Genomic DNA, 72,089 nt, shown 5'->3' with positions numbered 1-72,089 from the left:
CCATCGTTGGTGTCTTCTCGCTGTGTCCTCACATGGCAGACTAGGGGGTCTCTCTGGGGGCCTCTTTTATTAGGGCACCAATCCTATTCATGAGGGCTCCACCCTCATGAGTGAATCGCTTCCCTAAGGCCCCACCTCCTAATATCATCACATTGAGGATTAGGATTTAACATACGAAATTTGGGGGTGGGGGGACGCAAACATTCAGACCGCGGCATTGGGTGAGCATTGGTAAGAGTAGCAGTAGTTGTTGATAAAGTAATAATGATAATAATAATATTTAAAAATAGTAACAGTGTCACTCCTTATTGTGTGCCCGGTACTGTGAGAAACTCTTCACACGCATTAGGCCCCTCAGTGCTCACAACTCCACGAGGTCTGTACTGTTTATTCTCATCCCACTCTATGGTTGAGAAACCAAAGCTTAGGACGGCTAGGGAACATGCCACAGACCCCTGGTAGGAAGTGGCAGAGCTGGGATTTGAAGTCTGACTCCAGGACCTATTTCCTCAGGGAACGGGCCGTCTGACCTGAGTCTTTGAGGTGGAGTGTGTGCGGTCTGCCAGGTGGACAAGGGGAAAGGGACGTCTTAGGCAGACGGACGAGAAGGAGCAAAGGCATGCTGGGGCACCGTGAGTCTTGGAGAGGGGCTTGCAGGGAGAGTGGGATGTGCTGGGAAGGGTCTAGATAGAAAAAGAAATGAAGCTGAAGCGTTTGGCTGGGGCCAGGCTTGGGTTTAGAGCTGCTGGTTGGGACACTTTTAAGCACAGAAATGACATGCTCAGACCCGTGTGGCAGAATGGAGAAGCGATAGTAATGGCAGAGGTGTCAGGGAAACCAATTAGGAAGGAATTGCCCCTAGATTCTCGTCTGTCCTGCCATTCTCTTAACTCCCTCAGTGGAGGGGGCTCTGGGCTGGCTGGCAAACAAGCCGAGCCGCTCCCCTGGGATGATCCTTCCAGCAACTGGCTGCTCTTCCTGTAGATGAGCCAGGTTTGCAAAGAAGCCCACAGGCTGTCCTGATCTATAAATAAGCCTTATCTGTCTCCATTGGCCCCCTTCCCCAGCGCTCCAGGTAAAGACTTTTCTAGAATTCAGATAACCAGAGAGCTCTCCGAAGCCTCCGCTGGGGTGGGGATGAGCATGGGTGGGCAGTGCTGAGGGATGTAGTGGTGTCGTTCTGCGCATTTGAGCTGGACAGGACCTGGAAAGAGGAGATCCAGAAGACACAGGGCAACTGAGCCCCAGAGAGGAGAGCCTGGGTCTCCTGACTCCCTTTCAGTTACATGGTCCCGCCTTAGGTCCTTTGCTTTAGTTATTTCTGTTGCCTAGAAATGCTCTTGCCCAGGGAGTCACTTGGAACACTCCCCCCACCCCTTCAAGTCTTTGCTAAAATCTTACCTTCTCAATGAGACACGCGGCAGCCACCTGTTCAGTATTGCAACCTGCTCCTCCCCTCGTCTGCACTTGGTTTTCTCTTTTGCCACAGCACCTGTCACCTCCTAATATACCATGTCATTAACTTGCTGTTTCTACCCCGTGGTGGCTTCTCAAGGGGAGGACCTATGCCTACTTTGTTCATTGATTATCCCAAGTGTCTATAGAAAGTACCTGGCAACAGCAGATGCTCGGTAAATATTTGCTGGACTAACCATATTGCTTGTCTTTGTCTCTTCATGGCTGCCTTTAATGACAATTTTCAACTGGTCTCACTGATGGTAAAGGGAGGGTAAATATGACAAAATGTTAATTAAGGGAAGTATAAATATGACAAAGGGATGATGATGATGATGATAACTTTTAACTAAGAGCCACAATCAAATTGTTAAGAAAGAATTTAAGAGCTTGTAAATCCAGTCTCAAATATTTAATGAATCACCTCTCTGAAAACATTGAGCACCAGGGTTCTAGGCAGCTCTGTCTAACAGAAATATAGTACAAAGATGGAACTATACTTTTAAATTTTCTAGTAGCTACACTAAAAAAGTAAAAATAGGGGCTGGCCCGGTGGTATAGTGGTTAAGTTCGTGTGCTCTGCCTTGGTGGCCTGAGGGTTCGTGGGTTCAGATCCTGGGCGTGGACCTACATCCTGCTCATCAAGCCACACTGTGGCTCACCCCACATATAAAATAGAGGAAGACTGGCATGGATGTTACCTCAGGGACAATCTTCCTCACCAAAAAAAAAAAAGTAAAAATAAACAGGTGAAATTGTTTGATAATTAATTTTATTTAATCCAACCTAGCCAAAATGTTATCATTTTGACATGTAATCAATATAAACATTATTACTGAGATGGTTTACATTCTTTTCTTTTACTCTCTGAGTCTTTGAAATCCAGTGTATTTTACATTTACAGCACGGCTTGATTCAGACTAGCGCCATTTTAAGTGCCTAATAGCCACATGTAACTAGTGGCTACAGACAGGGAAGTTCTAGAAGGAAGATATAGCTCTTTCTCTCTGGGAGCTCATATGTGAGCCCATAACTGCCAATAATTGCCACTCTGTGGTGAGTCCAAGAGCAGAGGTAGGAACCAGGTCCTACGAGAAGACCAAGGAAGCTGTGATTAGTTCTGCTGGAGGGGAGGGAAATTGGCAGAGACATGAAAAATCAGGTCACATAAGAATATATACTTAGAAAATAAATATGGGAACGTGTTTAGCTTTTCCTATTATCAAAGAAATTAACTAATGTCAAAGTTTTATGTTAAATTAGTAAAAATGAAAACTGATGAGGTTGGCACACTCCTGAATGGCTAGTGGTGGTGCCAGCGGTACAACACTTTTGGAAAGCATTTCAGGAACATGTTTCAAGTACCAAAAGAAACCCTTATATCCTTTCCTCCGTGCCGCCACTTCTTGGAATACATCCTTAAAAAGAATTCAAAATGAAGGGTGAAAAGATAACGCATGACACTGTTCACTCTGCTGTTACTTAAAAAAAACTGGAAATGATTAAATGAACAATAAAAGGTTGCATCCATTTGGAAGAAGATCTTAAAGAAGATGTCCTGACATGGGAAGTGGTATTGTTGCAATGAGGGGAAAAAGGTGACCTCAACTTTACATCTGTGTAGCGTCTGCGTTACCCAGAGCCAAGCCCAATGTGGAAGACGGTACCTGTGGTGACATGAAGACTAAGTGTCATGAGGCGTATATGTCAATCATTAGGGAAGGTGGTTAAAAGCATCGATTTTGGCATCAGAGACTCATATCAAGTTCTTGCACTACCTCTATAGAATTTGGTAAATTATCTACTCTCTATAAACCTTAGTTTTCTCATCTATAAAATGGAAAAAATATAGTACCTATGTCATAGAGTTGTGACATAGGATTTAACAATATACCGTATCTAAAGAACTTAGTATAGTTCCTGACACGTGGGGACCTGATCGATGTGAGTTATTACTATTATCAAAGTGCCTTACACATCATATGCGCATAATGTGAGTTATCTCCCCGTCTCTAGCCTTTCCCCCTTGTGTTCATTTCAATATCACTCAATATTTGGTGGCAAATTCAATGACTCACACACATGGAAAAGAACTTGGGGTGACCACTGTTCAACCTCCTCATTTTACCTGTAGGGATGCTGAGATTCAGAGAGGGTAAGTACTAGCCCCAGGTCACACAGTGACTTGATTTCCTTCTCTGTCAAATGGGAATAAAATTCCTGCTCCATGCTCTTTGCAGCATTTTCGTAAGGATCAAATGGGAGGACGTAGAGGGACATATCTTGCAGAGAAGAAACGTCTACAGCACCATGATTTAGCACACCTCTAAAAGTGTCGTTCCAAATGGACTCTCCCGAGGGGGTATGATCTCAAGTTTCTCCATGTGGCAAATGCACTGGGGCTTAAGAGATTTTGCTTGAATCTACGTCCTGCCACTAACTGTCTGCCTTGTGGGTCTGTCTTTTTGCTGGCCATTGGTGGCCTTCTCTCCACAGGTCTCCTATGAGGGGAAAGAAGAGGCCTTGGAGACAGACAGATCAGGGTTTGCATGCCGACTCGGCCACTTACTGCCTGAATGACGCTGGGCCAACCCTGCACTCTCTTTGAGTCTTAGTTTCCTCATCTGTAAAATGGGAGTGACCACAAGGCATATGCCAGGTTCCTGCTGTGAGGACTCAGGGAGGCAGCATCATGGGAGATGCTCAGAAAGATTTTCCTCCCCCATCTCTCCCATCCCCAGCTTTTGAGGTGATATTTTCACCTGTTGTCCCCTCCTGTGTGCCTGGCACCAGGCTGGGTGCTTGGTTATGCTGCCTCTTAGAATCCTGACAATCGCTTCTGACAGGTGATTCAGAGATGTAAGTGAAAAACACGGGAGATTGTATAGAACCACGCGAAAACCTGCCTTGTCCACATCATCACAGATGTGGCCTCACATTTCTGTCCCTCGCTCCTGTCCCTCCGTGGAGAGCAGGCACGGCAGGCAGGGGCTCGGGAGCCCTCAGCTTCCATTTGTTTCCATTCTAGTTCCTTCCTGAAACCTCTTGTGCAGGAATCGGTCCTGAAGGAAAATGCGAGCTGAACTAGCTTTAGGGGGACTCATGGGGCGGTGGACCCACCTCTTGGGACTCCAGAGCACACCCTGGCCACTCCTCCTGGCACTTTGTCAAAATGACTTTTCTTCTCATTTCTGTTCTTTACAGAAATGTGAACATTTAAAGAAGCTAGAGTAAAATAAACAACAGTAACATGATTGTTGAGAATAATATTGCTACATTTCAACATACAGATGGAGATAAAAAATGGTGCTATATGAACTCATCGAGGTTGCTTTATTTCTATATAATTTATTTATATAGAATAATTACATATAATACATTTATATATTTATAAATTATTTATATATAATAATTATGATTTCTATATAATTTCTATACAATGTAGGGCAAATTTTTTTGTCAATAGATTTCTTTACAAAATTCTTTAACAGCTGAGTAGCATTCTCTTGTATGACTATCCCCTATTACTGGACAATAGGTTACTACTGAGATTTTTTTTTTTTTAAAGATTAGCACCTGCACTAACATCTGTTGCCAATCTTCTTCTTCTTTTTTTTTCCTTCTTCTCCCCAAAGCCCCCTGGTACATGGTTGTATATGCTAGTTGTGAGTGCCTCTGGTTGTGCTGTGTGGGACGCCACCTCAACATGGCCTGACAAGCAGGGCCATGTCTGTGTCCAGGATCCAAACCAGCGAAACCCCGGGCCGCTGAAGCGGAGTGTAGAAACTTAACCACTCGGCCATGGGACCGGCCCTCCACTACTGAGTTTTTATTACAAAGCAAAGCTTCCCCGAGCATCCTTGTTAGCTCAGTCTTTGTGCATGTGGTTAATTACTTCTTGGTTTCAATTCCTGGCTTGAAATTGATGAGTAAAAAATGTTCTCCAATAAAAACTTTTAAATAAGAAAATTGCTTTTAAATAAGAAAAAATGTAGACATGCACAAATTATATGGTAATAGTCTCCTTACTCTTTCTGCCTCTCCAAGCAATCCTAATGCCCAGGGGGATCATTGATAACATTCTGCCAGGTATCCTTCCAAAATTTTTTCCTAGGTCTAGCCAAGCTTCCTTGTACATAAATCCCCTTCACTCTGCACGCACACACACACACACTCACCGCTTAAGGCTTTTGATTTGCAATGTCAATTTTTCTTCCAAAATATTCTTTCTTCTCTTTTAATCTTCGTGTATTTCTGTCCCTGACCCTGTTGCAGAGTTGCCACTGGAAGCGTTTGTGCCAGCTGCTATGGGATTTTGGCTCCTCCAGCCTTTTGGAGCTCTCTGGGGCCAGGCTGAGAAGGTTTGGAGGGGGAAGTCTCTGCACAGTGGTGTCTAATGGTGGCAAAGCTCAGTCTCAATTCTAATTTGGCTTTTCACCCAGCCCCACATGTACCAAGGACAGGTAGGCACGGAAAGACTTTAGAGACAGTTGTGGCTTCCTTGAAGAATGTAATGTACCGCCCTTCACCTTGGCAAAGCTTCATACGTCTTTGTCATAAAGCTCATGTGGAAGAAAAGAGAAACAGAGGAAGGACAATAGCATTATGCCTCACAGGCTACTGGATGCAGGGCTGGTCTCAGGGCAGAGGCAGGAGCTCTGAGGGCAAGACCACTGAGAAGAAGATGACCACATAATTTACTGTCCAAATGGGACACATCTGAGAATGAATGGGGAAAGTCATGATACTTATGCTGGGACAAGAGGCATAAACCGGACATCTGGTCACTCTTCCTAAGAGGACACTGTCTTCAGCCTGCAGGGGACATAGTTTTGCTGCAGTGGACGGAGCACTGGTTGGAATCAGAAGGCGCGGATTTGAGGTCCTGACTCTTGGTGGCTGGTGAGGCCTGAGCCATCGCTTCACCCCCAGAGACTGCTTCCTCCTCTGCAAAGTCAGGGGTGATACTATCGACCTCACAGGGCTGTTGTGGAGAGTGAGTGGGATGCTGGGCATTGTAAAGCATGATTCGCCGTGAACATATTAGGTATTGGGGACCAATCCCCCTGCAGCCTCTTGTTAGTGAAGCCAGAAGAAGGGCCTTGTGGGAGAAGCCTGATTAAGGGACCAAAAGGGAAGTAAATGCACAGTGCTGCCTTCAACCACATCCCATTCCTCCAAAGGGAGAGGAAACCCTCACATTAGCCCAAGGTATAGGCAAGGCGGGGTCAGTGGGTCGGACAGCGTCCCTCCAGAATTCGTATCTACCTGGAACCTCAGAATATGAACTTATTTGGAGCTAGCATCTTGCAGATATAATTGAGTCAGGATTGAGATGAGATCCTACTGGATTAGGGTGGGCCCTCAATTCAATGCGAGTGTCCTCGTAAGAAGAGAAGACATACAGAGGCAGGGAGGAAGACCATGTGAAGATACAGGCGTAGACTGAAGTTATGCTGCCACAAGCCAAGGAAGGCCAGTAGGCACCGGAAGCCAAAAGAGGTACGAGTATGTTTCCTCACAGTCTTTGGAAGGTGCGACTCTGCTGACACCTGGATTTCAGACATCTGGTCCCTGGAACAGCGGGAGAATACATTTCTGCTGTTTTTAGCTAACATGTTTGTGGTAGTTTGTTATAGTAGCCCTAGGACACTAATACAGCGGGGTTGATAAGAGCGAGTGCTATTTATACATCACTCAGGGTGAACCAGGCATTGTGATAAACACCACAAGAGAATTACTCATTAAATCCTCACAATGTGAAGGAGGTAGTATGTTACCACCAACTACGTCTTACAGAAGAAGGGAGAGACACCTCGTATCCAAGGCCACGTGGCTGGTGGGTGGTGGAGCCAGGATTTGTATCCCAGAGTCTCAACTCCAAAGCCTTCATCAGAACCACTGAGCTTTCCTACCTCCTATAGGAACAGGGGTCCAGTAGGCAGGCTGGTCCTGGCTGTGGTGGGATTTCAAGGGAGCACCTTTTCTTCAAGGTTCATACCTCAGCCTTCAACTCATGTGTTCCTGGCATATGAAGCTGTGTCTCATAAGCTGATAGGGCTGGGCAGGGCTGGAGGGGAAGCGGTGCTGAGGGTGTCCGTCAGCAGGTCTGTAGGTGAGGGGCAGGGCTGGGAGGAGGGGATGCACAGCGGGTACCTGGGAGGATATCTAGAGACTTCCTCCATCTCTAATAGGCAGCGATGCCCTGAAAGGTGGCCATTCCAGCAATCAGGAGATGTGGGGATTTCAAAGCTCTGGGCTCCTCTGGTCACCAGCCCGTTGTGTGTCTGTGGGGAAGTTACCTACATTTCTCTGGGATCTAGTTTCCTCATCTGTAGGACGGGATCAACTTCTGTTCTGCTTACCTCATAGAGCTGTTGTGAGGGTCAAGTGGACCTCTGCTCCTGGGAGATTATCCCATGGAAAGAATTCAAAAGAAAAGAACATAAACGTGTGAAGGTACTCCTTGTAGCTTTATTTGTAATAGCAAAAACAAAGAAACAAACACAAACAGCTCCACGAAAGAACCAAGCCACAAACAAAGAAACAGAAACCTTCAAATAAACCTGGAAGTTATTACGTATCTTCACCTGTATGGAAAATTGTGCAGCCCTTAATAAGCACAACTCTGGAAGGTAGGCGGTGTGGCTACACGGAAAATTGTTTGAGCGTTGTTACATGGAGAGAGAGGAATATAAAATGTTACCTGCCCTAAAGCATGTGAAATCACCTGTAAATGTGAGGAAAGGCTGAAAGGAAGCGTGGAAACATCAAAGTCAAAGGGTTAAGGTGATAAGATTTTGAATCAACAAAAATTATTAATACTGAAATGTTATAAATGCAAATTAGAGAAAAATTCAAATAAAATATATGTAAAAATGCATATTTTTATCTAGTGGCTAGGGATGTCTATCTCAGAGTTCCTGTGATCTGTAGGCAAATTTGAGAAGTTTTGAGAGGAGAGCAATGACTATTGGTCAGGTGATGACAACTTGAAGTGTGAGCTCCCTGGGGTCAGGTACTGTGTCCTCCCCACCTCAGGGTCCTCCACACAGCCTGGTCCATAGGAGGCCCTCAGCGGGGAATCACATCTAAACCTCCTAACAGGGACACAGGGGTGACTATTTCCATTTTACAGAAGAGGAAGCTGATGCCTAGAAAAGGGCAAATAGCCCAAAGTTTCCAGCAGCGAACAGCCAGGTCAGGACACACCTCACATCTCCTGACCCCCAGGATGGTACCTTTCCAGTCCTCACAGGGCTGCTTGGTCCCCACCACAGATGGGAAGTGAACCAACTCCTCTCTGCTCACCCAGGTTCACCTGGAATTAAGGTTGCTAATCAGTTGACCTTGAAATGTAGTTCTTATCCTGGATCATCCCAGTGGGCCTGGTGTCATCACAAGTCCTTACAAGTAGAAGAGAGAGGCAGATAAGAAAGAACCAGAGATACCAGCACAAGAAAGACTCAGCCACTGTTGCTGGTTTTGAAGATGGAAGAAGGATCATGAACCAAGGAGTTCGGGTGGCCTCTAGAAGCTGAAAAGGACGAGGAAATGGATTCTGCCCTAGAGCTTCTAGAAGAAACGCAGCCTTGCCAACACCTTGATTTTTAGCCCAATGGGCTCATTTTGGACATCTGACCTCTAGAACTGTAAAATAATACATTTGTGTTGTTTTAAGCACCTAAGTTTGTGGTAATATGTTACAGCAGCAATGGGAAATGACTACAGCGGGTGTTCCTGGACTCCTGGCTGGGCACCTCTGAAAAGAGAACAGGATGACCTCCCTGGTGAGGGGAGAGGGGTGGGTAGAGCCTATCTGTCTGGAATTAGTCCTCCTGCTTGGATTCACTGTTTACTAATCCAGTTAGCAATTTATCCCCCAGCTGTGGTGAAATCACTTTCAGGCCAAGAGTGTCTGGTTTTAAGTCCCAGGTAAATTTCCTAGTGAAGCATTGAGGGAACACGCCCTAAACAGAGGCCGATGTGTCTTCAGGACAAGCTTCTGAAGTGGGTGTTGTTATGCCCATTTTGTGGATGAGGAAACTGAGGCTCAAGAGGAAATCAGTGCACCGTCCAAGGTCCCATAGTGAATGGCAGAGCCATGGCTTGAATCTGGGTCCGCCTGGTCCAGCTCTTCTTCATACTACACACTCTGCCTTAACTGCCTTTTTCCTGAGCGTGTTGTAGAGAAATTCCAGGTTCCCTCTGCTGAGACTCGCTCTCCGTTGCCCACTAGAGTTCCTATAGTAAGTTACCACGCACGCTTTCTGTGTGGCCAGGTCATTATCCTTCATTTCCCCCACGGAGGTCCTGCCTCCTTAATTAGATCACACACTGAGAGGCAGCATCAGCTCCTTCTGAAATCTGCTCCGTGCCAGAGCCTGCGCTGGGGGCTCACCAAATTCCTATTGGATGAAAGAATGGAATCTGCCAGGAGAGAAGGAGAAACTCCTTCTATTTTGAATCTGTGGGGCATTCTCACCCACCTTGGTCGTTACTGGATATTAGCAAAGGTGTGTGTATTAGCCTGGAAATTCTTTTAGGAGTTTTAAAAACTCAACATCAAAGGCAGGAAAGGCTTGGTAGTCTTTGATGTGCGTAAGAGAAGTCAGCTAGAGTTTTGGTAAAGTGGTGTGAAACACACTCACACACACACACACACTCCCCTTTCTTTACCAAATATGAAAGATTCTCTCTGCCTCCTCCACCCTCAAATAATGGTCCGTTTTAATAGCTGGGAGACTCTTTTGTTATCCTAGCAGGGTGGAGAATATTTCTTCAGCTCTTTTGCTTTACTTTGCTCAGGAAAACCCTTCAAATAGGACTCCTGCTTCCCTTTATTGCAAATGGTGCTGCAAAAAGGCCGGGAGAGTTTACAGAATGATGTCGTGGAGAAGAAAATACACTGGCTCCGAAACCAGAGGACTTCCCCAAGGTCACACATCTAATCCTGGCCCGAATACTACTTCCTCTGTTTCAATGAAAGTTACGCATATGCAAATTCGAAATCTACTTAATTGACAAAGTGATGTGTGTCCCAGGAATTGTTTGTGCAACTAACTGCAAGTGAATCTGAGAGAGGCGAGGGCGTCAGAAGGGCGAGCGTCTGGGATATTTTAATATTCAGTATTCCCAGACTCAGCAGGCAGCAGGCTAAATCTGTCCGCTGATGGGCAGGCATGAATTATGAAACCACTCACGTAGGTTGAGAGGTTGCCCGGTGCTGGGGAAGTGTGTCCACCAGCGTCTCCTCAAGCAGGTGGGGGGAAGGGTCGCTCCCCAGTCGGGAGGGAAGGTCGGATGTGGACAGGTGAGTGGTCACAGCGCGGGTGAGGCCTGCACACAATGGGACCAGCAGGGGCTTGCCAAATCCTGGGCCCTCAGACAAGTTGGGCAGAGGATCAGAAAACCGAAAAAGGACCCACAGGACGGCCCTAGCTTTCTGCGTGGCTGGAGGGTGAGGCTGCCCCCTAGTGGCTAAGGTCCACACGGGGGCGGCGGGGCGGGGTGAGGGCTGATGTTCAAGGAGTCCCAGGGACTAAAAGTGACCTTCCTGCCTGGGTTCTGATGCCTCCTCCCACGATGGGGCTGGATAGGCTAGGGGTGAGGCTAAAGGCTGGGAGCTCAGGTCTGATCATCAAGGTGAGAAAACTGAAGTTTAAGTGGAGGGTAGGGGATGGCGATGGTGGATTGTGTTCAAGAGCCAGGGAGGAGAATGAAGGAACCAATCTTCTGGAATAATACTTAACATCACGTTCATAGTAACCATTATTGATGATCTGTGTCTGAGATGGTGCTAAGCACGTTGCTCATATTTTCTCAATTCCTCACAGCAACCCCATTCATTACATATCATTATTCCTACATTTACAGATGAGAGGCAAAATGAAAAAATCCAGTATCATGATTACCATGCCTGCGGTAGTTAACAGTTATGTAACACAATGTAACATAGGCGCTTTACAAGCTTTATCTCATGTAATCGTCACGTTTATTTTAGGAGGTAGGTTTTATTTTTCCTATTTTCCTTATTTCTGTATATCTTTGAGGAAACTGAGGCGTAGAGAGGGTGTATATCATTAGCTTTTACAATGCAGCAAACTAACCCTGACTTTTGTGGCTTGAGACAACAATTATTTACTAATTTTTAATACAATGAGTTGGCAATTTGGGCTGGGTTCTGCTGGGCGGTTCTTCTGGGCTCAGCTGGTCCAGTGAGAGCATCATGAGTCTGTGGTGAGATGCTGGTCAGCTAGGCCGCTCTGCTTCAGGGCATTGGTTGGTTGTGGACTGGGGTAAAGGTGGAAACTGGTCCGTGTGCATCTAGCCCGGGCTTGTGGCTGGGCAGGGGTCTGAGAGAGTGGAAACATGCAAGGTTGCTTGAGGCCCAGGCTCAGAACTGGTGCAATGTCACTTCTACTGAAATCTATTCGCCAAAGCAGGTCCATGACTAGCTCAAAATTAAGGGGTGGGGAATAAAGACTCCTGTGGGAGGGGCTGTAAAATCACAGGGCAAAGAGTGAGTGTAGATATGGGGAGGGGTGGAGAACTGGGGTCATTGTAGCAATATATCACTGGGTTGGTATGGGAATAGGTTAGGGCAGGATGCGGTTCTCAGGCAGAAAGAACAGAATGTGCAAAGAACCTCCTAGGACTTCTAGGCAGGAAATAGCCAGCGTTCTTGAAAAGTGGGCTGGGGTGCCTGGAGTACAGGACGGGGAGGTTGGAGAAGTTAGGAATGGGGTGCTATTCTGAGCACTTCCTCTGGGTTCACTCAATCCTCACTACAACCCCATGAGGTAGGCACTATGGTTACCTCCCCACTATCGTGTTGGAGAAACTGAGGCATGGAGAGGTTGAACAAGACCCTAAGTCACACAGCTAGAAGTAGCAGTGTCAGGATTCCAACCCAGGGGGTCCAGGTATAAAGCCCATGCCCTTAACCTCTTGCCACACTGCTGGCACTGCAACAGGTAGAAGAAAGAGCAGGGTTCTGGTGTAGAGTGTGAGGGCTGAAGGTTGAAACTACTTTCCTTAGAGGCCTAGAGACACTAAGGAAGAGATTCCTTGTTACTCGCTATTTACCCAAGATTAGGATGGCTTATTTCTGCCTGGAGGTGGGAAGGAATTAGTCTTTCTGACTCTGTGACCCTACAAATGGGTGCACCATAGTGTCAAGTGTATTCCCTAAGAGACTTTCCTTTTGAAACAACAGACACTGACTTGGTCTAGCTCAAGTTTCAAAAGAAGTATTTCTTTGGAAAGTATTGGGATAGCTCATAGAATCTTAGGAAGGGCAAGAACTAGATGAGCCCCTGGGACCTCAGTGGCAGGAGTTTGTGGGCTCACTTTCCAGTGTGCTGCCAGCCTCATGACTCAGTTCTAACGGCTTACCATCACTCCGTCTTCTTATTTACATGCTGACTTTCCATGACAGAGGACCTGGCACAACTTGGGTCGCATGTTTTTACATTGGACAAATTGGTTCCGGCCAGGTTAATGGGGCCGTGAACACAGCCAAGGCCACTGGGGGAGTCCCTATGAAGCCCTCCGACTCAGTGGCCATCCTGCTACTGCTTGGTGGTGGGATTAGTTCTAAGCACCACTACCTACACCGACTTGGACAATTCCAAGGACAGTTCTCTTCCCAAGGAAAGAAGTAGGTCTTCCTCTCCCAGCGATCCTAAAGTTCCAGAGATTCTGACCAAACTCACATCCTACAGCTGGGCTGCAGATACAAATTCTCAGGAAGAGCATTTGAATATGGTTTTATTAATTGCATTTATTCATTGCATTTTTTTTGAGTCCAGCAAATAGCTTTCATTAAATGATAACAATCCAACGTAGATGATATCTTTCAGCTCAATTTTGCCAAGCAAAGATTACATTTATACAATAGTGCTTTTCAATCCCAATTTCCTAAGTGATCCGGTAATGAAAATTTATTAGCAGTTCAAAGGCATTGCTTTTGTGAATTCAGTATCTTCCCTAGGATAGATGTCAGGGCAGGCTGCTGTGTTTGGTTGAGCTCACAGCATGATGTTCAAAGGTGCTTCCTTTTGTTTGCAGAGAGGGGAAGCTAGTTTCTCTAGATGGTCAGCTTCTCTTCCGAGCTTCGTGTGTGATTTTCCCCAAGACCAAAAAAGCCACTTGCACAGATTAAATGAAATCCATGGTTTGCAAAAATAAGTTGGGCTACTTAAATTTTCAGATATTTTAGATAAGAGCTTCTTATACATGGCCACAACTGGCTTCCACGTAAATATTTTATAATACCGATCATTTTGATTGTTGACATAAATACAATTTTCCTGGGAATGTAATCTATTAGGAGGGTATTTAGGGTGGGAATTTAAGTCTTGGATACTCAACAGGCCTGCCTTTGCCACCAGTCAATTCATGATACGACCTTGGACAAACACCTCAGCAGCTCCATACTTTGCTTATTTCAATACATCAACTCGGACTGGTAAATATCAGTTAGGAATGTGTTCAGCTTCAAATAATGGAAAACCTGGAAGGAGTTTATTTTTCTAATGTGAAAAATCAAGAGGCAGGGATTCAAGAGTTGGGATCTTGCTTAGGGTCCAGGCTCCTTCTCTGTTCCTGTGATGGGCCTGCGGTTTTTGTCCCGATGGTGGGAGGAAGGCTACTGCACCATCAGGAGGAAGAAGAGAGAAGGACATGGGACTTGGCTCAAAGAAAATGCTAGCTGAGTTTGTTCCTCCTGTTTTTAGAGAAGTAAGAAATGTCCTGGACACCATCCTGCAATAGTCTTCTCGCATCTCATTTGCTAGAACTGAAACAAGGCCACCTCTACCCACAAAGGAATCTGGGCAGATGATCCTTTATCTGGGAATATTGAAGCCCTGAATGAAATCAGGGGTTTGGTGGTGAAGAAAAATAATGACTATTGGGCAGGAACCTAACCGTGTCCTTTTTATCCCCAAAGGGCAAAAGGAAACTGTCATTTGTTGGTTCATTTATTGGTCTTCTACCAGGCGGTCAACATTGTGCTAAGCCCTTTTCAGCAGTCATCTCAATTCAGTTGTCGTGCAGTGGGCACGAAACTATTTTAGGATGAAGAAATTGAGGCTTGGAGACGTTAGGTAAATTGCTGAAAGTTGCAGTGAGAGGAATTAAAAAATATCTCCTCCCTCTGTTGGGTTCAGCAGGGCTGGAGGAGGTCTCAAGTCACTCTGAATAGTTGGCCTCTAGGGGAAGGGCTTAAAGCATTTTTCTCCCTTCTTTTCACTCCACATCCCTGAAAGAGGGTTTGGCTTGAAGGTAAAGGAGGATTCCTAGAGGCCCAGAGCCTCCCTCTGAGCTCCCATGGTGATGTTTGGGGGTACTGGGACGCTTGCCCACATCTGTGCTTCTCTGATGACATCAGCAATCCTTCCTGGCTTTCCTGGAGCAGAGCTGTCATGGTGTCCCTCCCTGCGACGTCAGGGAAGATCACTTCCTCACTGTCACCCCACTGCAACCTTCATGCAGGTCACCTGCAGTGGCTTGAAGGAAATGGAGCAGCGTTCAACGGCCCCCGGCTCTCAGGAGCAATAACACTGATTGACTGGCTCCTACAAAGGGGCAATGTTGTACACAGTCAAGCACGCAGTGTTGGGAGCCAGATTGCTGCCTTTGAATAACATCTTGCCACTTCCTGGCTATGTGACTTGCAAATTGAGTGCTCTATATCTCAGTTTCCTCATCTGTAAAATGGGTGATAACAATAGTATCGATTGTTGTGACAATCGGTTGTTGCGACAATTTACAAACATGAAGCACTGAGAACAATGCCTACCGCACAACTAACATTTGTGCGCGCTTAAGTCAGCGCCTTCTGAATGTCCTGTTTTAGGCATCTCCGTGATTAACTTGCTTTTACAGATTCATTCTTTTGCATCTTGAAAGCCACGTCCCCTGGGGTTGTTCTTAAGTTACTATTTGTTTTTAATGAGTCCTGTGCTTATCAATTAATGCCTCGGTTCCTGCTGTTAATGCAGAGCAAGAAAAATAATAGCTAATATTTGAGCTCTCACTCTTCTGCCTTCTAAGATACAGATTAACAGTACAGTGTAAGCTCTGCATTGTGCAGTATGGCGGCCCTTAGATTAGACAACTTGGGAGGGAGGGGTTGGTAAATAGTGAAGATCACTTTGTTTTCTTCACAGTTGGGGCCAAGCCTGCAGGTTTTACATCCGCTCTTTTCCTTGGCACCAACACTGCTTTCTGGACACACGTTTCAGTTGTGTGTGTATGTTGATGAAATACATTTCTCAACACAGATCATGGTGGGCCCCCGGGGGGCCACCTTCAGCCTGCTGCTTTTCTGTCTTTCCTCAGCTTGCAGTTCCTGCCCAGTAAAACACCATCTGCAGATGAGGAGGTCAAAGTGCTGAGTTCCAGTCCTGCATCTGCTGTCACCGCCGGCCATGATGTAGGGCAAGTCACTCCCCCAGTGGGCTTTCAGCTTCTCCTTCTAAAAGCTGATCTCCAGGGCCCTTCCAGCTCCACAGATTTCTGGTATTCACTGACGGATGCTCTTGGACTTTGGAACCACAGTGTGTTTGGGAGATTTTGCTTTTGAAGGTTTCCTTTTGAGATTGCCTTCATTCACTGGGCATCTTCTTGCTGAGAAATACCATCAAGAAAGCAAAGACTGAAGTTCCTTTTCCTTCCCCAAATGTGATGCTTAAATAAAATTCAGTTTTGTGGCTCAAACACAGAGGAGTAGGGAATGGAGAGGTTTTCTCCTGTCTTTGAGCAGTCCCAGCGGAGGCTATAAACAGCACGATATCCCTTCTACCAGATGGGCCACTGCACTTGGAGAGCCAAGCCGTCACAGAGAGTTGAGAAATCAGTTGCAGAGATGAGGAAAGGCTGGTGGCTGTGATGTTGGTTTATTCTCACAGCTGAATATAGTCAGCCCGGAGGCCTGGGAGAAGATGGAGAAGACTAACCACTCTGAGAGGGTCTCAAACACGAGGTGGCGGGCTGTGAAGTTCCAAGTCACAGCTCAGGGAACTGGGAAAATGGCCCCTTGGGCTGACTTTGGATGCAAGGCCTTCTTGAGAGCAGGGCCAGCCTCAGGGAACATTGGGACGGGCAGGGTTAGCTGGTCCTCGAAGCCTCTTTGGTGGCTTTGCCTCATTTTTCTTAGTGCTCTGATATCTAGCCTCAGATATCCAGGGCTTCCTGCTGCCCCCAGAGCCCTTCCCACCATGACTTACCTAGGCCACTGTTCATTTATCCAGTGACTATTGTTTTTAAATTTTTTTCGGCCCTCTTCCTTTCACCATCAATTTTATTAAAATTTTACCCGGGGGATAGCACGGTGGAGTAGAAAGAGTCATGGCCTGTGGATGATGATCTTGGTCCTTTTACTCATAGCACTGGGAACTTGGGTGAGTTGCTTGACTTCCCTGAGCCTCAGTTTCTCACTTTTGAGATGGGTACAGTAATATGTAACATATAGTGGGGGAATTAGATGAGATACAAAGGTTACCTCCAAAAAAAAAAAAAAACCACCACAAGAAATGTTATTTCTTCCTTTCTGTTCCATCTTATACTTCCTGTCCATTAGAATCTGGGGAACTTAAAAAATAATGCTAATGCCTGGGATCCACCCCATCCCCCACGGGGAGTTGGTACTCTTTGAAAGCTCCTCAGATGACCGTGTGCAGCTGGGTTGAGACCCCCTGCCCTCAGGCATCGCTGATGAAGAGTTGGCTCCTCTAGGCTCAATGCTGCTTCTATTCTCATCGCACTGGACCCGACTCCCAAAGTCAATCTGTCTTGTGTGTTTTAGTCTGACAAATAGCAGGTGATTAATTAAGGTTTGTGCACTGGATCCTTCCCCTGTGTCCTGGAAATTTGTTTTCATCGGCACCGTAACAGGAGTGGGGCCATCTTTTCTTCTGGTATAAGAGGTGGGAGAGGGTAGATTCGATGTCCTGAGACGTTGTGGCAGAGATCACTGGCTGAAAACCAGACATTCTCTGGGACATTGGCTGAGAATCAGAGGGGCCAGGTAGGACAGGTGAGCTGGTTGGGTGGATTTCCTGTCTTCCTTCAGCAATGCCGAGGCAGGAAGCCAGGCACCCAGGCTGGGATGAACTTGGTGAATCTACGAATCTGGGGATTGGGCCATTCCAAGGTGCTATGGGCAACGAGACTGTGCCTGACCGTGAGGTGAGCCCTGGGAGGGGAGGCAGGTATTTCTGACTGCAAGTGGCTTCCTGGGCTACTCCTTCTCCCTCCCAGTTACGTCTTGAAGGAGATCTTCAAACTGTACACTCTTGACCAATCTGGAGGTCATCCGCAGACAATTCTTGCGTACCCCAAAGCTTCCTGCATCTTCTGCCTGAGGGTGTTCTCCGGTGGTGGGAGCTTGGCCCTCACTTGGTGGCATGCTGGAAGTGTTGGGAAATTGATGGTTTTGGTCCAGCTTCACATGGAGGGATGGCACTTGGTGGATGAACACCCGAGCTTCCCTGCCCTTTGATGAGACAGACCTGAGGCATGTTCTGCACTGTTCCTAGAGGGTCTCTTATGTGACTGAGCCACGGATGCCCACGATGACAACACTCTTGTCATGAACCTTTGGCTGGCTTTCTTCCCTTCCCTCTCTCACTTCCCCACTCCCTCCCTGTCTTTCCTGGGATCACCTCACAAATAGGCTACTTGGATCCCAATCCTTGTCTCAGGGTCTGCTTCTGAGGGCAAACATTTGTTTTTCATCATCCTTTTTTAACTCACAGGAGTTTAACGTCTCAGTCTACACATCTGTCTTGTGAGATGGATCGGTCAACGTTCTCTGGGGATCCATTATGGAGCTCACCACTTTATGTCTTCACTGTTTTTCAGTCTTTCCTTCTGGAGCCTTCACGGATAGGGAGGGGAAGGAAATCATGTTAAAAGTACAGCGCTTTCCAATCCACAGATTGCAATCCATAAGGAGTTACAAAAGCCATTTTTGAAAAATGAAAGGAAACGAATATGATGTATCAGAGTATACTACGCATTGGAAGGCTCCATACTGTTATATAAAAACTGCATTTCAGTCATGTGTGAATATTCTTGCATGTTGGTGAAATATATTTCTTAATGTGGATTGTGATCAAAAATTTTTGAAGTCACTGCCATGGTGGGCCTCTGTGGTTTATGCCTCTCCAGGATCCATTCTTCCCTTTCCTTCTGTTAAGAGCACCTCAATAGTCCTTACAACAAGGAAAGATTATGCCTCTACTTGGACATAGTCTTGATGGGACTGTCAGTCAAAGTGTTCCACCATTCCTTTCTCTAAAGATGGTCACATGACCCACGGCAGGTCCGTCAGATGATCGCTCCAGGGAACCTGAATCTAGAGAGGACACAGACAAGGGCTGAAATAGCTGAGGATGCTTCATTCAAAGAGGATGTCTGGAAATCAACATATATTTTTTCCCCTGCTACCTGGATCCTTGAACTTTCTTGTTTTCTTTCCCTTCTAAGATTTGGGTGTTCAGCCTTTGGGTTGGTTCTGTGAAATAGCTGTGGACCACTTCTCTATTTTTTTTACCCCTTAGGTAGACTTAGGGAGAGCTGTTTTCTGTTGCTAGAAACCAAAGAACCCTCTCGTACCTAAGGGCTTTGGAGTTATCTGACCCTAACTCTACTACTTTCTGCCTCTGTGAGTGGAAAATTACTTAACTTCTCTAAGCTTCAGTTTCCTCTCTTGTAAAATGGGGATGTTAATGTCAGTTTAGAGGGTATAGATGATATTTATATGGCCACTGGCCCTAGACCCTCAACTAAAGGCAGCAACTATTGTGGACCAAATTTTAATCATCTTTGTTTTACTAGTGATGACTTTCCACTTATTAAATATCTGTGGAGTGAATAAATGAACCCACATGACAATGTGGATTTTCACGATGAAAACCCACAGCTGAGTATCTTAGACAGTTACAACCCCTTGGGTATCAAACATGTGATTTATTGTTCAAAAAGTTAATATGAGAAAATCTCCATGACCTGGGTTAGGCAAAAGAGTGCTTACTAATGATAATAAAACCATAATCCCTAAAAGAAAAAATTGATACACTGGACATCCTCCAAATTAGAAACTTCTGCCCCATGAAAGATAATGTTAAGAGAATAAAAAGACAACCTAGAGACTGGGAGAAATATTTTGCAAATCGCACATCCAACAAAGGACTTGTATCTAGAGTATATAAAACCTGAAAAACACACAACCTAATTTAAAAATGAGCAAAAGACTTAAACAGATGTATCACCAAAGAGGACATACAGAGGGCAAAGAAGTGCACTGAAAGATGCTCCGCATCATTAGTCATTAGGGAAAAGCAAATTAAAGTCATGATGAGATACAACCACATACGATCAGAATGGCTAAAATCAAAATACTGACAATACCAAGGGCTGACAAGGATGCAGAACAACTGGACCTCTCCCACATTGCTGGTGGGAATGGAAAATGGCTCAAGTACTCTGGAAGACAATTTGATCATTTTTTATAAAGTTAAACCTCCACATACCACATGGCCCAACAATCCTGCTCCTGAGAAATGAAGTGAAAACTTATGTTCACGCGAAACCCGTACACATCTTTGTAGCAGCTCTATTCATAATCATTCCAAGCTGGAAACAGCTCCGATGTCCTTCAGCAGTTGAGTGGATATACAAACTGTGGTACATCCCTACAACGTCAGAAAACCCAGTAATAAAAAGGAATGAAGTATTGATGACACAACAAACTTGGACGAATTGTAGAGGCATTATGCTGAGTGAAAGAAGCCAGTCTCAAAGGTAACATCCTGTATGATTCCATTTGTCTGGGGATTAGGGGAGGGTGGGGGGTTTGACAATAACAAGATAGCCCCAAATTGCTCTTGGGGGCTCATGGAACTGCTCTGTATCCTGATTATGGTGGTGGTTACATGAATCTACACGTGTGTTAAAATTCATAGAAGTGTACATCAAAAAAATTTTTCCTGTATGGTAATTAAAAAACCCTCACATCATGTACATCACATAGAGTGAGGTTGTATTCACTTGGATGTTTGGTACCCTATAGACCTGCCCCGTCCAATACAGTAGCCGCTAGCCACACCTACCTCCACCAGTCCGAACTGAGGTGTGGAGTAAAATGCACCCTGGATTTCGAAGGCTTATGAGAAAAAGAATGTACAAAATATCTCAGTAATTTTTTTATGTTGATTACTTATTGAAATAATACTGTTTTGGATAGATTGGGCTAAATAAAATATATTATTAAAATTAATTTCACCTCTTTTTACCTTAACAAATGTGGTTACGAGCAAGTCATAATTACAGTGTGTAGCTTCGGTTCTGTTTATTTGGGCAGCGTTGCTGCGGATGACACAATCAGGGAGGAATGAGGAGGCCTGCATTTTTCTCTTTCCATCTGGATAGGCAGGTGTAGGATTGCCCCCTTCAGGGCTGAACAAGACCCATCCCCCCCCCCCCAAAGCTCCTGCACTTGGGGGCCACTCTCTCCCCCCAAGTCTGTCTGAGAAGTGAATGCCACTCGCAGCATCTGCTTCATTTCCTGTCTGTCTGGCTTTTCCTAACTTTTAGGGGAGACGAGGCAAGCGCAGGGTGAGGCAGCTTTGACCAGAGGTGGAGAAGGGAGACGGCATCCCACGTGGGAGAGCATTTGTTACACTTGAGTTCGAATTCCATTTTAGTCACGAGTTCGCCCTGCAGCTCTCCATCTTTCCTAAGTCCAGTTCCTTCCTGTGGAAGAGAGAATAATAGTCACCTGGGTTTCCTTACCTCACAGGGCTGTGGTGAGAACGAACGGGAGGGTACTGGAAGGCACCCAGCAGGCCTCCAGGTGATGATGGTTTTGCTACTGCTGTTACTGCTTTGCCTGGTGTTTCTCTCCCACCTCAGGCTGTTTTTTTCTCCCTCTCTCAGTTGAACCCCACAGGCACTCTGCCCAACTTTTCTCCCTGATTCAGCACTGAGAAGTGCCGAGGCAAGCGTTCCCACGAAGCTGCTTGTCAGCAAACACCCACTGCTGTCTCCACTCCCCGATGCGTCAGAGACGGGACAGCACGCGAGGCCGGGGTTGGCCAGCTCCTGGGGCTGACTCACACACCCCCTGCCGCTCGCTCTGAGCCTCAGGGCTGCGCTCCCAACCTGGGAGCCTGGAAATTGGAGACTCCCAAACAGTGCAACAGTCCAGAGGGGAAAAGCCTCCAACTGTCTCCAGGGGTTGCAGCAATTTTCCTGGATTCAGTTTCAAAGGCATAAAAGCCTTGGTTTCAAACATTTAGTTGGTGCATGGCCTGCCTTTTTCACTTTCTTTTCTTTGCCTTTAGTTTCAATAGAGCTTTTGGGATGCTATTCTTGTTGCTTGTCTCCTACCGCTCAGCGTCGGCATCAAATAATAGGTAGGTACAGTGTAGCCTTATCAGCTACATAGATTTTCATCAAAGGAGCTTGTTAAGTACCTGTCTGGGCACACACTGTATGCCCAGAGCTCCATGGAAGGTGGGTTAAACAGACATGAGTGGTCCCTTGGGGCTTGCACATAATGGTGGTCACGGTTGCTACCTGGTAGGGCTATCTTGATCACCACCAGGACTTTGATAGGTGCAAGGTGTTGTCAGATCCCAAGTTCAGAGGGCTGTGGTTTAAAGACCTGGGGTGGGGCCTCAGGCCATCAAAAGAGACCCTATTCCACGAGAGTGGCAGTGTGGTGTAGTGGTCAAGCACATGGGCTTTGGAATCCAGCAGCTGTAGTTTTGCATCTTGACTCCTCCACGTAGGAGCCTCCTGGGGCAGAACTTAATCTTCTTGGGCCTCAGTTTCTCATCTGTGATCTGGGATCACAATGCCAGTCACACAGCTTGTTGTGAGAACGTCACACCTGCCGGTTATTGGGCTGCTGCTATGTGCCAGGCACCATGCTGACATGGCTTTTCAAGTTTAGTTCTTACAACAATCCCACGAAGCAGGAATTGTTTTTATCTTCATTTTATGGGTGAGGAAGCTGAGGCTTAGGAGGTTAAATAACATGCCCAAGATCATATAGTTGGCAAATGTGGGAGAGGGTATTTAAATTCCAGCACTCGGCCCATGTGTTGCCTGGCCCTGAACTTCTTCATGCCCATGCTTGGGTGGGGACAGGAAGAGGGGTCTGGAGCACTGGGGTAGGGGCATGGGAAGCTGAGAGTCCTCCCCTGGGAAGCAGGAGGCTGTAGGAGGTGGGATTGTGTGTGAGCTAAGGCTCTAGGCCCCCAGAGCATGCTCCATTGTCCCGTCAGACTTCACACACAAGCTCAAAGGTAAAATGTGAGAATTTCAAGATGGTGGCTGCAGAGCATTGAACCCCAAGTGCAGGGCCTTCTGAGCGTGGGGCCCTGTGTGACTGCACTGGTCAAATGCTCGTGAAGCTGACGCTATTGTAAATGCTGTCTATGGCATAGATGTTTCAAAAGTGAGAAGTAAATGCTTACTTTAGTGTGTGTGTGTGTGTGTGGCTCTTGCTATCTATTGAGTTTCTAAAATTGAGAGTGGACTCATCTACAGGGATGTATATTTTAAAACACCTGGCACCAGCCCAGCTCGTGTGATTTGGGAAAAATGAGTGTCTGGGCAATCTACTTACACAGAGTCTCTGCTGTCCCTTCAGTGGCCACACCGAGGACTCCCGAGCTCGCTGGGCTCCTCCCTGCCAAGTTTGAAGTGTTTAGTTCATACCGTCCTTGGGAGTAGAATAGTGCTGTGGCTAATGGCTTTGCTTCCAAGGACTCCAGTTCATACCGTCCTTGGGAGTACAATAGTGCTGTGGCTAATGGCTTTGCTTCCAGGGACTCCAAATACCTGGGTGTATGTTCCCCAAGCCCAAATACTTGGGGTTACTGACAAGGCTCGCAACCCTGCTACTTTCTAGCCCCCTGACCTTGGGCCCATTGCTTAACTCTTTTGAACCTCAGTTCGTCAACTGTAAAGTGGTATATGGTACCCATCTCCCATGCCTCTTGCAGGATTATAAATGACAATGGCGTGAAAAGCACCCAGCACAGGGCCTGGCATATATTGACCATTTAATAGATGTTGACCACTGTTATTATTCATGGGTTTAAAAACAGCAACAGAACTCAAGAATCGTGTGTATGTGGGCAGTTAAGGATCAAACTGGAATATTACCAGGTTTTAGATGAATGAGTGAGTTCTGAGAATTTCTCTCAGGAGTTCATCATCTAATGATAATACTTGAGATGTGTCCATCATTTTGTGGACACATAGCACTTTCTTACGCATTATTCCATTCTAGCCCCACAGGAGCCCTGCAAAATAAGAACAGGAAATTGATTATCCTGTTTTACAGACTGAGAAACTAGAGGCTCAGAGATCACCGACTGCTCATTTATTCAACAGTCATTTAATGAGTACTTACTGTGTGCAAGGCACTATGTTAGGTTTTAGGACAAAAATGAGTAAAAGATTTTTTTCTCCCCTTTTGAGGAAATTACTGGGGGTCAGGGTAGCAGGAGTAGGCTAAAGGAGGATGCTGAACTTAAGGTAATGGATCTGTCAGGATCAATCAGGTGATGGTGCAGAAACAACAACAACAAGTTTTGGTGGCTGAAAATAACGAAGATTTATTTCTTGTTCATGCTATTGGTCCATCATGGGTCAGCTAGTGGCTCTGCTCCACTCGATTTTCACTCTAAACCAGACAGATGGAGCAGCCGCAGGTTGGAACATTGCTGGTTGTTGTGGCAGGAGGAAAGAGATCTGAGATCGAGAGGGTCTCACACCAGCAGTCAAATTCTCCACTCATGGGCTAGACTTTTAATATGGCCCCACCCAACCACAGAGGGCAAGGCAGGAAGTAAAATTCTATTATGTGCCCAGAAGGCAGAGAGCTGGAGATATTTGGGGAACAGATTAATAACTACTCCAGCTGGACAGGCTCTGAAGGGTGGGTAGGAATCAGGTGACCGTTGGTGGGGAGAGAGGAAGAGGGATGAAGATGAAGTGGAGCCTTAAAGAGATGGAGGATGGGGAGTGGGAAACAATGGAAGAGTCAAGAGGCAGAAATGTGCAAGGCATTGGGGGAGGAATAGCGAGTCCGCCAGTCTGGCTGGAAGAGTTTGATTTGATAGTTTAACAAAAATACTGACTCAGCTCCTATTGTGTGTTAAGTGCTGGGGATGCCAAGAAAGAAAAGCATGCTACTTATCTTTGAACAGCTTACCATCTAGTAGGAGAGCTAGAGTGCACAGAGAACAAAGAGAATCAAAACATAAGAAAGAGTAACCAATGCTTATGTTTGCCTGGTACTCTTCTAAGATCTGCCCATATCTGAACTCATGCAATCATCACTGTGGCTCCATGAGGTAGGTGCTATTCTTATCCCCATTTTATAGGTGACAAAACCGAGGCATGGAGTGGCTAGTGCCTAGCAGAGGTGGGCTTCAAATCCAGGCCCTCCGGGTCCAGTGTCTGTGCTTTTAATTGCAAAAGCTTCACTCTACTGATTTTTGCCTGATGACTTGTGAGTTGGGGCTGTGTCCATAATCTTGGATGGCAAGTAGTTTTGCCTTGAGATCCAGAATGATAGATTGTTATTGGCTGCCTGGAGCTCCATGTTGGGAAGGTTTCCAAGACCAAGCTGGGACTCCGGCAGGAAAGAATGATGTGATTAATTAGTAATGCCTGCCATGGGCACGGGAGGTAGTACTGTCAGCACAATATTTTTGGTAACCTTGGTCTATTTAATGCCTACAGTAAAGTGTGTTCAATCAATATTAACAAATAAAGTCAAAACCAAACAACTAATTCATTGACTGTTTCCCTCATTTTTCAGTCTCTTTTCTTACTTTAAGGCTCTATCACATTTATGACAGCATAGGTATCCTTGTTTGAACAGCCAGCTTTGCTTTCTGGAGATTAATGTCTAAAATAGAAAAACCGCAACCCCTCAGGCAAACATAACACTTTAATTGTCAAACAATAAAAATACCAGCCAGCAAATGTCCAATCCATCACACCCCTGGTGCAGTCATCAGCTGGGATGGCATGGCAATGATAATACCGAGAGAAGGACTCTCATTGCTGAATCCAATTTCTGTACAAGGAAGAATCCATCAGCTGACTTGGGGAATTCAGCCATAAGAGAATCCAGCTGTAGCACGCGTCATTAGTGGAATTTCCTGCCTGGAAATGTTTTGAGGCATTCCTCTGTGGGGAAGGTTCTAGGAATATTGTCTCCCCCCACCATTCCCATCCCCAATCTCTTTTCTTGCCTTTTCTTTCCTGGGCACCACTTCTTTCTATGCTCAGACTTTCATATTCTTTCCCACACATTCCTAGGAATGGGTCCCAAATTCAGTTGTATCGAGATAGAGATATCAACTAGGAGCTTAGAGCTCAGACTTGGTCTCCTCTCCTGGGCCAGCTCTGATTAACTGCTTGAGGCTACGGAAATGCTGAGTTGAGAAGGTTTGTGATGGACTCAGCCTGAAAGCATGCTGGGATTGATTAGTGATGTCTGCCATGGGTATAGGCTTAGGGGCAGTAATTTGTGTAGGCTGCCGCTGGCTCTGTCAAGGTGGAAAGGCTGCCCTGTGCTTATAGCTGTGATTTTAGTGAACGAGCTCGGGGTTTGGTCTTAGGAGATGCTGTGCTAGCCCAAGTCCTATCTCTTCTCTTTCTGTGTGAATCTTAGACGTGTCACTTATATTCTCTCAATCTTAGTAAAACTCAAATAAAAATAATCCTCTTTATGGAGTGGTTGTAAATATTGTAGAGATGATACACATTCATTCAACAGATATTTCTTGAGCACAGTGTGGGGTTCTGGGGATACAATATGGATGTGGTTCCTGCCCACATGGAGCTTACAGTCTAATGGGGGGATATATTAGTTTTCTATTGCTCAATTATGACAAGTTGAGAGGCTTAAATCTGCACACATTTTTGTGTCACACTTTCTGTGGATCAGGAGTCTGGGCACGGCTTAGCTGGCTCTTCTGCTCAGGGTCTTATCAGATTGTGGTCAAGATGTCCGCTAAGTAGTGTTCTCATCTGGAAGCTTGACTGGGGAAATATCTGCTTCCTAGCTCATTTCGCTTGCTGGAAGAATTCATTCTTATGGTGTAAGACTGTGGGCCTCAGTTTTGGTTGGCTGTCACCTGGATTCCATCTGCAGGTCCTAGAGGCTACGCATGACAACCCAAGGCCTCCTGCAGTTCTTGCCACATGGGCTTCTCCAACATGGCTGGTTACTCCATCAAGCCAGCAAGGAGAGTGTCTCACTCTAGACTGCTGAGAAGGACTCTTGTGTAACCTAAGGTAACCATGGGGGTGACATCCCATTACCCTGCTATGTTCTATTGGTTAGAAGCGAGTCATGGGTCCCACCCATACTCAGGGGGAAGGGATTATACCAAGCCCTGGACAACAGGAAATGGGAATCACTGGGAGTCACTTTAGGATCTTTCCACTTCAGAGGCAAACAGAGTTTATTTATAAAAGAATATGTATATAAGGGAGATATATACATAAAACTAACAATAGTATAATAGTTCCTATGACAAGGGTGATTCAGGGTATAAGAAAGTACATATGGTAGTCTCAGGGTTTTCAGGGAGGACTTCCTGGAGGAAGTGATTTTTTTTAAAAAAAGATATGTGATTGTGATTATTTTCTTTTTGAATTAAGAGTTGTTGTCTTTTTTTCTGGGGAAGATTCACCCTGAGCTAACATTTGTTGCCCATCTTCCTGTTTTCTTCCCCTCTACCTAAAGTCCTAGTACATAGTTGTATATTCTAGTCGTAAGTTGTTTTAGTTCTTCTCTGTGAGCTGTTGCCACAGCTTGGCTACTGACAGATGAGTAGTGCAGTTCCACGCCTGTGAACTGAACCTGGGTTACTGAAGCGGAGTGTGTCAAACTTTAACTGCTAGGCCATCAGGGCTGGCTCAGGAAGTGATTTTTTAAAGCTAAGACCCCAAGAATGAGTAGGATTAGCCATATCATAATCCAGATATTAGTTCTTCTTTTCATTAGCATGTGCTACCCAGAATTGGAACAAGTCTTTAGATAAGGTCTTTCCAGCACTGACTACAGTGAGATCCTTTCTGTGCATGCTCTGGGATCTCTTCTTTGTTAATGGATCCCAAAGAAAATCAGCTCCTGGGCTTAGGTTTTGTGGGGTGGCAAGGAGAATAAGTACCAGGTTGGGAGGGTCATGGTGGGTCAGGAATAGAATTCTAGGGATGTTTCTGTCCAGCCAATGTCAATGCCCACTGATGTCCCCCTGGAAGGGAGGGAGGCCGATGGTGGCTCCTGGACAGAATGAGGAACCACCATCTGTTTCAGATTGGGCCATGGTTGAGGAATCCAGGGCCTAGCCAAAGCTTCTCCCATTCCACATGGATCTGTTTAGAAATAATGACAGCAATGGTAGTTGTCATCCAAAGTCATGTTCCAATTTACTAAGGTTTTAATAGGCATGATTTGCTATTATTGGGAATAATGCATCATAGTCTGAACACTTGCTGGGTGACAGGAACTGGCTAAGCCCTATGTGCTTGAGTTGGATTATCCATCTCAAGGAGGAGCTTCCTCCATGTCTTCTAACACGTGAAATGCTGGTGAGAGCGTTGTCTTCTCCTTTCCTCACTGACTATTAAAATTCTCTTCATCCTGTGTGCTCCATCTCAAGTTCCACCTCTTCTGAGAAACTGGCCATGGCCACTCCAGTGCATATCATCAGTACCACCAAGTTCAGCACCCCATTAGCTTCTGTCTTCCATCACTTGCTAATGAGATCATAGATTTTGGTGCTCTGTCCATCTGCCCTTTCTAGCTGCCCTTGGACCCTATGATCTCTCCCCCAGACAGTCTGATCACATTCAGCCTGATCTCTCTACTTCCCTCCCTGCCTCCACTCTGTTCTGGATAGTGCCAACACGTTGGATTTCCTAAAGTTCAGCCTTGACTGTATCCCTTTATCACACAAAAACTTTCCGTACCTTGTCTTTAAAACACCAATCTCACTTCCAGCAATTTATCCTCCAGACACACTTGGCCATGTGTGAAATGATGACGTGTACATTTTGAGTGCTATATCGCTTGCAGTAGCAACAAATCTGAAGCAACCTGCACATCCATCATTGGGGGCTTGGTTAACAAGGTCTGACACATTTATAACTGTGGTTTTTAAGCCAGGCTGCACAGTCAGCTCACCTGGGTGTGGTATATTAGGATGACTGCAAATTCTCTGCTTCTCCTTCCATTGAGAGGTGGAGTCTAATTCCCCTTCTCTTAAATAGGAATAGTCCCTTGTTTAGAGACTTGCTTGACCAACAGAATGGGATCAAATAGGTGATCTGAGAACTCCAAGGCTAAGTCGGAAGAAGCTTTGTAGCTTCTGCAGTGGCCTCTCGGAACTTTAGTTCTGGGATTAGCTAGTTGCCATGTAAGAAGTCTGACTATCCTGAGACCACCATGCTGTGAGGAAGCCCAAGCTAGCTGCATGGAGAGGGTGAGAAAGAGGGAGAGAGAGAGGAAGACCCATCCAGCCCCAGCTGTTGCAGCCGTCCCAGGCACCAGACACGTGAGTGAGGAAGCCTTCTTGGATATTCCGGCCTTTGCAGACATGATGTGGAGAACAACCAAGGATCTCAGTTGGTGTCAGAATCAAGGCCCCAGATACATGGCTCCAACTGAGCCATTCCAGTCATCTCCCAGCCATCCAAGCCACCCTGGTGAGGCCCCCAGTCTCTGTGGAGCAGAGACAAGCTGTCCCCACTGTGCCTTGCCAGAGTTCTTGACCTCAAAATCGGAAGCATACTAAAATAATTATTGTTTTACGCTTCTAAGTTTGAAGGTGGCTTATTAAAGAGGAATAGATAACTGGAACTCCTGGGGATCTTCCAGAATCTCCCAAGGCCACTGTAATGAACAACCATGTTGAGAACCACTGTCTATGCAATTAAATGCTATCTAACCATTTGAAACGAACAAAGAAGCTCCGTTTTGCCTTGGTATTTTGCCCAAGTTATATCGTTGGGGGAAAAATGGAAATTTACCAGAGAAGCTTTTATACTCTGCTACCATTTGTGTAAAATATATATGTAGACAGATGTGGATTATTTCTGGAATAATGTACAAGAAAATGAAAAAATGGTAAGTAACATTTGTTGGCTCCAGAGAGGGAAACTGGATGGCTGGGGGACAGAGGATGAATTTTACTTAATATCCTATGATAGCTTTCACATTTTAAAACACGTGAATGCACCAGTTCAATGGTAAATAAATTCTACCTGTTGCTTACCAGAAAACTCCAAATCCTTTAGCCTGATCTGGCCTTAGCCTTCATTTCCAGGCTTATTATTCATTCCTCTTATTTTACGTTTAAAACTGGTGTGGTAAGCAGAACAATGCCCCCTCTCCCCAAAGATGTTCGTTTCCTAATTCCTGGACCTGTGACTGTTACCTTATGCAGAAAAAGGGACTTCGCTAACGTGATTCAATTAAGGATTTTGAGATGGGGAGAATATTCTGGATTATTCGAGTGGGCCTGATGTCATCACAGCGTCCTTGTGAATGAAATAGAAGAGTCAGAGAAGGAGATTTGGGGATGGAGGTAGAGGTCAGGGCGATGGGATTGCTGACCTTGAAGATGAAGGAAGTGGGGCCATGAGCCCAGATGTGCGGGCGGCCTCTGAGAGCTGGAAAAGGCAAGAAAGCAGCTTCTCCCCTAGAGTTTCAGAAACAAAGGCCACACCTTGATTTTAGCCCAGCGAGACCTATCTCAGACTGTGGCCTCCAGAAAGGTAAGATAACAATTTTATGTTGTTTGAAGCCACTAAGTTTAAGTTTATGGTCAATTTGTTACAGCAGCCATAGGAAATTAACACAGTGGTGTTTCTCCAGATGGTGTTCCAAGAAATAGGCCTTTTCAGGGAACATTAATGAAAATAATGAAAAAGTTCTCCAAAGTCAAATAAAAAACAAATTATTATAATTTTTAAACAAGTTAAATGAGGTGTAATTTACACACAAAATGTATAGCCAAGTGTGCACGCAGTTCAATGAGTTTTGACATATTCGTATATCCCTGTAATGTACCATCTCAATCAAGATATACAATGTGTTCATTACCCCAAAATGTTTCTTGTGCCCTTTGCTATCCCTACCTCCTGCCCCAGGCAATCACTGATGTGCTTTTGGTCACCAGAAAAATTATTTTTAACTGTAGGATTTCTCAGGATCTTTAATATGTGAAGAGTATTGTGAGTGTCCAAGAGGAAGTGCTGTGTAGCAGGCTGCATCCTCAGGTTTGTGTGACCACAGGTCCTTTTGTCCTGGAGCATCTCACAGGATGCGGGGCTCTCCAAATACACCTGAGAAATGGTTTCCTGCCCACCTGCCTCAGCTCAGGCATTTCTCCCCTCTGGGAGTGCCCATCTCCAGCCTTTGAAAACTTACTTATCCTTTAAGGCCCAGCTCCAGGACGAGCTTCTCCACAAAGTGGTCCCTTCCCTCTGCTAAGTCTCATGTCCTTTGTTTTACATCTCTTGCAGCACACAAATTGCAAGTATTGGTGCAATATTATGTTATATTTGCGTTATAGATACATAGTGCACAGTGTTTTCTGAGGGCAATGAATGACTGTTTGCTGTTACTATTACATGGTTATCAGGAAACACTCAAGTGTTCATCAGGGAGTGAGAAAGATATGCTCCAGGGGCTGGCCTAGTGGCCCAGTGGTTAAGTTCTCGTGCTGCACTTAGGCGGCCCAGGATTTCCCCAGTTTGGATCCTGGGTGCAGACCTAGCACTGCTCGTCAAGCCATGCTGAGGTAGCATCGCGTGTAGCAGGGCCAGAAGGACCTACAACTAGAATACGCAACTATGTACTGGGGGGCTTTGGGGAGAAGAAGAAGAAAAGAAGATGGGCAACAGAGGTTAGCTCAGGCGCCAATCTTTAAAAAAGGAAAAAGAAGATATGCTCCAAGGTAACTTTCAGGCTGCCCTAGACTTGGAGCCCTCACCTGCTAAAACATTTTTAAGCTCTGCCTCAGCAGTCCGTAGCTATGTGAGTTTAACAGGCTGTTGGCGAATGATTCCCTCATCTTCCTATCCCATATCCAGCCCAACACATCCCTGAGTCCTGTGGATTTTACTTCTGAAGAGTCTCTCCCATCCACAGCTTTCTCTCTATCCCCTCTCCCAGTGCCCTCGTTCAGGTTTTTACCGCCTCTAACCTGCACTGTTACAGCAGTCCTCTCGATGGTCTCCCCAGCTTCGGTCTTGCTCCTCCTCTGATCTACTCCCCATTCTAATGCCAAGATCCTGATCCTGTTGTCCTTCTACTTAGAACCCTGAACACAATTGCCCATTGCTTATAAGATCAAGTTGGAAGGGCTGGCACGCCAGATGTGGCCCTCCTCAATAAGCCCCTTCTTCTCAAGCCTCACCTGCTGTTCCGCTTTTCTCTGCACCCTCCGTTACGATCAGTGTGGCTCCTCACAGCTTCAAGGACACGCTGCTGCTTTCAGGGTGCCATGTTTTTCCTACAACCTGGGAAGCCCTTCCACTTCTCCATCTGGCAAACTTCTAGCCATTGGAAGACCTTTCCAAATATCACCCTGGGAAGACTTCTCATCTTCCCAAGCCATGAGGAAATCCTTCGCTTCATTACACATCAGTGGTATTTGAATGCATTGCTTTGGAATAATTCTTATCTAATTGCATTCCAATGATAATGCACTGGTTTAGATGCTGTCCCCCCTAGCCTAAATATGAGTCTTGTGAAACACAAGTGACATACTTTATACTTTATCTTTGTATCCCCAGCACTTAGCAGAGCATCTGGCAAAACATATTTGTGATTGATGATGACTAACACTTACTGAGTTTTTAATATGTGCCTGGCATGGCACTAAGTACCTTTGTGGGTTAGCTGGATTATTTGACTTATTTCTCACACAGCCCTGTGAGCAAGGTTTTGTTAATGTCTCTATTTTGCAGGAGAGAAAACTGAGCCTCAGAGAGGTTAAAGAAATTTCTAAGGATGCACAACTGGTAAGTGGTGGAACTTGTATTTGAACCCTAGTTTATCCAGTTTATTCTCTTAATACTAGCTATTAGTACTTCTTGAATGAATGGTTGAATAAATGAATGAGTGCATGAACACAGTCCTTTATTTGAATATTTCAAGTGCATGTCTCCCAGCAGCAGACCATGACCATGCCCCTGGCTTGGAAAACGGAGCGGAGATATCTAGTCAGAGGCAATAGTACAAGTAAAGCCTGAAGATGAGGAGGTGGAGACTCAGAGAAGTGAAAAGACTTGCCCCAGGAGGCAGAGTCGTAAGTGACAGAGTCGGCCTTTGGACTCAGATAGGTTTCCAGTGTGGGAGCCCTGGAGCTTGGCTCCTGCTTCCAGTAGCTGCCTTCTCCAGGGAAATTCCAACTTGAAGGCATTTCTAGTTGTGGATTTAAGGAGTCAAGAGGGAGCTCAGTGCCCTCTGGGGAAGGCCACCCCTTCAGGCCTTCCCCCTCCACTGGCTGCAGCGAAGAGGTGCTCAAGCTCAGGGTCCCTTTGACCCTTAAGAGGAAGTGAAGAGGATGTTCCAGAATTCTTTGTGCTCCTCGAAAGAGCCCTGTTTCACCCTCAACACTCACAGCTCACCTGGTTCCTGCTTGGGGGCCCTCAGGATCAGTCTCGCTGTGTCTTTATCACTGTTGACACCAGTCCCTACAGAGCCTAGGTTCACAGGACATCCCTCATGTCTTGGACCTTTGTCCCTACACAGCTTTGCATGTCCCCTTCCATGAGCCCATCACTTAGTGCTCCCTGGCTCCTGAAACCCTTTTGCTGTCACTCTGGGACCTGTGGTCAGCCATCAGCACAATCTCCTGTATCTTCACCTGTCTTCTTTGAATGTTCTCTTCATCTTCTTCCTCCTACAGAAACTGGATCCCACCTGAGGACATGGTCTTCCCTGTAGCCCTTTCCCACAGTCCACTAGACACATAGCCCTAGATGTGGAGTAGGTCTCCTGTTTGTCCCTTGTGGCCCTTCTAGGTGATTTTGCCATCTCCTCACTAAAAATTCCAAACTTTATATCCTCCCAGTAACACTTGGAGTGCTGACCCCGTCCTCCCCAAAATCTTGCAGGTTTTAGCTCCTGGCTCACTGTCACTCTCTCCAAAACTACTCCTGTCCCAATTCTTGGTGATTTCACTACCTGTGTAGATATCCCAATGCCCTCCAATGACCTTGTCCATCATCTTACCTGAGCCACGAACTCCCGTGGTCATACCCTACGCCAGTGCTGCCCAACGGGACTTTCTGTGTTGATGGAAATACTCTTTATCCGTGCTGTCCAATAGAGTAGCCGCTAGCCACACATGGCCACTGGGTTCTTGCAAGGTAGCTAGTGCAATTGAAAAAGTGGGTTTAAAACTTTATTGAATTTTAATTAATTAAAATCTAAATAGACCCATGTTGTTAGTAGCTCTTGCATTGGACGGCACAGCCTGGACCATGGAATCACCACTAATTATATCCCCGTTTAATCCCAGTTTCAAGAACCCCATTCTCTGCTGAATCCCACTCTAACTTCCCAGTTTAGTTCTTCTGGTTCCTGACCCCAGCGCATGCTTGGCTTTACTGGGACCTGCAATCCAGCGATCCTATTACTTTTTCACAGGCCCTTATTTTGTCTGAATCCTTGTGTCTTTTTCATCCAGCCGCAATTCCATGATCTTTCATTATAGGCCCTCCCTTGCAGACAGCTTCAACAAACTGGTTCCTTTCTCACTTCGTTGTGGGTGGCTGCCTAAACCTCGACCCTGTTTAAATCCAACGCTCTGCTCTCTCCTTGTCTGCAGACTTGACGCTGAACGTGGCTGGAGAAAAACAAAGGATGCTGATGCATCGCACAGGTGGCATCCACGCTGCTTAACGAGCACTTGTGTCTCTAGTCTGTTCTCTCCCCTGGACAGCTGTTTCACACCTTATCCTCTCTCCTCATACTCCTAATACTGTCCCCTTCCTCTGTCTCAACTGATAAACTTGATTCCTATTTCATGGAGAAAACTTAAACAGCAGAGGAAACTTCCAGGAGCTCCCACCACTTTGTTTACCAGTTTACCCACATCTGGGCACATATGCCCCACTTTCCCTCAAACTGTCCATGCTCCTCTTTTGGGCTGGCCTCTCTTGTGGCTAGATTTCATCCTCTCTCACCTATCACGTACATCTTTAGAAATTCTCCCCTCTTTCCCAGCAGTCATCAATGGATTCTTCTCATCGGTATGTACGTTAGCTGTAATTTTTCCTCCTCAGGGCTTTGTGTCTGCTGTTTCCTTTCCCTGCCATGCTGTTCCGGTATATATCCACAAAGCTCGTCTCTTCATTTCCTTCAGGGCTTTGCACAAATATCACCTCCTGAGCATACTACTTAAAATTGCAAAATGTCCCCCCTCCTTGTCTCATTTTACGTTTCTTCGTAATACTTCACCACCAGCTGACATGTTGTAGACTCTATTTGATCCTGAAGGGCAGGGATTTTTCATCATTTTTTTTTCATTACTGTATCCCCAGCACGGAGAATAGTGTCAGGCACATGACAGGCCCTGGTGATTGTTTGTAGAAAGAACTATTCAGTGACTTTCCTTATCTGACATTCCTACTGGTTTCAGCAATGGTGCGATTTTTCTTTACAAAGAGGGACAGCTATTCAGAATGGTATTACCGCCCTCAGCTCTCACTTAGAAGTTCTTACAGCAGAGCTTCTCAAACTTTAGTGTGTGTTTGAATTACATGGGGATTTTGTTAAAATGCGGCTTCTGATTCAGCAGGTCTGGGGTGAGGCCCGAGATTCTGCATCTTTAGCAAGCTCCCAGGTCATATAGATGCTGCTAATCCAGTCCCCACTTTGAATAGAAGCCTTGTTCTTCTTTCTTTTCTTAAAAAAAAAACAGAGTGAGCATAAATATTTACACAGCACATTTACATATTTACAGTGTAAACATGACCCTGAATTCAGGTAGTTCTGTGGTCAGTGCCTCTGTAGCTGCCGGTTATGACATCGGTGCAGAGAGCTTCATCCATCACTACGTATGCCATGGGAGGAAGCGGTGGCTGGTTAGGTTGTTAAAGGATGACTATCCATTGTTCCGGGCAGAATTAGTTTCTTTTTTTTAATGCGTGTGTATGCGTGCAAGAACATTATTATTGATGCTAAAGTTAGCAGTTAACAAATTAGCTAATTTGGCTAATGCAATTTGCCAAATTTTGGCGTGAATCAATGCAAAGACAAGCCCTGCCTTTCTGCTCAGATTATTATTATTACATCACTCCGCTAGAGAACAATGTGGAGTGTTTCCTAAGATAATCACCAACATCACATAGTTTTGAAATCATAGTGAGGGCCTCCTGGCACAGTTTGTAATGCCACAAAGAGGCCCAGCTGGGGTGGGGGGCAAGGGGAGACTAAAACTAGCCAGCACCTCTTTGCCAAGCCAGGTGATCCGGCTGGGGTTGCACTGCCTTTTTCACCTAGAGGGGGTGCATTTTTTCAAATTGAATAAAAGAATCTGACGTTCAATGGCTTTGGTCTTAAAGCTAGAGAGACCCGCAAAGGAAAACGGCACTGAGCACAGCACTTTGATTTCAGGGATGTGGACACACTGAGGGCTAGGACACTGGTCTTGGTTCCCATCAACATCATCAGCAGCATCAGCAGCATCACCATCACCATCATCATCACCATCATCATCTAACATTTATACAGAGCTTAAGATGCACAAAGCACTGGGCCAATTACTTTACATATGTTGTCTCATTGGTTCCCTACAACAATAACCTCAAAAGTTAACTATTATTATTATCATCATCATCGTCCTCACTTACAGAGATGGAAACTGAAACTTGGAGAGCTTAAGCAACTTGCTTGCCTAGAGTCACAGAGCTATGAAAAGTGTAATTTTCAAAAATGTCGATCATGGATCTCAGGCAAATATAAAGTGATTCCATGTTGGAGATTTTATTTAACTCATTGATTAGTGAAGGAACCAGGGCAATGTTAAAACTTATCCAAAGCGCATTAGAAGATTTAGGTAGATGCAGATGATTTAACAAAGAGATATAAAAAAGTGTGGTAGGCTGAACAATGCACTCCCCGCTCTCACCAAATGTTCCCTTCCTGAGTCTGGAACTTGTGAATACGTTTTCTTACATGTAAAAAGGACTTTACGGCTGTGATTAAGTTAAGGATTTTGAGACGGGGAGATTATTCTGGATTCTCTGGGTGGGTTCAGTGTAATCACAAGCATCTGTGTAAGAGCGAGGCAGGAGTGTTAGCGAGAGGGAGCTGTAAGAATGGAAGCAGAGGTTCTAGTGGTCTGCTTTAAAGACGGAGGAAGGGGCCATAAAATCCTGCGCAGAAGCTGGAGAAAGCAAGGGAACAAGTCCTCTTCTAGAGCTTCCAGGGGGAACCAGCCCCGCTGACACCTGGTTTTAGCCCAGTGAAACTGACTCTGGACTCTGATTTCTAGAACTGTAAGATAATAAATTTACATTGTTTTAGCCCTAAGATGTGGTAAACTGTTACAGCAGCTGTAGGAAATTCATACAACAAGACGACTGGATTACATAGAAAGCTGTTGGAATGTAATGTCGAATAAGGCCGTAAACCATAACCCTTGGAGCTAATTCTTCTGCCAGAGTGAAATTATTTGCATCTTTACTGGATCCACATTTACAGTTAACTTCTGCTCCTACAGAGGTAAAAATTGTCCAGTCAATAGAAAGTGGAGTCTAGCACTGCACTGAGAGAACGCTCAGGAATCTCTTCTGCTTATTCCCACGTGTTGGTTACTCTTTTGCACAGCTAGGAAGTGGAGGAGCTGGGATTCGAACAAGGCTCTTTCAAGGGCAGAACTTACGCTCTTAACTCTTAAGAGACATGCCTTCTCCTACCATTAGCTGGTAGACTAGCTAGGCAATCTGGGGTAAGAAAACTGTGCATAGGACTGAGAACACAGCTCCAAGACTGCCTGAGTGAGTTCACTGACCCTTTCATGCTGCTTCCCCTGAACAGAGGACCCCAGAAAGAGCCTCGCTCCCTTCCCGATGCACATCATGGAAATTCCTGCCCTAGGTCTCTGAAAACTTGAGTCAAGCTTTTAATAGGTGGTTTAGATACGTTCCTGGTGGGTGTGACTTGAAAGCTGGGGTGAAAAGCTGAAATGCCTTCCCCACTCCTCCTTGCCTCACTCAGGAACAAAGGTCTCTCAAAATCCCTGCTTTGAAAATATATTACTTGGAGGCTGGCCTGGTGGCTCAGTGGTAAGTTCACACGTTCTGCTTCGGTGGCCTGGGGTTCACTGGTTTGGATCCTTGATGCAGACCTACACACCGCTTGTCAAGCCATCCTGTGGCAGGTGTCCCACATATAAAGTAGAGGAGGATGAGCATGGATGTTAGCTCAGGGCCAGGCTTCCTCAGCAAAAAGAGGAGGATTAGCAACAGATGTTAGCTCAGGGCTAATCTTCCTCAAGAAAAAAAATATATTACTCGGTTAAGTGTCGTAACACCTTGCCTAGTAAACACTTGATAAAAGTTTGAATTGCCTGTGGTGTGGTAGAAGGGAGAAGTGAAGACTTTGGGCTTGGGAATGGCTAGCAGGAGCAAATGAGTGGCGTCAAGAACTAGCATGGCATTCTCAAGAGAGAGCATGGTGATGATCCTGACTGTGGCTGGGAGCTTTTACAGGGAAGTGGGCTCTGTGGTTGGGCACAGTCTTGAACGAGGGCTGGGCAATGTAGGTTTACCCTGTAGGGCAATCATTCTTACACTGACTGAGCATTAGAATAAGCTGGGGAGAATTAAGAAGCACTAACGCGCAAACCCTGAGTTAGTTTGCTAGGGTTACCGTAACAAAGTAGCACAGACTGGGTGACTTAAACCATAGAAATGTATTTCCCCACAGTTCTGGAGGCTAGAAATACAGGTCAAATTGTCAGCAGGGTTGTTTCCTTCTGAGGCCTCTCTCCTTGGCTTGCAGATGGCAGTCTTCTCTGTGTCTTCACATGGTCTTCCCTCTGTAAATGCATCCAAGTGTCCTCTTTTTATAAGGACACCAGTCAGATCGGATTAGGGTGCATCCTAAAGAACTCATTTTAACTTAATTACCTCTTTATAGACCCTATTTCCAAATACAGTCACATTCTAAGGTACTGGGGTTAGAACATTAACATGTGAATATTGGGGTGATACATTTCAGCCCATAACAGACCCCATCCTCAGAGGCTGCTTCAAGTGATAAGGAATGGGGCTGAGGCTTTGGTAAGGAAAGCTCCATTTTAATGTGTGTCTAGGAGTGAGAACCACTGCTGTGGGGTCTACAGTGTAGGCAACTGTGAGTGAAAGCTGGGGATGAAGTGGGCAGAGTTGTTTGCTGGTGAAAGCCTTGCACTGGCACTCCATTGTTCTCACCAGTGAAAGGATTTGGACAATCAATCAAATACGTTAGCATCACTGGTTTCATCTGTAAGTGAAGACTAACACTTGGCCTGCCTTCAGGCAGGATGTTGGATCAGGTGCTTTCCCGAGGCTTCTTCCAGTTCTAAGATTTCTTATTCTGGCAGCAGTTGTAAGGTCAACTTATGGTGGTGATGAGGGTTGGAGGGGACAGGAAGTGAGCCAATTTTAATGTGTTACAACCACCACTGCGGCCCCACCTCCCCACTGTCATTATCACCGCTAGCAACTTCACCAACATCGCTGGGCCCATCATCTTTATCACAAGCATCATCACCATTGCGACTGCTCTCTCTACATCTGCTGCCATTGCCCCTCCCCCACTGTCATCAGCAGGGGCAACTGTAATAGCAGCAGCTGCAGCAGCCATGGGTTCTATGTCTCTAGAGACATAGGCTGTCACATTCTGGAACTGGATCACTTAGACCAAGTTATTAATTTTGTATTGGATGAAACTGAGGTCCAGAGATGTTAATTGACTTACTCTAGGCCACAGAGCTATTAAACAGATAAACCTAAGTCCAAGATCCTATCTTTTTTTTTTTTTTTTGAGGAAGATTAGCCCTGAGCTAACTACTGCCAGTCCTCTTTTTTGCTGAGGAAGCCTGGCCCTGAGCTAACATCCATGCCCATCTTCCTCTAATTTATATGTGGGACGCCTACCACAGCATGGCGTTCCAAGCGGTGCCGGTGCACCTGGGTGCCGTGTCCGCACCTGGGATCCGAACCAGCGAACCCCAGGCCACTGAGAAGTGGAATGTGAGAACTTAACCGCTGCGCCACCTGGCCGGCTCCCAAGACCCTATCTTTTGAACTCACGTTAACAGGTCCTTTCTACTGGCTTACACGACCTCATTACCACTCATCAGTGGGGAGGCTGAGCTGTGGAGACCCCGACTCTCTGAGCTTGCTGTTCCTTCTAGTCAGAAGCACACCGTCATGGAAAGCAGCCCCATTAAACTCAGATCCCCTGTGCCGGGGTTCTTATTCCCCTTTTCAAGGGGCTGAAACGCTCTGGTTTAAGAGTCGGGTGTGATCCTTCTTTTAATTTTTTCAGTTAGGACTTGGTCAGCAAACAATGAAATAAACCCAACCAAACATGGACTAAGCAAAACAGAAACTTACTGGGTCCTGCAACTGAGAAGACCAAGGGCAGCCCCAGCTTCAGGCATGGCCAGATTCAGGGCTGGCACGATGTAATCAAACGTCTCTCCTTTCTCTGTAGCTTGCACGCTGTTGGCTGTCTCAGGCTCTCCACGTGGTGGCGAGACGGTAGCTCCAGCCCCTGAATCCTCTGGGTTCCTGGGACAGCGGGAGAGATGTCCTCCTTTTCTCAACAGCTCAAGCAAGTCATGGGATGAAATAATTCAAAAAATATTTACTGAGGGCCCACTATGCACCAGGGACTCTTCCGTATGCTGGGACACGGAGAAGAAGAGACAGAAGAGCTTCTGGTCGTCATGGAGCTTTCACACGACAGCCTTTGTGGGCTCTGATTGGACTGTCTTTGGACACGTGCTATCTGTGAACCAATCACTGTAGCCTGGAGTATGTGACGTAAGGAGTGGCTTGGGCTGGGTCGTGTGCCCCTCTTAAAGAAGGCAAGCTGCTTCTTTGTGAGTGCAGGCACTATGTCCTGGTTATGTTTGTGGTGTGTCTCCAGGCGCAACGCAAGGATGTGCCCATCATAAGCATATGAGAAATGATGCCACATGAGTGAGTGAACAACTGAATAAATAAGCAAAAGAGGGAGAAAGTACATGATAGGCAAATGCATAGAAACTCCTTAAAAGGGGACAAATCCAAACAAACAACCATAAAATGATGGCTATCAGTGGCCAACCAGAAAAGTGATATAATAGTCACTGTAAATTGTGTGCTAAAAATATTTGCACAGTGTTTCTCATCAGGACAAGAAAATCCTACTCATTATTCAGAGAAACATTAGAAACAAAACTGAAGTTGTGGTTACTTTCGAAGTCGTCCTTGGGGTCGACAAACCCAAGGGTCACTCTGGGCCTCACACTTTGAGGAGCATGTGAAAGAAGCAATGCAGACAGCTCACAGCTGGCAGGTAAAATATGTTGATGTCATTATGTAAACATCTGCCACCCTCACCTTTCCGCTTTCCCTGTCTCAGCCTGCTGTGGACACCTGGGAAACGTTTCTCCTCGCTGTCTGATGTTCTTGGGCACAGCCTCTCAGTTTCTTTGATGGAGGCTGCCTTTGATGTTCATTTTATGCAGATTTCAATTGGTAAAAAAATACAAGGCAAGAAAAAAATCTGAAAGAAAAATTTATACCTCTAAAACCTAGCATGGGAAGGGTCTTTTATTGGTCCTAGATCCTGAAAGATTTGTTTCCAACTGTCTTGTACAAAACCTCGGTGGGTCAGCACGTGGAGGAATGTGTGTAATTTTAGTCGTTGCACAGCTCAAGAAAGGACACGTAGAGGACACACAGGAAGAGGCAAACTAAATTATTAAGAGGACCCTACCTTTGAACAAGACTTTAAAGGATATGGACCCAAAAGTGGAAAGACCAAAGTTTTAAAGAAATAAGTAGATGCTATGAGTTCATGAAGGGCATGGGAAAGATGCCTATAAATGAGCTGGTTCGCCAAATCCCAATGGACCCAAATATGATGTTTCTAAAAGGATGGCTCATAGTGAGTAGGAGTGGTTGCAAACAATGGTGGCAAACACTTGGAATTTACTACCCTTAGAAGTAGCACTGTTTGAAAAGATAAAGTTCTTTAAGAATTTGGGTAAGTCTATGGGTGAGAGAGCAAGAGGGAGTCTTCAGAGATGGGAGGGTGCTCTAGAGGCAGCCCCACCCATAAGGGACAATCACACCCACCCTCAGTTCTTCTGTCAGAGACAGAGTGTTAGACAAGCATCCAGGTGGATCATGGACGAGCTCAGGACAGGTCTCAACAATGTTGTGAGAATAAACCAAGGAGATCTGCTGTATGTTTGAGGTTTTTCTGGGACAAGAATGGTTATCATTAGAATTAATGCCATGAATGAATGATTAAGCAAATAACTGAAGAGAAATCATGAGTAGAGGGCTTTTTGTAACTTTTCCTCTTGACATAATTACAGACTCACAGGAAGTTGCAAACGTAGTACGGAGTCACATGTACCCTTCACCCCGCTTCCTTCCAATGGTGACATCTTATAAAGCTGTAGTACAAAATCAAAACCAGGAAAGTGACTTTGGTACATTACTGTTAACTAGGCTACAGACCTTATTTTGCTTTCACCATTTTTTAAGGCTGCGTTCATTTGTGTGTGTGTCTATGTAATTTCATTCCATAGATAGATTCGCCTCATCACCGTCACAATTAAGATACAGCCCTGCTCTATCGCCACAGAACTCCTTCATGCTACCTCTTGCATTCCCACCTGCCCATCTTCCCCCTCCCCTGGCAACCACTAATCTGTTCTTCATTTCTATGTTTTGTCATTTCAGCAATGTCACAAAAGTAGAATCATACCTCAAAACGTATGTAACCTTCACAGACTGACTGTTTTCATTAAGCGTAATGCCCTTGAAGACCATCCAGGTTGTTGCATGTGCCAATAGTTCATTTGTTTTGCTGCTGAGCAGTATTTCATTGTACGGATATACCAAAGTTTGTTCTGCCACTCCCCTATTAAAGGACATTTGGGTTGTTTTCAGTGTTTTGCTTTTATGAATAAAGCTGCTATGAACATTCACGTACATGTTTTAGTGTGAACACAAGTTTTCACTTCTCTGGGAGAAATGTTCAGGAGTATGATTGCTGGGTTATACGCTAAGTGCATGTTTAGTTTCGTAAGAAACTGCCAAACTATTTTCCACGGTGGCTCTACCATTTTACATTCCCTCCAGCAGGATGTGAAAGATCCAGTTTCTCCGTATCCTCACCAGCATTTGATATTATTGCTATTTTGTATTTTAGCTATTCTAATGGGTGAGTAGGGATATATCACTGTGGTTTTAATTTGCATTTTCCTCATGCTAATGACATTCAGCAACTTTTCTTGTGCTTATTTGCCATTGGTAGCTCCTCTTTGGGAAATATCTCTTCAAGTCTATTGGTCATTTTCTAACCAAAATTGCTTGTTCGCTTTACTGTTGAGTTTTGAGAGGCCTTTATGTTGTCTTGATGCAAGGCATTTGTCAGATACGTGACTTGGAAATATTTTTCTCCTTGCCGCAGGCAGCTCGTCTTTTCATCTTCTAAACAGGGTCTTTCGCAGCACAAAACAAGTGGAGGTTTTAAATTCCCATTTAGAAAGGCCTGACCCCTACATGAGAACACAGGGCATGGTCCCTCCATTGGTGACCGCTCATGAGGGCAGATCATGGGTCTGCTTCCCATTTGGGTGTGTTCATTCAGCTTCCCAGCAGCTCACCCGCCACAGGCTTAACTCTATTCAGTGGCCACAGGTCAGTGTTTTTCAGGACATCACAAAAAGATGAATTGAGAAAGAGTGGTCTGTTACTGAAAGACCAACTTGAAGAGCAAGTCCTCTCTGATCTGGAAAGCGAGTCTGCAGCATCGTCCCCTTCTTTGAAAACTGGAAAATGCACAGGCTTGAATTCATCGGGTGGATTTTAACCAATACAGAGAGCCAAAACACACATGAAATTTCAAACCCGAAATAATCTCAAGTTTGAGTCATCCAATGTGCTTGTCCACACTGATTGCATTCACCAGATAGACGTCAGATCCACTCCGCGAGGCAAATGCAGCCTCGGCTCAGCTGAGGGTTGCTGCCATGGAGACCGCAAGAACGGAGATTTTTCTGACACACTTTTGGCATGACAGGAATGGATTACAGCTCCATCTTATGTAAATTTCCACCGGGGGAAAAAAAAGATTAAAAGGAAAATAATCATACTCTATCATTTTCATTTAGGGTAATATGATCCTTCAGTTCTTTTTCGGAAAAAGAGGCAACAGCTGTCCTGTCACAAATGGTAAGACACTTTACTCCATATTTTGCAGGGACCCAATCTTTAGCCGAAATTTTGACTTAATGATTGCACTGAGTTATGTTTTTAAAAGAAAGATAGATTTTCTTTAAACATATGACATAAGCCAATTGGCCCCAGACATGAAGAATTCAGAACGAATTGCACCAACTTTGATTTCTGAAGTGGACAGAGAAACTTTATCCTTCCTCCCGCTCCACATCCAGGCTGAGTGGGTCTGAAGGAGGCTGAACTATTAGATAAAGACTATGGCACAGTCGCTAAGGGGATGTTGGATGTTTGCCCCTACAGCATTCATTCTCTTTTCATTTTGGCTGCAGCCCCCAACTTTCACGTGAGGATGTACCTCACCCCAGTTCTTAGCCATGTGGGTAATCACTTCAGTGAATGACTGCATCTCATTTGCACAGCTCTTTGATGTAGGTGCTATTATTATTATCATTATTATTATTATTTTCATTACCATTTGCCAGTGGTGAACCGCTCCTCAGGTCGGCTCACTTGCTCAAGGTGTCCAAGCTGATAAGTGGGAACACCAGGCTTGGAACCCAAGTGATCTTACTCTAGAGTTCACATACTCAAGTCTTCCCCCTCTCTGTTTCTCTCAGGTTGAATGTCCATGTTCCATCTCCACCTGTAGCCCAGAATAATATCTACTCTTGGTTGTTTTTCTCAGGGGCGCAGGAGACGTGTGGCATGTTCTTCAGGTGGGTCACCTGGAGAAGTTAATCTTATTTTGGGAATGCTACTGGCAGCTTAGAGTGGGGGAGATTTTCTTCTTCCCTGACCCCCTCTAGATTCTACGAGGAAGGGACAAAAGACAGTGAGGGGATGAGACAGAGATGACGGTATTCTGTCTTTGCTCAGATAATGGGTAAGCAGCTTACAAGCTGTGAAATTTAAAGTAATGCAGGGGACCAAATTCCCTGCTGCCAGAGATGGTACCCAGCGTCCGGGTACACCTGCCTGTGGGCCCAGAAAGAGCTGGAAGTCAAGTGCATGGCTCAGATCCCCAGGAGAGCCAGGATTCATGTACCAGAAGCATTTAATAACCACGAAGGAAGGGGTCTTGTCATTTTTGTTCACTGCTGGATCGCTAGCGCCTGGACTGGTGCCTGGTCAGGTGGTGGTTTCATAAGTATTTGTTGTATGAACAAATGAATGAGAGAATGAATAAATGTAGCAGATGCTGGCAGGACTTCCTGTTTCTTCCACTGCCGTGAAGATGAAGGACATCAAAAACAGAGATGTGGATGCTCTTCAGGAATTTTCAGTTGCTGTAAATCCTGACTTGATATTTCTAATTGTTATTTTATTTGTAATTCAATCTTTCTTTTAAAAATGGAGCTACCTTTCCTTTCTTTATCTTCAGACTCTCCTCCACCTGCTAACTCAAGTCCTTTATAGCCTACAATATATCACCTTGATCCTGTATCTTTCTCTATAACCTCCCTATTTCCACTTCTTCTTTCAGCCAAATTTCTTAGGTCATCTATAGTTTTGTTTCTACTTTCTCTCTTTCTATGTACTCCTCAGCCCATTGCCAAACACCTCCCTCCCCCCGTCCCCACAACTCCACCAAACAATTGTCATCAATGTCCAATATTTTCCCAATCCAGTGAATACATTGCAGTTTTTTATTTATTTAATGAAATATACTTTAGTGCATTTGAAAGAGCTGCCTTCTCAATCTTAAAATTCTTCTTCCTGGGACCGGCCCAGTGGTATAGTGGTTAACTTGGCGTGCTCTGCTTTGGCGGCCTAGAGTTCGCTGGTTCGGATCCTGAGCACAGACCTACACACCGCTCATCAAGTCATGTGGTGGTGGCATCCCACACAGAAGAACGAGAAGGACTTACAGTTAGGATACACAACTATGTACTGAGGCTTTGGGGAGGAAAAAAAGAAAAGAGGAAGATTGGCAACAGATATTAGCTCAGGGCCAATCTTCCCCACCCAAAATAAATAAATAAATAAATAAATAGATAGCTAAATAAATAAATAAAGAATTAATTCTCTTTCCTTGGTGTCGGTGATATCATTTGATCCTGATTCTACACCTAATTCTCTTCCTTTGCAGATGTCTTTTCCTTTGTTCACACTTTTATGTAAGGGTCCTACTGGGTTCCATCCTCTGGCCACTTTTTATCTTGTGTTTATCTTGCCTCACACGTTCTCCTTGCGTGAGCCCTGTGTTTTAACTCATGAATGGTCACGCGATCCAGCCAGGCCAATCAAAGTCTTCCCCAGGACTTTCGTTAGAATTATCAGGAAGGAAAGTTCTCCTTTTTTGGAGACAATTAGCTTTAAGGGTCACATCAGCCTGGAGCTGTCAGGGACCATCTTCTCCAGAAGCACAGGGCCTGCCTGGGGATAAAGTCAAAAGATGGGAAGCAGAGCTGAGAGACGTGTTGCTATCATGCTACCCCTGCATCTAGCCAAGTCTGAAGATTAAATTAATCCTGGACTCCAAAATTACATGAACCAACATATCTTTTTTAATATTTTAAGCTGGTTTGAGTTGCATTTCTAACACTTACAATGAAGGGTCCTGAAAAAATACACCTTCGACTGTCTGCCTATCTCCAGTGTGGTCCTCATAACTACAACTTCCCCACTGCTGCCAGAGGGATTAATACAAGATGTAGAACCGGCAGTGCCATCTCTTGTTTAAACATCCTTCGACCCTTCGATGGCTCCCCAGAGCCTACTCAGGGTTGGCAGACTCAAAAGCCTTGAGGGAACAGGCAGCTGATAGAATTGAGGGAAGAAGGCCAGGCGGAAGACAATAGAACAGGGTTCAGTTGGCGAAGAAGTGCCCTGCCTCCAGCCATTGGACTCAGAATGCAGACACAGCACCTGCCAAACAGACCGCCAATGCGGGCATGGAGGTTGGGTTTGGCCTCCAGGCTCCAAGTTTGCAATCTCTGGCCTTTATTGCAAGTTCAAGCTCCTGCACAGAGCCCAGGAGACCTTTGTGACCACGCCCCTGACACTTCCCAAGACTTATTTCCTGCCATTAGATGCTCTCGTCATACCACATTGGTCCCGACATCTTGCTCTTTCACGGTCCCATGCTTTGGCTTATGTTGCTCCTTTACTTGGAGCCCTGGTCCACCCCATCATTTCCATCATCATCTTCATCTTGCTAAATCCTATTTGTTCTTCAATATCCATGTCAGGAGTTACCAGCTCCAGGAGTCCTCCTCTGGTGGGACGGGTATCCTTCCTCCAGGATCCCAGGGCTGGCGTAGGCTTCTCTGTCCTGCACCCGACATACACACCAGACCCTGTGAATCGTTCACTCACAACATTCCTTCTCCCATTTACTTACTGGCAGAATTTACCTCTCTCAACAAAGACTGAAAAAAAGCCCAAACACTCTCTTTCCTAGCCTGCCTTGCAGCTAAGCTCTGGGATGTGATCCAATCCTGCTCAAAGGGATTAGATGGGAAATCTACTAAAGGATTCTTGGATAAGACTTTCCTCCATGACAACAAAGGAGCGAGGCACAGAACACCCTTCCTTTTCATTTCTGCCATTGAATGTACTTCTGTGAGGAGTGATATTTGGAGCTGCAGCAGCCATCTTGCGACTACGAGGGGAAAACCAAGAGAATCAAAGAGCAGGTGAAGCGGATCCCTGCCATCCTTGACTTGCTGAACTGACCTGGGAACTTTCTCTTCCAGCCTTTTCGATATGTGAGAGAGAGTAATAACCCCTTGTGGCCTAAATCACGTTTTTGGAGGTATTTGGTCACTTGCAGGTAAATACATTCTAAATGATTCAACATGTTATGTTTACATTACCTTTGCATTTTTCTCCTCTATTATTCCGTAAGTTATTTGTGGGGAGAGAGAAAGTTATATTTTTTTCCCTTTGGGTCTAGCATAGAGTAGGAACTCAGTAAATGTTCATCGAAGTGTTTATTTTTCCATTGAGAGCTACAGTAAATGGTATGTGCCGGACAATGTGTGTCCCATTTAGGAGATAGCCCCTGCGTGTTGGGGAGCAGGAAGTATGGCAGTGAATCTTATATGGGTAACTCCCTGGGGACGTATGAGAATGGAGGCTCTGATACAAATGTTATGTCATCTCAGTGGTGCTATTCAAATTGTTGATTCAGACCTTATGAAAGCTTGCTTCCGAGCCCAGTGTGTGTGTCAGATGAAAGTGTGATGCATTGGTTGAAGAAGGGAAGGAGTGGTGGGCGTTCACAGCCTCCTCCAGTGTGTGGCCTCTCTCATCGCCTGCTGTGGTCCCTGAGGCCCCTTTTCTGAGCCTGTAGCCTGGGTCAGTGGCACAGAAATGATAGCTGCTTCCATAATCTGGAATCCATCACAGCCCTTGGACGTGTCTTGTTCCTTAGCCGCTGCCTAAACTCTGTTATTAAAAGCTGGAGGTTGCCCTTAGCTTCATAGAGCTTTCTGAGATTCCATTTTTATCGAAATGTTTGGAGCATGACACCAGCTTTGGCTAAAAATGGTGCAGCGAATGAACGAGGCACAGCTACTTTGGAGGATCCATTTGGCAGCCCCAGTCCTCTAAGTACATACATTTGATTTCATGGTTTGTTATACAAATCAGTTGAATTTGTCATATCAGAGGGAGCCGTGTATTTTGGAAATTCCCATAAACTCAGAGCAGGCATTTTTATACGGGCTTCAGGCTGTTTTGTTTGTAGTAATAAGGGAGGAAAATCACTTTAGATTTCAATATTGACTCACGGAGAAGCCAGTCCCCTTTTCACATTTCCACATCCATGCTCATTTAAGTCCTAATCTCAGATCTTCTCGACCCTGAAATTTAGATAGTGGAGTCAGATGTCCACGTGGTCTAGAGTCTTGAAGTTTGGGATTCTGCACTCAGGAAAGTGACTTATGTAACAGTGCTGTGCTGGTGGAGGGTTTGTGCGGGGGGCGAGCTGGAGGATGCTGTGATGATAGCATTATGCCTGGATCATTAATAGCCACACGCAAAAGAAGCCCAGCGTCTGAGGGTGTGTGGGTGTGGATATTTCCTAAGGAGGAGAGCTTAGCTTACATTTCCATTTTTTTGTGGCTACCAGTTGACGTCCCTTTAGTTTCAGAAAAGTGAATTTAAGTCTCTCAGCCTGGATGAGTTGCAACCCATGGCCAAGAAACTACCCTACATCCTCGAAATGTTGACTGAGCTCTCCTCACCTCTGTGGCTTCCCTGAGTCCTGTCTCTTCTCCAGGGAAACAGCATGCTTGAAGCCCTCTCAATTTCAGTCTGTTGTTTCTTCCATACCCATGTGACCCGGGATGGAAAGATAGTTTTTCTTTCCTCTTTGATCAACAACATGACTTTGAGATCTTCACACTGTTCCCTTCATGTTATAACCCTTTGTAGCCCATCATCCAGCCTACCCATCCACCCATCCATCCATCCAACAAATATTTGTTGAGCACTTTCTGTCTGCCAGGAACTGTTCTAGGAGCTGAGGATACAGTGGTGAACAAGCCAGGCATGTCCCTGTTGTCACAGAGATTACATTTTAGCTTGCGGGATGACAATAAACAAATAAACACTAGATATGATGTCAGTTAGTGAAAGTGCCATGAAGAAAAATTGGGGTAGCCATGAGAATGGGCCTCTCAGATCTCACACTCCTGGGCGTGTAAGTGACCGAGAGCCCCTCGGCTGTGTTCTGAAATCCACCACTGTGTTTGCCTGGGACCACGTTTCTCAGGGGCTGCCCCCTGCTAATAACCGAGGACAGCAGGGACACTAAGATAGATGCAGGACTCAATGACGGGAAACTGGCTGGAGCACTCTCTGAAGGTCTTGCCAAAATTTTCTTAGAAGTGTATTGTAGTCCAAGACTTCCCTCTGTGCCTCCCTCTCTTCTTCCCTCCCTCCCTTCCTTCTTGCCTTCCTTCCTTCCTTCCTCCCTTCCCTCCCTCTCTCCTTCATTACCGTCCACCAGCCACCCCAGCCCACCCCAGTTCCCTCCTTTTACCTTCTCCCATTTCCCCTGACAAAATTTCGCATTTCTTACCCCATCTTGGCGTGTGTCTCTCAGAGAGCCTGGACTAGCACAGAACTGATGCAGCCTGCAAGAAGAGGATGTGACTCTGAGGGGGGCTGCTTTAGACAAGTGGCCAGGCAAGGCCTCTCAGGAGAGGTGACTTTGTTTATGGCCTTGATTGGAGGGAGGGGATGTCCATGCAGGGCCCGGGGCGGGGGGCAGGGAGGCGCACTTGGGGCAGAAGGAAGAAGCCAGAGCACAAGTCCATCGAGACTTAGAGGCTTGAGTTCCTGAGGGATCCCTTAAAACTGCTGGGCGGGGAGTGACAGCAGGCTGGTCTCTGGGTTCTCTCCAAGCTCCCTCCTGTTTCCGGGGTCTACCGTTATCTGCTCTGCACATTTGGCTTCCCCTAAGATTTCAGATGAACAAAGAGTTCCAGGTTTAAAATGAAAATGCTCTGAAAACCACTGCTGCGGATGAACTCTATGATCTCTGCCCTATTTTATGACTCTCTCCGTCCACTGGACACGGGGAGAATGGGCAGTGGCAGACCTTACCTCTGTTTGGAAGTTTCATTGTTCCATGGAGAGACTGGATCAGCGCAAGGCAGGTGTAGACAAGGGGAACGAGAGTGAGTGATTACAGGACTTGATGCGTGGAGTCTGGTGGCGAGCGTCGGGGCTTGGTAACTCGGGCAATTTCATGTTAAGCAGCCCGAGGAGACCGCATGTATCGAGCAGGCAGAAGTGGACAAAGAATGGCCGTGCGAGCTCCGGCCTGCGGAGGGGCTGGGAGTTAAAGGGTCATCCTCCGTGTGAAATGGAGAGGTGTTTACGGAAGCAGTGGAGAACAGCTGCGCTGGAGAACTTTGGTTTCAAAACGTAAAATATTAATATGGTCCAAAGAAAGGTGTCAGAATTTACCCGTTGCCAGAGGGAGTTGGTACCTGAATTCATAAAAATTTCTCGGCACTTTTTTTTTTTTTTTTGAGAAAGATTAGCCCTGAGCTAACTACTGCCGATCTTCCTCTTTTTGCTGAGGAAGACTGACCCTGAGCTAACATTCATGCCCATCTTCTTCTATCCTTTATGTGGGATGCCTACCACAGCGTGGCTTTTTGCCAAGCGGTGCCATGTCTGCACCCGGGATCCAAACCGGCTAACCCCGGCGGTCGAGAAGCGGAACATATGAACTTCGCCACTAGGTCGGCACTTCCTGGCACTTTTTTAGTGGTTACACTTCATTTTTCTTCCCCCTGAGTTTTCAGTAGAAAGAGAGGGGAACAACAGTAATGCAAAGAATGAGGTGGATGTGAGAGGCTTTCTTTTTCCTCCAGTTCTTTAAGACTGTGTAGAGAATGCCAGAACCACTGATAGGAAAGTGAGTGTGTAACACACTGAGATGAAGAGGTGTTCACCCAGTGAGGACTCAGGGAATCCCTGAAGTATGCATTGTGAATTAACTTTGTTTGTAAGTAAGAGGCTCAATTACAGTGGCTAAAACATACAAAAAATTATTGTTTCATGTAACAGAATTTTGGAGGAAGTAGTGTGAGGCTGCTAAGGCAGCTCTATCAATTATCAGAGACCCACAAGTCTTCTGTCTTTCTGCTCTGCCATGTGTAGCTTCCATCCTCATGGTCCAAGATGGTTGGTAAAGCTCCTGCCATTACATCTGGATTCTAGGCAGCAGGAAGAAGAAATGGAAGGAGACTTGTCCTGCCCCTGTTAAGAAGCCATTCAGGACGTCCCATACAACATTTCTGCTTATATAGCAATGGCTAGAACTTAGTTTCACGGGCACACCTCGCTGCAAGGGAAGTGTAGAAATGAATGATAATGTGCTCAATTTAAAATTTGGGTTTTGGTTCGTAAGGAAGAAGGGGAGAATGGCTTTGGGAGGTAACTAGATATCTGAGTAAATTAATGAGAAGTATACATACCTGAAATGGGACGCAGCATTCACTCATTCATTCATGTACAGAATCATTCATTCATTGTTCACTCACGAGTTCAACAAATATTGAGTACTTTGGTGCTGGGGACTTGAGACTGAATAGGGCACTGTTTTGCCCTGAGGGTGCTCCCTAAGTGTGCAGAGATGAAGGCAAGGGCATGTGACAGATGATTCTCCGTACAGTGACAGCCAAAGCAACAATTGAGGTCTGGCTGGGGAGCTTTGCAGAAAAGGAGACCCGAGAACTGAGGCTTGGAGAATGAGGAATTCTTCAAGTGCAGATGGGGAACAAGCATTCTGGGTGGGAGGGATGGGAAGACTGGCACATCTGTTGGTGTGAAATAGTATGAAGGACTTGTTTGGGAACTGCAAGTCCAGCCAGAGAAAAGCTGAAAGGATGACAAAGATGGACAATGAATCCATTTTGTGTTCTGCTGCAGACTTACAAATAATGCTTCTCTGTCGTAGTCTGAGTGGCTCCAATAAGGGATTGGAGGCAGTCTAAAACATTCGGATGTTGGTAGGTGACAGGGAGCCACTAACGGGGTTTGACCAATGGCATGAGGGCTGAAGTGACAGTATGCCATTTCTGACCCTTAGGAGGCACCATCCTTTCTGTTTGCCCCTTGGGGACCTTCCACCATGGAAAGAACATGCCCCAGTTCTTGGGATTCCTTCAGCCTGGACTCAAAAATGAGATACATGAAGCAGACTTGAGCTTGACCCACAGCTGAAGCAGAACCACCCCAGCCACCTCTCAAAGCTGCGAGCCACAAATAAAGGCTTATTTTGTTTGCCTCGCAGATTTGTAATTGTTAGGCAGCATCCCTGGCGTAGAAGCCCGCTAGCTCACCTGCGAATTAGATTTCTCTCTAGCATCTGAGACTGTGAGTGCTGGATAGGGGGTGTGGCCAAGCCCATCTATGTGGTATTCCAGATGACCTCAGAGATGGCGGGTGGGAAATGTCACACGAGAGTGGTGGTCCACACGTCAGGGGCGTGCGGCTCATCTGGCCCCCAGGGGAACGCCTGGGTCGGTTGAGCTCAGGGCTTCCAACCTCAGCGACACTGACATTTGTTGCAGGGGCTGTCCTGTCTTGCGCCTAGAAGTTTAGAAGCATCCCTGGTGTCTGCCCTCTAGATGCTGTCGGCACCCCTCCCTCCAATTTCTGACAACCCAAACTCTCTCCAGACATCGCCAAATATCTCTTGGGTGGCAAAATCCATCCCAGTTGAAAATGACTAATTTCCCTGATCTGGCTTCAGTTTTTCTGTTAAAGATAAGAACAGAAAATGACAACTAATGACATCATTTATTGAGCGTTCACTGAATTTAAGGCACTTCGTTACGCACTTTCCCTTCATTAATTACTGTAACGATTTGGAAAGTGTGTTAGTTGGCTGGCATCACCATCACAAATTACCACAGATTGCGGCTTGAACAACAGAAATTTAGTTTTCTCACAGTGCCGGAGGCTAGAAGTCCGAGGTCATGGGGTCGGCAGGGCTGGTCTCTCCTTGGCTTGGAGATGGTCGTCTCCTCAGATGGTCTTTCCTCGGTGTGTTGTCTGTATCTTAATGTCCTCTTTTCTCAGGACTCCGGTCATATTGCATCAGTCCCCACCCGAACGACATGATTTTAACTTAATTACCTCTTTCAAAACCAGTTCTCTAAACACAGTCACATTCTGAGGTCCTGAGGGTTAGAACCTCAACATATGAATTTCTGGGAACGCAATTCAGCCGTAACAGAACGTTTACGAATGAGAAAACTCAGGACACAGAGGTGAAGTCACCCTTGCTTCAGGAACACGTTTAGTATGTGGAAGAGCCAAGGTCCATCTGTCCAGCTCCAGAATCTGTGCTTTGGACCATGTTCCACACTGCCTCCCCAAGAAATTGATGCTGTGAGGGACTCAGGACAGAAGGCACTACACAGTGTTGTGCAAGAATTCCTTGTGTGTGTGTGTGTGTGTGTGTGTGTGTGTGTTTTGTAGTAGGAAAAAAGAGTGGGCTTGTTCAAGTGGGATGCTGGCTCCCCCTACACATCTGTGCATGGGAGGGACCTCCCCAATAGTCTCATTTGGTGTTATTTCCCTGCCCACATGAGAGAAGCTGTGCCGATTATAGGAAGTACCCGGCTGTGCAGGGCTGGTCTGGGCAACTCAGTCCTACTCAGCGACAATAGGCTTCTAGATGCTGTGTCTTTTTGATGATAGAGATAAAAAGCCTTAAACATGTCTACCCTTTAGTCTAGCAATTCCACTCCTTGGAATTTATCCTTAGGAAGGAATCAAATCTGTGTACAAAGATTTATCATAGGATATTTGATTTTAGCATGATTTGCAAGAGCAAACATTGGATAGATATTGGATAAATAAATTACGGCATGTCCATATGGTAGAATGTTCAACTTGTAGATGAATATTTTCTTCCAAGGGAAAAACTTCATGATATATTATTCCTTGAGGAAAAAAAGATTTGAATGCTGCATAGAGTGTGATCCCGATTTCTGAAATTGTGTTAAATGTCACCCTTCTGTTGGACACATAGGGACATGTAGGATGTGGAGGAAAGGAATTGTATTCCTGGTCTCCTGCTGGCCTATCAAGCTTGTTCTGTAGTTTTTATCTTCCTCTTTGATAAAATTAGGGCAAGTCCCAAGACTTCTTTTGTCCCTCTTATAAGGAAAAGTCATCCAGTCACTTTGTTCACAGAAAGCCTGGTCTCCATTTAGTAATTAATATGTCCACTCCAGTGTAGGAACCAAATTCTCCAGTCTTCACTGAAAATGGAAATTCTTTCCCTCTCCCAGCTCGGTGGCGTCAGGCTGGGCCCCATAGTGAGAAGGAGTGTGTGGCTGTTGTCTCTTTTTTCTTCACCTGGTGCTTCTGTTTTCCTCCCACCCTCCTTGGGCTTCCTCTGGCTCCTCTGGAACTGGGAAGAGGGCGAGAGGAGGAAAGAGGTGGGAAAAGACTTACTGGACTGGTGTTCTAGCCATCTGGGTTGACTCACCTTCTCGTGTGTTCCTTCCTGGGTCCTCTGTGGCCGGCCCCTCCCCATCCCTGGTGGGCACCGGCAGTTTGCTCGACTGGGAGCTTGTGTCTCTTTTGATTGTCCGTGCCCGACTTCTCTCTCACCCCCCAGCATCTCGTGGCACATGTCCTTGGCCAGTTCTGGTTCACAGGAAACTGTCCCACATCCTTTGCGCTGACAACTTGGGGAAAGCAGGCCACCTTCAACACAATCTCCCCTTACTCCACCCTCAGGGCAGCTGGCTGGCCACAGTCTCTGGCCCTTTAGATTTCTCAGGGTGAGTCAGACTCCCATCTCCTGAGTCCCTCATGTTCCAGGAAAGATGCTTCCAGCCTTCCAAGAGGTCTCATTGAAGCCCCTTTGCCTCGGCTTTCTGGGGGAAGACAGAGCCCCTCCCTCAAGGGAGCACAGTCGTCTAGACGTCTAGACGTTGACAGCCCTCCTTTCAAATCCTTATCTAACACCAACCCCCACCTCTGCCTCTCCAACTTCTTTAAGATTTCCGAAGTGGATAGATTGGGCTCTTAAAATCTTTTCCTGACTACCTCCTCCCTAAGTCTTGGTGGTCTCACCCCTCACTTTGAAATGAGAAGCAGCCAATGATGAGGATCAAGGCTGCCCAGGGAGAGAAGCCCAAGGCGTCCTGCCCTACATACCAATCTATATCATCCTCTGGGAAGCATAGGATATCCTGCCCTGATCCACTTGATTCTTATCTAAAGTTATAGGACCACCCAATAACTAGACCCCACCTACACTGATAGCATTCTAATGACTTCTTTATATGATCTTTCCTTTTTCTTGTAAAGAGATAACTCACATATCTATGCCTTATAAATTTAGCCGTACCCTCAACCCATGTTTGCTGCTCTTCACTGCCCATGGGTCCTGTCCCCATGCTACTCCATGCTATTCTCTGAATAAAGGAGCACTCCTGCCAGAACTTGAGAGTCCAAGAAATCTTTCTTTCCACTCCTTGGCTCACCAAGCCCGCATCAGCCAGCTCTTGTCTTGGAGTGTCAGCTGATATTGAAATGGAAAGAACCCATGTTTAACATTCTGTTTTGCACAAACAGAATAAAGAGGCAGACAGCATGCACATCAGTCTTGCTAGAGGCATCTTGAGGAGAAAGGATGAGGATGGGAGTCTGGATAGAAGGATCTTTAGGGTTCCTTCCAATAAAAGAGATTCCATGACAGGCTGGCAGGGAGTACAAGTATTGGAGACACTCCTTAATGGTGATGTTGGGCAGACGAGACACCCACGAAGCATGATAGTAGTTGACTCTCGCAAATGCTCTCGATACTAACAAATGCATTACAATAAGCGTGAATAATCAGGCGTTGAGTTGCTTGAAACCAGCTTTACATCTCAGAGAACAGAGAAGAATCAGCTCACTGTGGCCGTTTCTGAGAGGAACAGATGTAAACTGAACCTGGTGTTCAGAAAGCGGAGACGCCTCGCTTCCCGCCTCTGCAGGCTGTCCTCCCGGGCTCTGCACTTACTTGTCCCCCCAAATGCCACCCTGCCAGGAAGTCATTCCCCATCCCTGTCGCTGGAGGTAAACCTGTCATCTCTCATCCCTGTTGCATTTTATCTAAACTCCTGTTTTGCCCTGGCCCATGGAGGGAAACACACACATTGTCACAATTATTATTTCCAAACCGCTGAGTCAAGCTGTTGGTTGAGTGGGGCTTAGAGCTGGGTTTCTGGGTTTCGACTACAGGGCTCTCTCCAGCTCCTCCTCTCTGGCCTCCCAGGCCTTTCCCAGGCACCAGGAGCCTGGAAAGCACTTTGCTGGATATTCAATCCTGCTGGCATTTGTGACAGGGGACGTGTGCCCAGATCCATCTTGCGTGTTTCCAACTCAGAGCCCCCTGGAAGGGAGGCGCTCCCCAGAGACAAGGAGAGTGGCCACAGAAAGCTGAACTCCCCGTGCTGGTCCTGCTGAGGGGGGCTGGTCCTCCCGTCCCGGCCAACCTCCCTTCTGCGTGTCTTTAATGAGCATTTGGCCTGCATTTGGAGCAGACCACGGCTTGGGTGCCGGGCATGGAGATGAACTCCTGAGTTAGCTCTCTAAGAGGAAAGTAAAGGCCTGGCCATGGGCTTGATGGGAATCCCACTTCTCTGCCAAAGTTATGTAGAGAAAAGGGCAGTTGCGCTGAATTACTGCATTTTTATGTAGCGTCTGTTCAAATCCTCTTATTTTACAAGATGGAAACCAAGTCTCGGACAGTGGCAATGATGCCCAGGTTCATGCATCTGGTTTAGCAGTCGGTGTGGCCACCACTTGGCCATGCAGAGCCACCTCTGCCCAAGTGCCACCTCATTGGGGGAGAGTGCCCCACCCGTCTAGGCTGAGATAGATGCTCTGCATGTACTGAGGCCACTGCACTCATCCTTTGACTGTGGGAGCCCTTCCCACTAGGCCGTATGTCCCTGGAGGGTCAGGACTACATATTTATCATCCCTGGGTCACCAGGAGAGGGCCCACAGGGATCCCATTGTGGGGTGGGGTGCTGGCATCAGGGCTGGCTTTTCCACAGGAAGTCAGACCAGCTCTGCCTGCTGAGGTCTCCTCTCCCCTTTCCCACAGTGAGCCTCGGAGGTGAGCAGTTCCTTCTGCGGGTGCCACCCCGCTCTCCCAGGAGGGCAGCCCTGCCACGGGGCAGCCGGGGTTTCTGACCAGTGTCCCAATGCAAAAGAAAACTGTCTAGAACACTGCTGTCCAGTCGAAAAGTCATGTGAAAAAAGGAAAAAAAAAACAACAGGTGAAATTAATTTCAATAACATTTTAATTCAAGATATCCAAAATATCATTTTTATATCTAATCAATAGAAACAATTATGAATGAGACAGTTTGCATTCTTCTTTGTACTAAGCGCTCAAAATCCGATATGTATTTTATAGTCACAGCACATCTCAATCGGAACTCTAAATTTTCACTGAAAATATTTAATTTGCATTTCGATTTTCTAAAACTTAATTGAAAAAAAGAGATCCACCTGCCCACGTTGTTCTAAACATACTTAAAGTTTTCCAGTAGCTGAATTAAGTATCTTTTTAAATTTAGATTTATTAAAATAAACTAAAAAGTCCAGTTTCTCTTCACACTAGTCACTAGCACTTCTAGTGCTCAGTGGCCACACGAAGTTTCTAGAAGGTGGCTAGGAGCTAAGGGAAGAGGTGACTGAATCAGGGAAGAAAGCCCCAATGGCTCTAAGGGACGGTGGCCGCCTTGCTCATCATTTCTGTGTGTCCAAATAGACATTTCACTTATTTTCCTGAAGACTTCAGGGCTGAGGGCAGCTGGCAGCCGTGGGGGGAGGCTGAGCCAGCTTCCAACACAGTCTGCAGTGGGATTTCACTTTGCTCTGTTTTCAGCAGGATTGGGAAGTTTGGACAGCGCTGTCATTGCTGGGGGGACACGGAGGATTGAAATTCTGGGGAGACCCTCCTGGGCCCAGGGACCCCTGAGAATAATTGGGGGCTGGGGAGGCCCCTGGAGCTGACGGAGGGAACAGCGGCTCCCCTACTGGAAGCCCGAGGAACAGCAGTCCTGCCTCGCTGGAGTCAGCAGACAGTCACAGGGCCCAAGGATGCCACCGTTCAAGAGCAGAAGGCAGGCCTAGGAGTCTGGTGGAGCGTGGTGGGCAGAGGCCAAAGAAAGCCTGGATCCTTTTTGAGCTTCCAAGTCTCAGGACACAGAGGTCCCTGACTTTAGAAGCATAGAAACGTTAGTACAGAAAGGAATCTTCAAAAGTGAGGGTAAAATTATTTAATACAGTTCTGTGGTTTCCAAACCCGAAACAAAAATTAGTTGCTTTTCTCTAGACTGATTCAGCCAACAAATATTTGTTAGGAGTCTGCAATCAGCGTATTCAGAAAGACTTCACATGTGAAATATACATTTTTAAAAAAATGACGTTATCAAATCCCTTCAGTGGTCTTTTCTAAAATATTTATAACCTGAAAGCAATAATGTACATAGTAAAAAATTCAAACTGAACCAAAAGTTATACAATGGAAAGTAAAAATCCTCTCTTTCTCCCTTGAATGTCTGTTTAAAATGCTCAAAGAGCTTGGCGTATAGTAGCTGTTCAATAAACATTAGTTTGCTACCGGTGAACGTTGAAGGTGGACCAGAAAAAACAGCAACAAAAAGTGTTATCAAACGGAAAACCAACTGGGCAGTGCGTGAGGGATGGGGTCAGGGGCCAGAGGTGTGACGGCCAGGTCCACCACTGTTGCTTTTGAATTTGAGAGCTTTAAAGGTTATTTAACCCAGACTCGACCAAATGTTTAGAGAAGGTGTTCTGTGTCACTCTGGGAGCCTCTGTAAGCAGAGAACCCAGGGTCATGAGGCAGACGGCGACACTGCTTTTTGAAATCTGTGGAGGGCAAGTGGGGTATGAGAGCTGGTGTTGGGTGAGACAGACACGTCCTCAGAAAAGAGCTGGGTTCTCTCCTGGGCACATGGTTGAGTGACCAAGGGCCAACACAGTGGATGCTCAGGCTATGGAGGGGGTTACAGGGAACTAAAAGACAATCTTTTATCCTTAAGGAGTTTGCATCCGGGGGAAGACAGAAGGGTAAACTGCGAACGGATAATGTAATGCGGAGCACCATGCTAGCTGACGGGAGATTTCCTTTAGGTCCAAAGGAGGAGCGAGCGAAGTACCGCCCCGAAGGCCAAATCCAGCCCACCACCGGCGTTTGTAAATAAAATTGCATTGGCCCAGGGCGTGCTCATTGGTTCCTGTGGGGTCTGTGGCTGCTTTCGCCCCCTAAAGGCAGAGTTGAGTAGTTGCAAGAGAGACTGGCCCTCAGAAGCTAAAATATTTACTAGCTGGCACTTTAAAGAGAAAGTTTGCCAACCCCTGGTCTAAACGAAGGAACAGTTATTTTCAATAGAGAAGGCTTGTTGGAGTGGCTTCTGGGAAAAAGGCGATGAAGAAAGCGGATAATTCTGGGCACAAGCAATGGCCGCTCGCCTCCAGGACGGAGCAGCAGGCCAGCCTCGGAAATTCAGCTCGTCCAGCGCCGCCTCACCTCTGAGTTAAAAGGAGTAGGATCAGTTTTTCCACATCTAGTAGAAGAGAGAGGATGAAGGAACCGAGGCCTGTAAACGTTTTGAGAATAATATGAGAAAAGCAGCCATTCATCAGAAGACATTATTTCTATTTTACTATTAAATGGATGCTAATTTTCCTTCTTTGACTTTCTTTTTTTCTTCCCAGCCCTGGCTGCCAATTTCCTCCTTCCTGTTGTTCTGCCTTGAAAAACAAAACAAAACAAAACAGAAAACCAGGCATGCCGCCACAAACCACAAAATGTGTTTACTTCAAGCAGTGCATTTTCATTCTTTTGCAAATAGGTTCACAAGATCCAAATAGGTTCAAATAGGTTTCACAAGGTCCAGAATTCAAAAGGTTTCAAGGATGTAAAAAGACAAGCCTCCCTGTTCTTCCTCCTGGAGACAGCCGAGGGTGCCTGTTTCTTGCCCTCTAGAGCCTGCCTGAGATACTTTGGGCAGGTACAAATATTTACAGATACATTATTTTCCCTTCCTTTTAACACAAATGATTATCTCCTATAGATACCGTTTTGCCCTTTGCTTTTTTCCTCTTAGGAATGCCTTTTGGAAAGGGTTTCACATCAATACATACAGAACTTCCCCATTCTCTTTTACTGCTGTCTAGGGTCCCATCACGTAGATGTACCATATTATGTTTAAGGGTTTTAGTGGCAAATAGGGCTGTTGCTCTCCCCTCTTTCCTGCCGGCAATGATCCCTGGGTAGCGTTGCTGGGTTCAGGGGTGGGGGTCAATAACAGCAGCCAGGTAGAAGCTCATGATGCTGCTGGCTTTAAAGACCGCCCTTCCTTAGTCCTCTGGAGGTGAGGAGAGGGGGAGAGGGGAGCTGGAGTCCAGCAGGTGCTTGGCTGAGTCCTTCTGCCTGTTTGGCTGCCCCTGGGATTAACCCTGTGGCTGGGATTACCCTTCCTCAGGCTGCTGTGGGAAGAGCACCTGTTATAACCGGAAACTGAAGGTAAGATTATTCTGATGCAGTTGGAGCAGGGAAGTTGGATCAGGTGGTGGTGCTGGCGTTTGGCAGGTGTATTAGCCATGGCTTCTTAATTGACAGTTATAAACACCTACCTCCAACCAGCTTAAGCCAAAAGGAGGGTTTGCGGACTTCTAGAGGCAAACAAGGCAATTCAGGAGTTGTGGCAGACGCTACCAGTTGTTTACCCAATGTGCGTTCCCTCAGTCTTCTCCATGTGCACAGTTAAGAAGACTCAGCTCTCCAGACTCCCTGGAGATAGGAGTGGCCTCACGGCCCTTTTCTGAACACTGAGATGTAAGCAGAAGTGTACAGTGTGGGACTACTGGGAATCCTGACCAAAGGGGACACACTTAGCTGGCTCATGCTTTTCGTCCTTCTTGTCTGGAACATGGGTAAGATGCCCAGAGAGGCAGCAGTCATCTTGGGAGATGAGAAGGAGAGGCAGCTGACGAGGGTGCTGGGACGAAAAGGGAGGAGGAGGCTGGGGCTTTGCTGTCGTCATGAAGCCAGCAGACCAGATCTCGCCTGTGGCCTGAGAAAAATAAACTCCTACTTGGGTAAGTCCAGGAGTCGAGCTCTTGTTACGTGCAGTTATGTACAGGCCCAGCCCTGATTCAGTGCAACTGGATTCTGCCATTTGCATAGAGTCAAGTTTCTCTGTCTCTTTCTCTCCAGGTTATTCTCTCAGAACCCTTGATGGGGCAAAGGGCAGGGTACCAGCACCTCTGGAATCCACGCTGATAGCTTCCCACCAGGGGAAAGAGGGAGCTATACCTCTGACTCCAAATGGGAGGAAAAAGAACCTCCAAGGAAGAATCTGATTGGTGTGGCTTGGAGGCTACTCCTTGACCCAATTACCATGGACAAAAGGATGAGGTAATATGATTGGCCAGGGCTGTGTCACCTAAGCCCACCTGGACAGGGGAGTGGGAGCAATTTGTAAAGGGGGTGGAGGGTATTTTTATTAGGAAGGGAAAGGTGGGCAGGAAGAAGAAAACAATAGATGGCTCTCCAGCAGGCTCTGAAGGTTTAGATGTGTGGAGAGGAGAGAGAAAGGCATTTCAGGGCGTGGTCACCTCCTCCAGGAAGCCTTCTCTGACAGGCTAATTTAGTCACTCCTCTCTCCACCCATTAACTCCCTTGCCCACTCTCACTGTATTACATGTCACTGTATCACTGCCTGTCACCTCCAGGTAGCTCCTCAAAGGTAGGTACTTCCTCTGACTGATCCTGCATCCCTCCCATCGCAAGCATGTAGTGGCCACTCAGTGCTTGGATGAATGAATAAAGGGACAGCAGGAGCAGAGGACGGAATTTGCCTTTGGTTTGGCTGGAATCTTGGGTATGTGATTAAAGAAACAGTAAAGTCTAAGGTTCTTAAGTTGGGTTAGGGCTAGATTGTAGGGGGACTGTGAATGTTAGGCTAAGGAGTTTTGGCTTGTGTTATGGAAATAGGGAGCTATTGAAAGCTTTTGAGCAGGGGCGTGGCGTGACCAGAGCTGCTGTGTTCCTGAGCCTAGATCTTTTTGAGCCCTGGCTGCTGTCTGTCCTTATTTGTCCTCTGGCTTCTCCATGATTCTTCTTGGCCTGGTTCTTCATCTGTCTCAGCTGTCTTTGGTCCATGTGACACACCTCCACCCCCTCCACCCCGCCCCCCCCCCCCCCCACCTCCTTCACTGGTCAGTCCAGGGCTGATTCTCGTTTTCTCTGTGCAGGTGGAGAGGATGGTTTCCCTGACTGGTGCCAACTGGGAGTCCTTCTGCGTATGAGTCCACCTGAGCAGCTCTTGCCTGCCCTCTCCTGGGCACTGGTGGATACAGCTAGCTGCTCTTCGGGAGCTGGATATAAACTGGTCACAGCCCGGCCTCACGATATGAATTTGTCTTCTTATATTTGCCCCCCAATCTCCTTTAATTCCTTAAAATCAGAAGATTTTTTCTGAGCGACTACTGTGTGTCTCTGGTGATAGCTATGTGCAGAAAACACTCTGACTTTCCGCTGATCGAGACATTTTTCATTGTGAGATCTAAGTGCTACATACATGTCAGAACATTAATTTTTGTTAATTTACATGTCTATCCTATTTATTTGTCTGAACTGAAGTCCTTTTAGTTTGTTTCAGCCATCGAAGAGGTCATGTGTTTGAACTTTATAAAAATGTAAGGCTTACATATTTATATTCCCCTGGAGAATAGTTTTCCCAAGTAATCACACACCCCAATGCTTTTATCAAAGTCCAGAAGTCTGCAAACGTGTTTTTATTATTCACAATAGAATCAAGGCAATGCCCTAATTAATGATTTTGCTAAGAGGTAATTGCTGTTTATAGGGAATTCGGGCCTGTAGCATGAAGCAGAAACCATCCATGGGGATTTTGATCTCATAAAATGATGGATACACATCCCAGAAGAACACTGGACTGGTTTCTTGGCTTCACTGGATTTATTTTTTTCTGAGTCAGTGTTTTTTCTCCGGTCAAAGGCTAAAGCTTTACCTTCACAGATAGGTTAGTGACTCTTATTCAAAACCAGTGGAGGGGCCGGCCCGGTGGCTCAGTGGTTAAGTGTGCATGTTCCGCTTTGGCAACCCCGGGTTCGCCAGTTCAGATCTTATTTCATGTGCGGACATGGCACTGCTTGGCAAGTCATGCTGTGGTAGGCATCCCGCATATAAAGTGGAGGAAGGCGGGCATGGATGTTAGCTCAGGGCCAGTCTTCCTCAGCAAAAAGAGGAGGATTGGTGGCAGATGTTAGCTCAGGGCTAGTCTTCCTCAAAAAAAAAAAAAAAAAAAAAAGCAAAAGGCAAACAAAACAAAACCAGTAGACCCTGCAATTTCTTCCCAGTGTCAAGTCCACGTCTTGTTTCCCTGGGTCCACATTTGGAGTCCCTCCTTTCCCTCATTCATTCAAGTCCGGCCCATCTCTCAAGATTACTTCTAATCTCTTTCCTTGGAGAGCCCTTCTCTGCATCATGATTTCTCTCTCTTCTAAACAACAACTCTTCTGTAGTTGGTGCTATTTATTTAGCAAATGTCATGCATTACTTTGTGACATCTTTTTACTTTTAAATGAAACATTATTTATAAATTTATACTGTCACTTCACTTTACAGAAGTTTATGTCCCATGTCTTCCCTTGAATAATAAAATCATCAATGCCAGAAACTGTATCTTACACTTGGTTGTTTACCCCACAGAATGTGCAACATCTACTGCTGTATATTCAATAGATGAGCAGGAAGTGCTGTTGATTGACGGGTTGTTGTGTCATTTGCCTATCCTAGCTCTAATTAGTCTACTTTCCTGAGAACTATTTACAAAAGACAGATTGGCCCAGGCCATCATTAACACTTCCCTGAAATGTTTTCATGCATTTAGATGCTTTGCAAAATGTATTGCCCAAATGGTGCTATGTGTCTATGTGTGCACACAACAAAGGGAAGCCAAATTAAAATCATCCTTTTAATTTATTGTTGATGCATGTTCATTTTAAAATTTAGTTTTCATTTTCATCAAAGTTATGCACTTATATAATTTTAGGGATTGTCCTACTCTGCTTGGGCTGCCATAACAAAATGCCATAGACAGGGTGGCTTAAACAATGACATTTATTTCTCACAGTTCTGGAGGCTGGGAAGTCCGAGATGAAGGTGCCAGCAGATTTGAAAGGTTCTCGGTGATGTCTCCTTTCTGGCTTGCTTTCTTGCTCTGTCCTCAAATGTTGAAGAAAGAGCGAGAACTCTATTCTCTCTTCCTCTTTTGATAAGGACACTGATCCCATCCTGAGGGCTCCACCTTCGTGACCTCATCTAACCCTAAACCACCTTCTAAAGGCCCCACCTCCAAATACCATCACATTGGGGGTTAGGCTTCAACACACCAATTTTGGGGGGACACAAACATTCGATCCATAACAGGGGTCAAATAATTTCACAAGGCACATTAAAAAACAGCAGCCACCCCTTGCCGCATTGCTTTCCTGCTCTCTGGAATCACCATGTTCAACTCTTTTAGCTGATTATTTTGCTATTGTCTCCTTATCTCTATATAGTGCTCCTTTCTTTTTCTTCTTCCAGGTTTAGGCATTATCTATTAGCCTGACACTATTTTAGCTCTCTTTCACCACCTCTACCCTGCTCCATCATGCCCAATTCCAGAACCCCCACCCTTCCATGACCTCACTGTTGTTATTTCATAATTTTGCTCAGGTTAATATTTAGTGTGTACATTATCCTGTATATACAAACCCTCTTCAGCACTGAAACATGATTATTTTTATTTTCTTGTACGACTTTTAGGTTTTTCTGGAGTTAGTAGTTGTATTGCTTTTTCCTCTTTTGTTTTGTTTTCTATCATGAATTCATCCCATACTCTTTCCTTAATTGTTTAAATGTCCTGTCAGTATAGTCACTCACGTCAGTTATTTGAACAAGGCCATCTTTTTGGTCTTCTCTCCTGTGCCCTTCTGAGCTGTTCCAATCTGGATTATTTTCTTTCTACGCTGAGTACACAGTTGTCTTTCTTGGATCTCCCTTCAGCTTCATCCTGACATTCCTTTGGCTCTTCCTTGGATTGGTGCTCAAATTTCCCAGATCCTGTGTCTTCCCTTCTCTTGGTTTACCTCCTAATTTAGGATGAACAACTTCTCTAGCAGCTTCTTGAGAAAGAGTACTTGGGAGGTAAATGTTTTGAGACCTTTCATGTCTGAAATGTTTGTATTCCACCCTGGTGTTTAATTGATAACTTTGCTGGGTATGGAATTCTAGGCTTGAAATGATTTTTCTGCAGAACTCTGAAGTCATTGTTTCATTATCTTTTTTTTTTTTTTGAGGAAGATTAGCCTTGAGCTAACTGCTACCAATCCTCCTCTTTTTGCTGAGGAAGACTGGCCCTGAGCTAACATCCGTGCCCATCTTCCTCTACTTCATATGTGAGATGCCTACCACAGCATGGCTTGCCAACTGGTGCCATGTCCACACCCAGGATCCAAACTGGTGAACCCCGGGCCGCTGAAGCGGAATGTGTGTACTTAACTGCTGTACCACCAGGCCAGCCACGATCTATTATCTTTTTGCTTCTAGTGTGGTATTGAGAAATCCATAGTCATCCTGAATTTTTTTTACTTTTTTGAACATTTTTTACTTTTTTGGAAACCTTTAAGATTATTTCTCTACCCCTGCTATTCTGAAAATTCATGATGATAAATTTTAGTATGGACTTGTTTTTATTTACTGTAGTGGGTATTTAACATGCCCTTTCAGTCTAGAAACTTCAGTATTGGGAAATTTCTGGAATTATTTCTTGTGTTTTTCTCTCTTCTATCCACATTCTCTTTTTCTGAAACTTTACTTATTCAGATGGTGGACTCCTAGACTGATTTTTTTAGAGTTTCTTTTCTATCATAACCTCCATCTCTCTGACTTTTCACTTGACTATCCTAAGAGATTTTCCTCACTTTATCTTCTGACCCTTCTATTGAAATTTTTATTCTGGCCAACATAGTTTAAGTTTCTAAGAACTCTCTTTTGGTCTATAATCGTTTTCTTTTTGATATAATATTGTTTTTGTTTAATAAATACAATAAATTCTCCTAATTCTCTGAGGATGTTAATGATGGTTAATTTTTTTTTTATTTCATGCATAGTTTTCTACAAGTTGCTTTTTCCTCCCTAATGTGTTGGCCTCTGTTTTTCAACTTAGAGAATTTCCTTGGACGTCTGGTGATCACTGGCTAATGCTCACCTTTTAATATGGGACATTTAAAAGGTAACTGGAAGCTCTGTGTGTGGGGGTGGAAGTTGTTAACTCTGGTGATTTGTAAGGTGGTTTCGTTGCTTTGATTCTTTAGGGAAATTCTGCTGTCAGCACATCTGTATCTTTTCTTGGAGTGGACAGATTTTCTCAGATTCAAGAAACAGCAAGAAAACAGGTGTATTAGTCAAGGTTCTCCAGAGATCAGAACCAATAGGAGACGTATATATGTAAGTTTATATTTATATTTATCATAGGGAATTGGTTCATGTGATTTGGGAAGCTAAGAAGTCCTACAACCTGCTGTCTGCAAGCTGGAGACCCAGGAAAGCCTGAGGTGTAATTCTATCTGAGTTCAAATGCCTGAGACTCAGGAGAGCCAAGATGTAAATCTCAGGATGAGAGCAGGAGAGGACCAATGTCCCAGCTCAACGGTCAGGCGGAGAAGGGCAAATTCCAACCTTCCTCTATCTTTTTTGTTCTATTCAGACTCTCAGTCGGTTGGATAAGACTCACTCACATTGGGGAGGAAAATCCGCTTTACTTAGTCTACTGATTCAAATGCTAATTCAGAAACACCTTCACAGACACACCCAGAAATAATGTTTAGCCAAATATCTGGGCATCCTGTGATCCAGTCAAGTTGACACATAGAATCAACCTTCACAGCCAGTGCAGACTGAGAGGAGTGAGGACAGGGAAGGTGGGCAAGAGATGCTGTCAGAGCCATGGGCTAAGACTCAACCACAAAGGGGCTTATGGTACAAGAGAAGGAGGCTCGAGTTTATTCTAAATACAGTGGGAAGCCTTTGATGGACTTTGAATTTGGAAACAACATGATCCAATTTATCCTTTCAAAATGTCCCTCTGTCTACTGCATGGAGAATGTACTGGGCAGGTGGCGGGGGCGGGCAGTGACAGGAAAGCAGGGAGTCAGGTTGGTAAGTGTTCAGTCAGGATGGGCTGAGTAATGCTACAGCAACAATGCTTCCTGTTTTGCAGCTCTGCCACACATCATCTCTGCTCTGGGATACAGGCTGCTGGAGTGGCTCTGTTTGGGTCACTGCTGGTCTCATGGCAGAGACAAAAGAGATCATGACAAATCACATGCTGATTCTGAACTCTTCTGCCTGAAAGCAACACACAGCACTTCCTTCACATTTCATTGACCAAATCAAGTCATGAGGCGAAGCCTGGCATCAGTGGGGGTGGGGAAGTATAATCCTTCCCCGAGAAGAGCAGCGAATACTTGGAAACCGTGTTGTAATCTACCACAGGAGGCTATTGCAATAATCAAGGCCAAAAGGAGGCCAGCTAGAGTGGGAGCAGTTGAGGTAAAAAAAACGAGATCAGATTTGGAATAGAGCTGGGAGGACTTGCTGACTGAGTAAAGGTGAAGTATGAAAGAAAGAAGAGTTAAGAAATACTCTAGGGTTTTGGTCTGAACACCTTGGTGAACGGTGGTATCATTTGCTGAGTTGGAGAAGACTGAAAGAGGAGTAGGTTTAAGGGGAAAAATTAGGAATTCCATTTTAGCTATGTTGGGTTTGAGATTCCTAATTAGAGAAATGTTGATTTGGAAGATAAAATTTGGAGTCATTAGCATATAGACTGCCTTTGAAGCCATGGGACTGGATGAGACCATGTGGAAGAATCAAGAAGACTGGAACTGAGCTGTGGGGCATGTCAACTTACAGAGGTCAGGAAGAAGAGCAGCCCTGAGCAAAGGGAAGAGCCAGATTGGGAGGAGGGAAACATGGCGTGTGGATGGCCCGGAGCCAGGGGAAAAAGGTATTTCATGAAGCATTTCATGACAGTGTCAGCTGCTGCTGAGATAGCGAGTAAGATGAGAATTAAAATCCATCGTTGGGTTTGGCCAGATGCAGGCACTGGTGACCTGAAAAAGCCCTTGGTGACCTGGGGGAGAATGTCTTAGTGAAATGGGTTGAGAAATGAAATGAGTTGTCCTTGTGATTCAAGTCCTTGCTATGCTGCATGGAAAGTTCTCAGGTATAGGATGGAGTACTGAAATGTTGTGGAATCAAAAAATTTGTACCTTATTCTTTGAATCACTCAGCTTGGGGGAACAACCCTCCAAAAACCTGAATACAAGCACCTGATCATAACTGGTTCACTGCCTTGTCTTCTGTGAGTGTGCGGAATAAAATGTGTGCAGAAACCTCTCTGTTTCTCTCCATCCAGGCTCTGGGCCAAGTCTCCATAAATGATGGGGCATGTTATAAATTTGTTAGCCCCCTTAACCATGGAGACACAAGGAGAGGCTGGGAAGTAGGGCTGGGAAAAATGGGAGCATCTTGTTTACCGTCCGGCATCACGCACAGGAAACAAAACCAGCTTCCAAGAGCAATAGATTCAAGTAAATGAGGTGACTTTACTTCCAAATAATACTCCAAGGGACATTCCAAAGTAACAAACCCGACAGCAAAAACAATGAAATAAAGGGAGAAAAAGGCAAAAGTAGAAAGAAAAGGAAATGTGCATCTATCAGTGTGTGCGTTTCTGCTTGGCCTGTGGGGCATGCTTGCTGACAGCTGTTGCTGCCTGTGCGAGGGATTCACCATGGAGACGTGGGAGGACCAAATGTCACTTCTGTATCTCGGCCTCAGGTATGGATGTATCCAAAGCAAGCCAGGTTGGGAAGGCCAGGAAAGTAAGGCTGCGGGGTGTTTTCCATAAACTTGAAAGGGTCCCAACATTTTCCAAAGATGGTTGTGATTCTTGCCTCTTATAATTGTGTGCTCCCAGTCAAGGGCAGTATTCCAAATATTTAGCAACTAGTAAAAAATAAGCCCTGACTAACTGGAACAGAAACCAGACCAATCAGAACAGAGGCTGTCTGACCCAACATTTTAGCTGAATACCAGGCTTGTTCTCCATGTCTAGTGAAAAAAGCATGGGCTCTGTGGTCAGGAAAAGCTGAGTGCAACCTTGGATGGCTCTTAGAATTCCTATAGCTTTATGTCTTTGAGCAAGTTAAAGCTTTGCTGCGCATTATTTTCCTCATATGTAAAGAAGAGAATAATATTTCCTTGTGGGGTTATTTTGAAAATGAAATGAAATGTGTTTCAGTTGTGTATTGGTATATAACCCATCATCCAGAAACTTAGAGGCTTAAAGCCACAGTGATTTATTATTTTTTGTGATTCGGTGGGTTGAAAATCCAGGCAGGGCTTGGCTGGTGGTTCTTCTGCTCCATGTGGTGTGTGCTGGGAGTTGCTCGCTCAGCTGCATTTGTCTGGCACTGCTCCTCCACATGGCCTCTTTCTCCCCACATGGCATCTCATCATTCAAGAGTCTGAGCTTCTTTTCGGCCTGGTGGCTGGCTTTGCAGAGCCAGAGAGGAAGCTGCCTCATATCTTTAATTCCAGAACTGGCACAGCATCACTTCTGTCACACTCTATAGGACAAGGCAAATCATGAGTTCAGGCAAGATTCAAGGGGAATCAAGAGACCGCACCTCTTGGTGGGTGGAACACCATGTGTGTAAAGGGAGGCAAGGAATTACTGGTGATTATCATTGGAGGCTCTCAGCTTCAAAATGACTTGTGTGAAAGGACCTAGTGCAGCATTTAGAGCCCACTGCTTGAAATCCTTGATGGCTCCCAACATTTTCAGGCTATTCCTTGGCATGGCATTCAAGGCCTTTGATGACCTACCCCTGCCTCTCTCTCCAGTCTCATCTCTCAGTGCTCCCTTCCTCACAGCTTCCACTCTAGTCATACAAATCTCTTACCATAATTCATCCCACTTTTGTGACTTTGCATAGGCTGCTTTCTAAATAAAACCCCTTTCCTTCACATACTCCTGCTTATACTTCAAAACGCTGCTCAGTGGTGCCTCCTCTGGAATGCCTTCTCAACTCCCTGGCTCAGCCTCACTTCTGTAGCCCCACTGTGCATTGATCTTCACTTATCAAAGTCTTCATCTCTCCGTATTGTAAGCTTCTGTTTGTCTGCTTCTCCCACCAGGCTCACTAAGGGCTAGACCAGGTCTTTATTGTATCAGTGTCTGGCACGTGGTAAAAGTTGTCCATGTCTGGCAATTGACTGAATGATGGAGTAGACACACAGCAATTGTCAGCTTGCTGTGTCTTGGTGAGAATTGGCCTAGAGATCTATTAATTTCTTTCACATGAATGAATGGCTAGGATGGAGTGAAAGAAGAGTTGGCTGGAGTTAAAGAGTCAAGGGAGTGAAGGACCAGCGTGTTGGTTATATCATTTATGAGATTTTATTGCCGCCAAGAATGATAAGGGGTTGTGAAGAGGGGGACAGTCAGCCCGGCACTGAAGACATCAAGGAATTGTGAAGAAGGACTAGGAGTCCTGAGAGGAGAGCAATGAGGACAGCAAGTGATGAGAGAGCCGGGCTCAGTACACTTCAAAGGAGGTGAGGGTTTTTTTTTTTATGGAGCAAGAAGGAGAAATTGCTTAGAAGAAGCAAGAGGGAGCAAAAGGGATACCTGTTCCATATCCATACCCTGAGGATTATGGATTATGAGAGAAAAAACTTCATCTCTGTTGAGAGGGCTGTGGAAGAATCAGTGTCCCCGGGGACTGGCCAAATTTTAGTTAGTGGGAGAAGGTGGCAGGAATGTTCAGAGAAGAGGTTGAGGATGTAGAGGAGTTTGCTGGTGAAGGCCTGAGTTGCAGAGGGCCCTGTGGAAAGGCTTCAGGGGAGAAGGGGGTGGGAGATGGTTTTGATTAGAAGATGTACAGGCGGTGTGGAAAGAAGGGCCGCGCGATGGTGGGCCTTCCAGTGGTGCCTGAGATGATGCAGATGTGATGTATGATGGACTGGAGCCTGGATGTCTCTTAGAAGAGGATGGATAATCAGCTGAGAGTATGGTCCAGTGTTTAGCTGGGGCCATCAGGCAACTGCTCAGTCCTGTTGCTCATAGGGCCAGGATGAGAAGCAGACAGGGGGACGGGATTAGGTAGCTCACGAATTGGGGCAGGACTCGGGGATGGCTGTCTCTCCCTTAGGTGGAGGTGCTGGGGCAGCTGGAGCTGCGGCAAAGTTGTGTAGCAGCAGTTTTCCTCTGGTGGGAAGGGGTTTTCTAACTCGAATGAGGAGACTGAAGATCTGGGTGTCTCTCTTATGACCACAGCGTGGCAGGGGAGAGTTCAGAATGAGGGCAATGGTTTGCCTAACACCACATAGTAACTGTCAGACCTGGAGTTTGGACTCAGGTTTTTTGAATTTGAGTTCACTTATCTTTCTGTACACTCCTCTGAGAGGCATGAGAGGGGCCCAAATGTTGGGAA

General features: G+C 45.7%; 2 long non-coding RNA genes across 2 annotated transcripts; one reads left to right on the top strand and one right to left on the bottom strand.

Annotated features, from left to right (window-relative positions):
* Window positions 1–13,220: 13,220 nt before the first annotated feature.
* LOC139085119 (uncharacterized) lies at window positions 13,221–21,504 on the bottom strand. The gene is made up of 2 exons (XR_011543171.1): window positions 21,262–21,504; window positions 13,221–18,823 (listed from the first exon to the last, which is right to left on the bottom strand). It is a non-coding gene; the product is annotated as an uncharacterized lncRNA (long non-coding RNA).
* A 5,152-nt stretch (window positions 21,505–26,656) lies between these two features.
* On the top strand, window positions 26,657–42,734 carry LOC139085120 (uncharacterized). The gene is made up of 3 exons (XR_011543172.1): window positions 26,657–26,799; window positions 32,488–32,541; window positions 40,238–42,734. It is a non-coding gene; the product is annotated as an uncharacterized lncRNA (long non-coding RNA).
* The last annotated feature ends 29,355 nt before the right edge of the window (window positions 42,735–72,089 follow it).

Source organism: Equus przewalskii, chromosome 8, assembly GCF_037783145.1.
Source record: "Equus przewalskii isolate Varuska chromosome 8, EquPr2, whole genome shotgun sequence".
Taxonomy (NCBI): Eukaryota; Metazoa; Chordata; class Mammalia; order Perissodactyla; family Equidae; genus Equus; species Equus przewalskii.
This window is presented reverse-complemented; position numbering and strand designations above follow the sequence as displayed.